Here is a 62,217-nt window from a genome sequence, read left to right as displayed (position 1 = left end):
TCCTCTTCTTCTCTTCTCCTCTCCTCCTCTCTTCTCCTCTTCTCTTCTCTTCCTCTCCTCTTCTCCTCTCCTCCTCTCCTCTCCTCCTCTCCTCTTCTCCTCTCCTCTTCTCCTCTCCTCTCCTCTCCTCCTCTCCTCTTCTCTCCTCTCCTCTCCTCTCCTCTCCTCTCCTCTTCTCTCCTCTCCTCCTCTCCTCTCTTCTCCTCTTCTCTTCTCCTCTCCTCTCCTCTCCTCTCAACTCCTCTCCTCTTCTCTCCTCTCCACTCCTTGTGGTTAACAAACATTTGTGAAACAGCAAACTTTGTGTTCAGCAAAATAATCTTCACAAATGAGGACCATTTTTCTTCACCTCATTTGTGAAGATCATCTTGCTGAACACGAAGTTCGCTGTTTCATAAACTTTTGTTAACCACAGACTTATTTCATGCATTTAACCAAAATCGCCAAACAAACAAAAATCCCATTGACTTTTAGACTTGGGAACTGGAACTAGCATGACTAGCAGCGCACTTGATTTCTACACTAGGGTGGAGACTCTGGAGATGATGTGCCATGGGCGCAGTTATGGAAATGTCTGTAGTACAGGATTACAGCCGCTCCTTATAGACAATGTTGTCTGTTATTCCCCCCTCATCACCTTCAATAAGTACTTTCATGCTGCTGGCTCGCTTTCCCCTGGAGAAGGCTGTGTAGAGCTGGCCATGAGCAAACACTGGCTAAGATAGGTAGATGCCAACTCGCATTCTCTTGCCCTTGCCCTTTGTTGATGGTAACCGAGAAAGTGAATCTGATTGGAAACTGCCCTCTGACAAAGGTGAAGAGAAGCTCATCATTTCATGTCATAGTGTGGAATTATTGGCAGCTAGATCCTATCACCTTGTTTGCCCCTACAGAAATCTCACATTCAACCACCTTGTCCATCATTTGCACCACCACCATCCGGGTGCTGTTCTTGAGAGTACGGTCAGGACCGGCTTGTAGGTTCCTAATAGTAGTAAGATAGTCCAAGCCTAGTCCAAGCCTCTACTTTATCAACACAACATGTTCAATATTTCAAGAGATTTTCAAGAGCCCTTCATGGTTTGACCTGCTTGGCTGATATATGCATTATTATTATTATCTGCACATCAGTTTTTGTTTTTCCCCCCATTTCACCTGAGGCAACATCGGAAGTCCAAAACCCTCCCATAAATTTAGAATACACAGACCTACATCAGAGGTTATTTGGCTCCAAGTTTAGGTTTAGTTTTCCATCCAAATTGATTTGAATCTAAACTCAGAGTAAACATGACACATTCTGTCCACTTTACTGTAAAATGGATTGAGTTTTGATGGAAACCACAGAATGTTTCAAAGCAGCGCACAATATGTATTTCAGCTCAACTCATCTCTTGTCATCTCTGGTAAGGATCTACTATATCTGGCATCCGCCTATTTGGATCTGGTTGGAAACCACGATGTGTAGCCTCTGGCTGTTTTGCTGGCAGTACACGTGCATAAATCTCAAGCTTTTATTCTGCTTTAAATGAACCAACTCACTAAAGTTCAAAAGTGCCTTCTAATATTCAGCACCTCAGTAATAGACCGAATCAAATTTCATCGTCTTATCCAACCATGTGTTTGTCCTACAAAGACCTACGCTAGAACTTTGTGTGTGTGTGTGTGTGTGTGTGTGTGTGTGTGTGTGTGTGTGTGTGTGTGTCTGTGTGTGTGTGAGAATTTACATGTTTGCATGTGTGTTTATGATCAGACTGCCTCTGTGCCTTGGTTAAATTGCAATACAGTAATGTCCACATACTTCACCACAGTACAGAGTTTGTAGTACTAGAGTACACTACGTGTTTGTGGTGGTTTATGTTAGGTTTTTGTTCAAACATTAGATCCATCATATGAAAAAAGAGACACCAAGTCGTACATTGTCACACTCACCAAGTGTGCTGTGTATCCCTCCACATAAGAGAGAAATGGTTTCTGAGAAAAACAACAATGCTATTAAAATACATATATGAAGTAGGCTATATTGGGAAATACCAAGTTGAAGGTCTGCGCAGAAGAACCTGAATATAACCAGGAAACCTGCCCTAACCGACTGACAGATGATATTCCAGGTCCATTCACAGAGGAACCTCTGTCAGTGTTCTGTCCCTGGGCAGGCTTCCCAACAGTTCTCCTGGTGGCCTCTGGGCTGGGCTCTGTAGGACAGGAGTACCAGGCCTGCTCTGGTTTCATGCTGTCAGATAAGATCAGTTTGTGTGCGGAGTCCTGTCACTGATCAGACCAGGTTAGTGCTGACCCAGTGGAGCAGCTGCGGCAAAGTTTGGGCTTCAGGAGCCAACACTAGTCACGCAATGCCAGAACAGGAAGTCAAAGGTCATAGTTTACCATTCCTCCACCTTCTCATTTACTCCCTCGCTCACAGTGATAGCCAAGCATCTAACAAGAGGCTACAAAACAAATATGCCTGCCTGAATGTCCCTGTTTCTGTCAAGGACCCTTAAAAAGAAGGATAAGACATCACTCACGTCACAGCATTCAAATTCTGCATTGGGGCCAGACTTTGGCGGCAGTTCTATTGAAGTGAATGGGGCGGGCAATGTAAGTCCCACTATAAACCATCATATCTGTGTCGTTTCACCTTCGATTGAAAAAGGCTTCCACCAGATTACTCGCATATGAACCTCATGAGCCTTATGAACTGGTGATTGACCTCACAAAGGTACAGAAAAGTCTTTCAAATCATAATTAACATTTTCCTGCAGATATAGATCCTACATATTATCACACGGGTATGACTATTATGTACATTTTCTGGTCAATTTGAGTATAAAAAGGCTAATCACGAGATGTAGAGAGAGAAAAAGATATCCACGTTATACTCTAAAATAAGGGTTGTGAGGGACTCCTATGTTGAGAAAGAAAGACCTGAAGACAAAGAGTGTGTGTGAATCTATTGGAAAGTGAGAGGCCATGCCGACCACATGGCCCAGTGCCAGTGCACATGCATGGATGTGTACCCTGATGGATGTCTGAGGTCATTACCAGCAGGATTATCCTGCCCATCTCCAGCTGGGCGCTATGTCACCCTGTGAGGTATTCCAATCTACACGCAAAGCAGACCTTACTACAGGCTTGCAGCCTTCATTCTACCCATACCGTTAAACACAAGTCAGACACTCTCTGTGACATATACGAAATGTTAAGTCATATGGCTTCTTTGAAAATACCCACAGCACCAAAGGCATCGCTGGTTTGGTCTTGTAAGTGTGCTGCAGTACGAAAATGGTGCGTCTGATTTTAAAACAGAGAGGAGTGGCGATATCATCATAGTTTGTGTTCCAAAACACTGCACACTCTCCAAAATCTCCAAAATCACACCAAGATCTTTGCATGACGGTGAATAAAATCCACTGGCTGGGCTGTAATAATGATAATGATTGTAGTTAAGCTGGAGACGCTTGTGCTGTGATCTGTCTGTGATACATGTGGGGCCCTCATGAATTATTAATGTGAACCCACTAATTGGAGAGAGGACTGCTGGTGGAGAGCAACTCTCGTGAGAGCCAAGATCCAGATTTCACCTCTTTGCGTTTGTTGTGAATTAAAGGAACAACAACACTCATCGTTATGCATGAAGAGAGCACAGGGACTTTTGGGGATAATGTCCATGTATGGTTGAGATCAAATCAGGACGAGAGGGGAGGGTCATCATGGATGAGAGGGTATAAAGATACATATTGTGAAAGTGAGAGTAGGGAGAAGGGAGAAGCCGGTGGTGGGAGGGGGGTGGTGCAGCAGCTGAATTCCTGCACCGGCCTGGGCTGAGTGGTCTGGGGCTAAAGTGTTTGTGGGGCTCCTGTGGTTTTTCAGCCAATAAATCCTCTGCACGTATTTAATCCAGTCAGATGTGCTGCAGGAGAGAGGAGCGCTGAAGGATGTACGGCCATTACTCAGCGGCCCACATCAGAGAGAGAGGCGCCGCAGAACCCATACGGCACCGTGCGGCCCCACCTCGCTCCGTGTGTGCGTATACCCAGCATGGGGGAGAGAGAGCCAGACACAGGGATCATGAAGGAGGTGTGAAGAGGTCTGCAGCTCACAAGCCCCAATGCTGTCACGCGCTGTTGCTCCCCCCATGATGCAGAGTGAGAGATCTGAAATCTGACTCTTTGATCTCTCTAAATATGGCATTCTGATTAAATAGATATATGACGTGTAATGGACTATATAAAAACTAATGAAACTATAGAGGAGAGAGATTAGAGAGAGAGAGAGAGAGAGAGAGAGAGATATTGGTAGTCACACTGAAGAAGAGGTTTTGGTAAGGGAGCTGAATATGCAACACACACAAACACACCGATACATGGGAGTGGGCAAAAGTTATTGTGTTTTATATTCAGTCATATTCAGTATTGTAATCGACTCTTTGGCATGGAATTTGATTAATTGAGAGTGAGACACCAGGACACATACCTTTATATCCGGCTCCCCACACAACGGGGCCAATTGTGCATGGATGCCCGACCAAGCCAGAGGTAACACGGAGCCTCGGCTCGAACCTGTGACACTCATGTTGGGTAGGCAGGGAATCTACCACTTCACTACCCCAACCTGGTTATTACAATCAGATCCCCCCCACCCCCCAGATTTTCTCCCATTTTCTCCACAATTGTACAGCTAATTCCCCTGCTGGTCTCGTCATTACTCCACCATATGCCGATCTGGGGATTCAAAATTCTTTCATGCCAGCAGATACTAGACTGGTGAAACTGGTTCATACGATATGAAGAACCAGTTTGAAATTGAGGTATGAATCATACCTCAATTTCAGGTGTGCCCTTCAAAATCCTGAAAACTAAACTCTGTACACACTACACAGGGAATAGAAACCAATGTGACTGGATTTGTCTCATATTCTTAGCGGTAAGGAATTTACACTTGGATAGCTTTAGGTCTAGCTGCTAATACTGTGATGAGCCTCCCACTCTCCTCTTGCTGGAGCCTCGGGGGTCGATAAGCTGATTGGGTGTACCTGGGCACAGTGTGCTTATTGGGCTTAAAGGGATAGTTCACTTTTTTTTTAAGTCTAGCCCTATTTGCTACTTACCTATGATGATGTTGATTGGTAGAGTTCTTTCTCAGCACAATCCGTGCTGTTCCTCATAGTAGCTCTGGAAAGTTGTGCAAAAACGAATGCAAGGTCAATGGGGTCAAAGCTCCAAATGTACAAGTTGACTGAAGCTCAAAGCTCAAATATGAAGCTCAAATATGGCTAGACTTTAAAAAATGTGAACTATCCCTTTAAGAAAACCTTCAGACCATTCAGTCTCTCTCCCTCCTCACCGATGCACATTTTGTTCCGTTTGTTTGTTTGTTTGTTTGTTTAGTGTAGTTTGTGTTATCTAGTCATTTTCCATTAGTTTTAGTTAATAAATTTGTATTATTTAGCTATTATAAATTATTGTTACGTTTACTTTAGTGCATGACTCCCCTCATATGTTAGAACCCGGCTCAAGGAAGTAACAAATGAGGGGAGTCATACATAAAAGCAAAGGTTAAAACAATTATTTATTAACTAAAACTAATGGAAAATAACTAGACAACACAAGCTGCATTAAACAAACAAACAAACAAACTGAACAAAAGGTGCATCAGTGAGGAGGGAGAGAGCGGGAGGGTCATCACAAAAGCTAAAATCTTATCAGATGGGGGACCCTGGGACAAAATCATATCAAATGGGTGTCTGTGGTCTAATTTGTGTCAGTTTAAGGGTCCTTGACATGAAAAAGTTTGAGAACCACTGCTAGAAGACCATTTGTGTGGCTACTTGGCCATCATATCTGTTTCAGCACATTTTCTTTTAACAGTGAGATACTTTATCAATATAAGGGAGACCTACGCCATCTTCTGTCCATTCTTTGCTGTTGCAAGGTTGAATTTTTATTTCAGTTCATCCATGTACTGTACTCATAGTACTGTATGTCAACAACACATTCATTTAGTCACCACATCCTCTGCGTGAAACAACCTTTCACATTCACACTTGTGGTCTATGTTGCTTGATATTAGCTCATATGAGCTCTGCTGTGTGTGTCTGTCTCTCTCTATAGCAGTGATACTCAACCCGGCCGAGGCTCTAAAGAGCCACATGCGGCTCCTTTATGGGTAGTTGAGGCTCTTTTAAGTCCTACTTAAAATAAATAAATAAATACAAATCTAAAAAAGATAAAAAGACGAAAGGGATGTTTGGGGGGGATTGTGGCTCTTGCAAAGATTTTTTATTTAGGGCAAGGTTGTGTACCACTGCTCTATAGACTCTCAGACTCAGAGTTCAGCTCAGGGAGAGATCAGGGATTGAAACCAGAGAGCCTTATCGTTTATTAATGGTTTTCATTCTGCTTGTACTGGATTCTTTTCTGGGTGCTATGATGAAAACAGTGGTCTTTCTGGGATCCACGATCTCCACTTAGGCTACGGCCTTGTTACCAAGGCTTTACTGTATAGCCACACAATTATAAGCCTCGATGGCATTCCTCACAATAGACAACTGTGTTCACAAAAAAACACTATTCATTAGTTTAACAACTATTGAGAAATTTGGCTTTCTGATGTGTATTTTTTCTAATTCTATCGCCATACCAGGTAGGTAGGCTACCCATTACAGAAGGAGATGGTTTGCATTGTAACAAGTTCAGTAGACGACTCGTCATCACCATGTGACATTCTTTCACAATTCAGACTTGATCCTTTTATTTATATCTGATTGCGCAATTTGTTCAACTTAGCCGATTCAGTGGATTTCAATGTTTTCTGAGACAACATATGGCAGAAAAAGAAAACAAACTGTGAACTGCCTCACCTGTCTCAACACAATATTTTCTTCTTCAATTCTAAAATTGTTCCCATTATCGCTTGCATACAAGTAATTTACAGTCTGCAAATGACCAGAATCATAAATAAAACCTGTGCTGTGATTTTAGCTGTATTAGTAACAGTACTGTAGATCACATCACAGGTGCATGCATACCTTTTGAGAGAGAGAAAGAAACCAACAAAAATCATGGATGTTACAACTGTACACTTAACCCCTAGACCACACACACACGCACACACGCACACACACACACGCACACACACGCACACACACACGCACACACACACGCAGGCTGGGTGGCTGGAGACTTGTGAGGGGGAGATAAATTAGGGGTCAAAGATAGGTCACACATTTTCACACAAAATGCTTAATATTTGTATGTTGTAATGAAAGTTTTTATTAAATAAATACATAAATAAATGAATGAATGAATGAATGAATGAATGAATGAATGAATGAATGAATGAATATATAAATAAATAAACAAATAAATAAATAAAGAAACAAACAAATAAATAAATAAATAAATAAATAAATAAATAAATAAATAAATAAATAAATAAATAAATAAATAAACAAATAAATGAATAAAATAGTAGTTACCTAAAGTACCGAGAAGTCTCCGTCTACCGTGTCTAGCCACCTTCCATCCAATTTCATACATTTTACTGTCAGGCAATCTGGAGTTAGCAAAGGGGTCCTTGTAGCCGTTAGCTCCATCCGTTAGCCCAGCAACAGTCAGTCGCTGGCCGGGGTACGCGAGCATCAGTAGCCTACGACAAAACACCACTGACATTACAAGAAACATACTGCACCTACACAAGTACATCCGTCAAAGGAAACCTCTTTGAGGACAAAGAGTATAACGGTATGTCAAATGTGTTATCAACGACGAACGGCTATTTTAAAAACGGTTTAAATGTAACGTAACGGTACAGTCATTTTCAGGCGAGACGCCTGGACTGGACAAAAAGAGAAGTCCAACCGTCCAAGTTCGTCTACCAACAACTGCTCTCCACGATTGGAGTCGTCGTGGCTATTCGCTTCTTTTGTTTGCGCTCAAAAATGTGTATTTCTTAATTTATCATTTGGAAACTGACATCCAGCGAGACAACTTTGCCGCCAGTTAGCTAACGTTAACGTTACATAGCGCACTAGCTAGTCAGCTAACAATGCGACATGGAGATTAGCGTTAGGACAGGGGGTAACGTTACCTGCTTTTTAAGTACAATTATTGATGTAGTTAACCTTAACATAAGTTGTGACCACCTACCTTGCTAACAAAGCCAACTAACGTATTCTCCCAACGTACTTACTGTTACTTGAAGCTGTTAACGCTAATTAAAGATACCTAGCGTAACGTTAGCTATCTTTAATTAAGGTTTGGCCCCAGCGTCGCCAAGGGAGACAAGATTGGGAAGCTCCGGCTTTGAACTTCGAAAATAAGGCCGTTATCAAGGCAAATTCTTTCCAGCGATGCCAGTGGCGACATCTACGTTACGATTAACAAATGGTTCCGATTGCCATAATTTATTCTATCAGTAATGTTAACGGGGCCCAGTGTTGTGGTATGTGGGATGGATGGGATTGTAGCTTCAGCCAAGCCTATCCTAACCCTGGCTAATTGGATGACGTTAGGTTAGCAAAGGTAATGCTAGCCGCTGTCCCAAACACATACCCTGAATCAGGTCAGCCCTGGGTATCCTCAATCTAGGTCCGTCCTCGGCTAACTCAAGGATCCACCTTGTTTATCTGATTCCTCAGGTCAGACTGATTGTCACCTGACTCACTTTGGGGAAAAATAAAACAAAATTGCAGCACCGTTGTCCATATATCATGTTGTATCCAAATAATTTTTATCCATAAACCAGCACTTACTGGAACTGATCTAGGAGTAAACCAGGGACTCTAAACAAAAATGTACCCCCAGGCCCCACCACCTGCCGTGTCAACAAAAATTTCAGTAGCAAAAATGCTGAGATGCGCTTATATGCTCCCAATACTTTTGTGCCCTTTTTTGCTTGCTATAGTTTATAGCATAGAGCCCTGCATTCTGGCCTGATTTTCACATCACTAGCTAGGGTGTTTTGTGTGTGTATGTTTTTTTTTTAATAATAAATGATATGTCCATAGCTATTTAAAATAGCTTGGGACATATAATATCATAGGCATGCTAATCAAAATACTAAGACTAGTTATTTAATATAAGGAGCCATGCTCGGGCCCGAACTTCTGACAAGCTGTCAGGCTCATCACGGCTGTAGGGCTCTGCAGGGCACAGACATAGTCCGAGAGTCATTTTAAAACATCTGGTTCAGTTGAGCTGCTCATTGGCACACACAAAAAGACTGAAGTTAATATTGGGCCGCTTATTGATATGAATTTGCATGTGTATGACCCCTTCACATACAAACACATATAATAACTCTTTATTATAACGGCATTATATATTTATTTTTATTTTTAAATAGATGCCTTCAGCAATGGTTGGCAACAATGCTGTTCAGTCTGCCAGTCCAGAGTTGGGAGCTGGAAATCAATCCGAGGCCATGAAGCAGATTCTAGGTGTGATGGACAAGAAGGTTCGCAACATGGAAAAGAAAAAGGTATCTCTTGTTCATTAAAGATTCAAAATGTGTTTTCACACCACGCTCCACTTCACATGCTCGCCCAACACCAAACACAAGTGTTGCCATCTACCTAGCTTGCACCACATGCTTATATCTAGTTCACAACTTGACTCAATCATTTCTAAACTCACCATTTGTCTCAACAGGCTAACAAGACAACTGACACCAGTTCAGAAAGCAACTTGTACAACAATACTGGGGTTACTTTATGATTGAAACCGCCTGCTTAACAATTCAGAAATAAGAAGTTATCAGCTAAATATAAGCTCTAATGTGAGATAATTATACCAAGAGCTTGAATGTTTTGTCTACCCACTCCAGCCACAATAGTCATGCTACAGTAACTCCTGCGTTAGTCACTGAATAGATTGACATATTTTGGACCCCAAATGCCTGAGCCATTGGCTTTGATTTATTTATTACGACCTCCCTGAGTAAATAAAGCCGTTGTGGATGGGGCTATAAACTATATACCGTAAATTCCGGACTATAAGCCGCACCGGTAGTATATATGTACTATAAAGCCATGGTATTGGTACCCAACTTCCACTTGGTGCATTTTGCTGCTCAGCATCTGCTGCTGGTTCAGAGTATCTGAGTTTCTTCCTTTCATATGCTTCATCGACATCTTTCCATGGCATGGAAATAAGCAGTCCGTTGAATATCAATCTGGCCACCCAGACTCTTATCAGTCTGATGACTAATAAGACTGGGACAGATGGCCGATATTTTGGGGTTTGTTTGTGGTGTAGAGCGGACATCCACGCCAAGACTTCCCGTTTTCACAAAACACCTACAAAAATTATTGGCCGATTAACTCCAACTCTATTCTTGCGTCAATCTGACTGGAAACAATGACCGTGGCGCACAGACGCTGAAGTCTTGGCAAGGACATCTGCTCAACACTGGACGGACACCCCGAAATATCGTCCGTCTGTCCCAGAGTATTATTAGTAATCAGACTGATAGACTCTGGGTGCTCAGATTGGTGGAATATTGGACCACAATACTAGATTAGGCCTTATGGTGGTACCATAGACTGTATGGTGGTACTGATTATCTCTGGTGGGACTGGAAGATGGTGACCTTTGTCTACTCACATTTCCCAATACCTGGCTTCCCCTAACTGATTAATTAATCTTTCCTGACAAATTAATTTTGTTAAGCAAGGATGTGTAATGTTTTGTTTTGCCCCGCTCCCACAGTCCAAACTGGATGACTATCAGGCCAAGAAGAATAATGGAGAAAGACTGAATCAGGATCAGCTGGTATGTACAGTTCAGATTGTTTACCTTTGCAATGCCAGATTTTCTGGCTAACAAAAGCATAGTTGAGTCAAATGAATGAACGAGGAAATTAGCAGAAGTAGATTGATTCCCCCCCTTTCTTCAAACTAAACACAAACCTCAATTTCCCTTCCATGACACACCTGAAGGAGGCCTTGACAAAGTTCCAGGAGATCACGAACAACCTAGAGTTTGCTCGAGAATTGCAGAAGAGCTTCCTGGCATTGGGCCAAGAGGTGAGTCTTGAGTGCACATACTTGGTGATAATTCACTTTGCTCCATCCATATGACTTTCATAAACAGCCATAAACGGACTGTGTCTGCCATAGGCAACTGTATAGCACCAGTCCTCCAAATGTTTATATTCACATTTCATTATGATTATATTAAAGAACTAACACACAGGAACTGTTCCATGCATGTTAGGTTGACCAATAGGAGAGCTAATATGCAGGGAAATGTATTGCATCGTATCACACATCATGCAAGTTAGTCCACAGACAAGCCCCGCAGTGTGAAGAGAGTGGAGGAGCCGACAGTCTGCTGGTCTCCATTGCGAAGTGACGGCTGCAAAGCCAGCTCTCATAATGTGATTTAAATTCGATTAACTTGAGATAAAAGTAAATAAATTAATGGATCCAAAAAAACAAACTTCCTTGTACTGTACCAGGCACCCCCCCCCCCCAATTTATTTTATTTTGGAAACATGCTTTGGCATTAGATTATGTCAAATGTGACATCGAGGACAAAATAATCAGTACATTATTTTCTCCTACATGTCACATTTGACATAATCTATGCCAAAGCATGTTTCCAAAATAAAAGAATGCATGGTTGGAGGATGGATGAGTCTTGAGGATGTTTAATTGCCAACCGAGAATGCATCGGATTGTGATTTGGGTGACAAAAATATTGGAATTGCCTCTGGTGAGTGTCTCTCGCCCTACTCTTTGCTGTGTGTCCTCCTGCACCGTTGGCAGTGGCACTAGTTGTCTGCAGCTTTTCCAGCCAACTCATGTTGTTCAATCTGCGTTGGTGAGAGAAATCGCTCTGATTGTCTGGTCAGCCACTGTGGCCGGCTGCCCCATGTAATGCCATGCTAAATATATTTCCAAACCCTTTCTACACGAGTATCATTTCTATAATAACTAGAAATATTGCGCGCAGCTCGTGAGCCGTGATTCCCTTGCTCGCCTCAACTGCGCATCCACCCAGCTCGCTGTCCTGTGCTGGTATGGAGCGTTAATTCCTCTGCAGGCGGAGATCGTGCGTGCTAGTTGCAGTATGTTTAAACTGTTCAAGTGCAACTTCTTGGCCCCGACACAGGTGACGCAACAGTCGGCCTTCGTTACCGCTAGTTCTTTGACGTCGGGTTGGTGTGTCTGGAGCTTTATATTCATGAGATGCTTGTTATCTCAAAGACAGGGCACCAAATATCAACGTGACATTCTCGGGTTTGATATTTGGCCAAAATGTAAAAAAAAAAACATGACTTCCGACTCTGTGTTCAGGTCCAAAAGACAGTGAAGAAGTCTGCGAGACGGGAGCAGCTGCAGCGGGAGGAGATGGAGCAGCGGCGGCTGAAGACGGTTCTGGAGCTGCAGTTCTTGCTGGACCGATTGGGAGATGACAATGTCAGGCAGGACCTGAAACGGCCCGATGCCACTGGTTCCCCCTCGCTCTCCGATGCTGACCTCACAACCCTCGATGACTTCTACAAGCTGCTGGGACCTGACAGGAACTATGATGTCAGGTATGGGGGGAGCTTCCTGTGTTTTCCACTGGGCCAGACATTTAGGAAAAAAGAAGTGTGGTTATGTTCTGTGCAGTGGCTGTTATTTACCTGATTTAGTTAATCAAATACGAATATATTTCGTATAAGTTATAACACACATGGTTAATAAGCTGTGAAAAGGTGCATATTTTAAGGCAGCTCAATGGGAAAGGATATTATGGAACACAATCTGCACGGTCATAAATGCAAATTAAGCATAGGGCCAAATACTAATTGTGGCATTTGCCAAAATTGCCACAGTGGTAGTGCTTTCACCTCGCACACTCGCCTCACAGCAAGAAGGTCCTGGGTTCGATTCCCGCCTGGGATGCTGTTGACACTGGGGGTATGTGTCCCCATGCCTTCGGTCCCCGGTGGCCAGGTAGGTTATCTCGTGAGAAAGGGCCTTTCTTTCTGTGTGGAGTTTGCATGTTCTCCCCATGCGCCCTGGGGGTTTCCTCCATATATACCCCCCCCCCCCACTAAAAACATGCAGAAGATTATTGTCTGACCTGCAGCGGTTGGAAGAAGTTGGTCCCCGGGCGTTCGACTGCCCACCGCTCCTGGCTCCTGTCTGTGACTAATAAAGATGGGGTCTGTCCGTCCAAATTGTCAATTTCTCACCAGAAAAATGGTTCTAGTCAGAAGCTTTATGTAAGTAAATATCATAGCACTTGTTACTGTGTCATATTGCGTTCACCTTGCATCCCAAGTGTAGGTGAAGGATTGGAGACCACTGGGCTAGACTCTAGCCCAGTGGTCTCCAATCCTTCACCTACTAGTTATATCCATGTTCCTCTAGCCGCTAGAGGAACATGGATATAACTAGTGTTGGCCCCAGCCAGCCCAGCACTGGCTCTAAAACTCATCCATTTCAACCATTTTGCAATTAGTTCTATAAAGAGGGAGCAGAATACACAAGAATATATCTCATGCTGTCTTATGCTGGTGTGTCTACAGCTTCCTGCTGGGTCCTCCTGTCATACGTTTTTACAAAAGTATGAATTTATTGACCCTGCTGTCTTGACTTACAGGTTGACTGACCAGTATGAGGAGGCCTCACTACACCTGTGGGAACTGCTGGAGGGCCGGGACAAGGCTGTGGCAGGAACCACATGTAAGCGTTTTCATTGACTCGTTGTTTCATTCTTTAATGTTGTGCAAATCGTGAAATGTCTTGTGCTCTACAGGGATGGGCCAATCTTCTTAATCTCACCATATGATTTGATACACAATATCGGGTTCATGATTTGTTACAACCACAATACAATGTAATAAAGAAAAAAGAAAATTTTAATGACAACAACCTACGACTAGGATTATGTATATTAAGCGTCCATCAAGTAGGAAGCATCATGGACTAGTATTATCATCATGTGACAAATAGCATTCAACAAACGGGTTAATGCTTGGTGGTTTAAAAAGTCCCCAGAAAGGCCTGTGTGTATGTAGCCCTCTAACTTTTAGCACATTTTAAAATTATAAAGTGAGTGAGTCTTTGGCAGTACTTTTATTTACACAAAGCAATGTGGTATTGACAGCAATGAATGAATGAACATAACATTTGCAGAACAGCCGGCAATGTACACCAGATGCGTTACTTACGGCTGCGTTGCGGATCCGGTAAAACTGCCAGTGTAGGTACAGGATCTACTCAACCTACAGATTCGGCTCGCCCTACCGGAAGTGCTCGGCTCGGGGTCCACAACATGGTCTAACCCTAACCCCCTAACCCTACAACATGGTCTAACCCTAACCTTGATTCATATTTTTAACAGCTATCATGTCCGATAACATCAGTAGCTTAGCCACCATGTGCCCGAAGTACAGCCAATCACAATGCATGCCGATTCGATCTTGTAGCCGATCCAAAATTGCACCGACACCGGATCGACTCTCCCTCATGTTAATTGATGGGGCGATACATGCGGTACGGAAAAATTACGTACCTGTTCTATTATTATCGGATCCCGCATACGTCGGACAGATTATACGAGTGCGGGTCTGTTTGCAGCCGTACCGCATCTGTTCCGGATGCAAACTAACTTGCCCTGAATTTACGCCGCTTCAGTGCTACCATTGTATGACAGCAGCCCGTCATTGTCCATCATTGTTTCTCTCGCCTCTTGAATATATTGCAAACCAAATTTCACTGTCAAATAAGCAATCCATGGGCAGTGACATAATCCTCTCTTTTATTGTGAATGGATTTCCCAATGTTTCCCAGCAGCAATGGTGACACATAAACAACACACTTCAAAGCTTTTACTGATGATGGCCATCTGCAAAGTTTGTGGAATAGAAAATGCAATTTTCTGTAAATACAGTGGGTGGAAGTGTTTGCTGTCGTCATGGGTCAAACATTATAATACACTTGAGATGAACCTTTCCCTTGGGATCAGATTTTAGCTTGTCATACAGATGAACTTGCTTGTCCAAATTGGAAGAATATTTCCATGTAAAAACAAACAATTTGTATATCCGTTGTGGCAATCTTTTTTAAATTGAATAACAGATAATACATGTCAGGAAACATACAACTGTTGTAAAAATATTCAGAGGTAGAGATAACAAAAAAAGGAATGATATCATCTTTACCATTCCCCACTCCTTTCTTTATTTGACAATTGAAAAAAACACCAACGGTGATGAATAAAAATCCCTGGACTTGTGGCTATTATTGTTCCTTGCTCCCACTGAGCGGACAGTTGTTTGGGTTGAGAGCCACCTGTCACTGTTGTTCAAATGAAATGCTTTGATGTGTGACCCCCTCTGTTGGCTGGGTGGGGACCATGCAGGCTAACACGTGTCTCCTATATAATACACTTGATGTGAATTGTGTATATGTTGAAGTCTACTGCGCCTTAGAGCATGTCCTCAAAGTTGTGCTGTTGTTTTCCCACACGTCACAATATCTTCATTCCAGACAAGGCACTGAAGGATACTCTGGACAAGGTGCTGCTGAGCGGGTACTTTGACAGAGTGCAAACGCACCAGAACGGCATGTGTGAGGAGGAGGAGGCAGAGGAAGAGGAGCAGACTGTGGTGGCTGAATCGAAGACTGTGGAGCAGCAACCATCAGAGCCTGGTAACTAGCATCGCACCACTATCACACATCTGTGTGCGAGAAATACTTAATTGACCCTGTAAGAAAATTCTTTGGCTTGCCCCGCCTTTTTTCCCCAGAAGGAACAGCTTCTGAAAAATACACAGAGCCCATTGAAGTGGAAGCCACAGAGGTGAGAATTCTGTGACCACTGCAAATGTGCTGCATGAAAAAATTATGATTTCAAACGTCAACACCTTTTGTTGTGTGGCATGACATTTTCCATTTGTGCTCTTCTGTTGTAGTTTGTAAACAGACAGTTCATTCCAGAAACCACCTACAGCAGTACAGACAAAGACCAAGTGGAGGAGTGGACAGTGGAGGCCCAGGTATGCTACTACAGTACTCTTTCCCCAAGAGGTTGTGTTTCTGTGTACCACACAGTGAAAGTCTGAAATAAGCCTTGATCAGTCAAGGAACCTGGAAAGAACCTGTGATGTTCCATACTCTGGTAGATGGTGAATTCCCTGCAGCACCAGCCCCCTGCCCAGCTGGCTCCAGAACCACCCGTCACTGTGAACCACGACAGTCCGTGTGAGACCCCCGACCCAGTGGTCAGAAAGCAGGTGGTGCAAGACCTCATGGCCCAGATGCAGGGGACCTACAACTTCATGCAGGTGAGGAGGACCTGTCCATGTTGGCTCTGCTGAACACCTCACGAATCCTCTCTGTTGTTATAGCATGGATGTAGCACCAGCTTACATTCTGCATGTTTTCACTGTGCCACCCCGACTTCGGTCCCATGACTATAACCCTACATTACCGCTTGCTTTGTTCCCCGAGGACTCAATGTTGGAGTTTGATGGACACGCCCTGGACCCGGCCATTGTGTCTGCCCAGCCCATGAAGCCTGGGCAGACTCTTGACCTACAGCAGATGGCCTGCGCTTCAGGTGAGCACCAATTCATTGGCATTTGACTCTTTTTGAACAGCTCCTCTTAGAGCTGCTAGTAATCTGTAGTCCGGACGTCTGTGTAGAAAATCTTCGGATAAATGAATACTTAATTCCCTAGGAAGGAAGGATTATTTGGTACGATAATTTTTCTGAAATGCCCCCCTTTTATTTTTGATCTGAACAGCCCACTCAGACTCCAGACTTCCCCAAACAAGTACGGTTTCTGGACCACAGGAATCCTCACAAGTAAGTACAATGGAAACACGGCAGGAAAAGGTTGGTTAAACCTGGCTGGAGATGGAAGACAACATCTGCAGTTGCTTCCTGAGTTTGAGCCCAGCTTGTTTGGGTTTTTTGTTATCTTCTCATGTTGGTGCCAAACAAACCTAGCTCAGGTGTTCCCCTCAAATCCCCCCCCCCCCCCCCCCCCGGTCCTGCACTCAGGGCCCCATGGGGTCTTCCTTACCCCTCTCACCAGTCCGCTAACACAACACAGTCCTGCTTGTAGACCTCCTACAGCGGTGATCCCAACCCGGTAAACCCATATTCAGATACCTGCTGCTTCACCTCTCTGGTCTTTGGTTGTGTGGTGCATGATGTGCTTGTGGATTCATGCTAAATGAGTCCTAGGTGTGGGATGGCAGACAACTCATCACAGTTGCCCTCAACTGTTTCTGAAGGCCATTGACTGGCTGTGTTGTCTGTGAGTACGTTTACATGCATACTAGTAACTACCAGCTATGACAGCGTGTGGCTGGTATTGTTTTCACCTTCTTATGTGTGTCTTCATGGCAAAACGTGGTCATAGGGACACCTATTGTAGTGGCAGGAAGTACCACAGAAACGGGTTTGAGTTTGTTTATCTGTGAACAGATTTTGTCAACACGATAATGTCACTCACAACCGTGCAAGATGCAGTCACAAAACTCTACACGTGTGTAGTTCAGATCACAATGAAGGCTGAGTTTGAAAATGGGTGTGGTCCGAGCAAGGGGTCCCCGAAGTAGGGGCGTATGAAGCAGGGAAGGAGCCATTTTTGGTGGCCCTCGCACTTTATGCACCTGGCTGGCCCGCATTCATTTGAAGTCGCGAGCGTCGCGGCTTGGGACTTTTGTCACGTCATCCCTCTCTCTTTCCCAGTCTTTCCTGTCTACTTCAAATATGAAACAATATGTCATCTATCAAATGAATTATTTCACCGTGACCTCTTGAAGCTCACGAGTAATAATAAATGAGGCCTTGAATTTGGAATCCAGATGAGTGTGTGAACATGTAAATGCCTCATCCAGATTTATTTCAGATTTTGCTTTAAATGCGCAGGTCAAAGGTCACCAGAAGCATTAACCTTGGATGTAGAGCTGCCGCGGTATAGATTTTTTTCCTTACCGCACAAATTGGTGAAGCCATTCAAACCGTCGCTGTAACCGAAATGATCAAAATAAATCGGATGTTATAAAATAAAATAATTGTTTCCTAAATAAACGTTTTGAATTTTGTTATTACGAGGACGATTTTGCAGAAGGTATATATTGGTTGGCATTCCAAGGGCACATCATTCTCAGTAAGGATGCATTAATTCTTGAAACACAGACACGGGCAGCATGCACGCTCTTCTCTGCATTATGACACTTGTTAATTTGTCAATATCTCCGCAACATTGCCCTGATGAAAAAACCATCTGCTGCGTAAATAACTGTCACGACAGTGGAGAGGCGTGTGTATGCGGCTTCTCCAGATATGCAAGCGTACTAGCTCTCCCACACCTGCGCAGCCAGGCTCCCCTGCACTCGCTGCTGCGGGGGGGTTAAGGCGCCTCATTGGTTTTATTTGTGGTAAGCAGTTTGGCTCAGCTACTCACAGGGTCCAAAATTAACTTTTTTGTCCAGACCGGCCAAATGGCTAGTAAATATTAAAATGTTACCAGCCACTCAATTGATTACCATTGTTTTTGTTTGGCTGTGGTAAGTGAAGCAAATCTACCAACCACTTTACCAGAATTTGTCTGGTGCTAATTTTGTAGCCTAGGTAAACCCAGCCCCCACGTGACCTGCTCTCTCAGTTCCTAGTGACTGAGAACAGGTCTGAGAGCAGGTCACGTGGGGGATGGGTTTACCCAGGCTACTAATTTTGGCCCCTGCCTCCTCATATCATACCTGTGCTTTTTAACTCCACTAAACCGTGCTTGTGCTGCCTGACTGGCTGCATTCACACTGTTGTTCCAGAGTGACTTTATATGCATGGGTAAAACAACTCTAACAAACAATACCGCCCCCATCTGGCAATGTCAGGTTAAAACAACTCTGCCACCGACACTTCCAGCTCCACTGGAGAGACATTTGCACTTCTTTGTTGCCGCAAATGGGCTATAGAGACACTGCGGAGTGCGTCATCATTCAGAAACCACGCCCAACCAAAACGGGGGAAAACAAAAACTCCCCCCCAATCCTGGCATTCTCCTATGTCACGTGTTGCACACAAAGATCGTATATACGGAACATGAACACTCAAGTCAAGTCAAGTCAAGTCAACTTTATTTATATAGCACATTTACATACAGCGGCAGCCGAACCAAAGTGCTTCACAGGCGGGGAGTAAAGTGCACAGATGTAAATAAGTAAAGTGCAAAAATACTAATTGAGAGCAACATAATACAAAGTGCATATATGATGACAATTAAAATCAAAAAGATAAAACAATAAGACAATAAAAGCAATAAAACGATAGATGCCAGGGACCTAACGATGGCTAAGTAGGGGGGAAAGCCAGGGAGAACAGGTGGGTTTTTAAGAGCGATTTAAAAACCTCCAGGGTCTGGGCAGCACGAACGTGTAGGGGGAGACTGTTCCAGAGTTTTGGGGCAGCTGCCGCAAAGGCTCTGTCCCCCCTAGTTTTTAGTTTGGTTCTGGGCACCACCAGCAGCGATAGGTCGGCCGATCTAAGAGCTCTGGAGGGGGTGTGGCGGTGCAGCAGCACTCCAACTTAGTTCACTGACAGCTAGATCCACATAAATTAGTCCATATAAACTGCGTTATAAGATAAAGCACTTTAGTTCCAATTATGTAAAACATAGACTAAATACTGCCTCGAGCTGATTACTCCCAGTAACTGGAGTATTGGTGTCCATGTAAACGTACTCGGTGTCTCCCGTTCAGCTCTCCTCAATCCTTTTCTTCCCTACTGCCTCCCTCCTTCATCCTTCCCCAGGCCTCGATGTCTCTGTCTTCTGAGCCGTCCCCGTCCCCGTCCTCCCTGCCCTCTGCCTTCCCACCTGTCTCCAAACCCACCCACAGCCGAGGCATCAATGTCAACGCAGCACCATTCCAGTCCATGCAAGCGGTAGGCTTTGTATACAGGTCTATAATCCACCCAGTGTATACACGTCTATAATCCACCCTATAGAGACACTGCGGAGCGCGTCATCATTCAGAAACCATGCCCAAAACGGGGGAAAACAAAAACTCCCCCCCAATCCTGGCGTTCTCCAGGCGTGCATGATCGAGTGTTGCACACAAATATCGTATATACGGAACATGAACACTCCAACTTACTTCCTTGACAGCTAGATCCACATTTTTCTTCTCGCCAATTCTCAATGGCTTACCTTTTTTGCTCGGGAGTACAAAAAAACTTTAATTGCCGATGTTTTACATTTGTTGTCTGCGCAGCCCTCCACACAACAGCTTTTACCTGTTTAATTCAAGGAAAATTATGCTGGTGTATGGGAGTGAATGGAGCGCTTTCCCCCGTGATGGGCGTGGCCTATTTCATGCAGTGTCTGGATAGTATATAGTATAGTGTATACAGGTCTATAATCCACCCTATAGTATTGGCCAAGAACAGCAGAAAACAGTTTGATTATTGGTGCACTTTCTCAATTGGCAACAATCAGGCGTATGTCCCCTCATTTCTCAAACCTATGTCTTGCTCTTCATCTCCTCCACCCCACTTAGTGCCCTCCTGTCTTTTTCTCATGTCCATATGAAGCTTCATAATCAAATGCAGTATGATTTGATGAGGCTTTATGAACATGCTTCATTTTGTTTAATGCCTTATTGTCAAGCTGACATTCTAATGGGAAATGTAAACTGTTGTATTGTGTTTAGGTGCATGCATAAATGCATGTGTAATAAGTCAACTCTGAAAACACTGGTTTTATGTCCCTCCCCCCACAGGTGTTTAACCTGAACGCCCCTGTGCCCCCAGCCGATGATGGTCAAGGAGAATCTCTGAAGACGTCCAGTCAGTTCCCTAGTGGCTATGGACAGGGCTTTAGCAGCCAATCAGAGAATACCGTAGACCAGCCTGACATTGCACAGGAGGCCTTACAGTCAGGTGAGCATTTACCTGGATGCCTGTGTTCGGAATAGGGGTGTCACGGTACACAAAAGTCACGGTTTTGGGGTCACGGTTCGGTACGAATACGGTACGGTACAAGGGCGGAAAAAGCAACAACAAAAAAATATTTTTATTTTTTATTGAACCTTGGGCATTCATTTTGAACAGGCAGTACTAGTGTACCTAGTGTCACAAACTGGTACAGCATGGCCCTGTTTAAAGCAGTAAACAGTACACGCAGTGAACATACTCTCTTGCATTCGGTTGTATTTTGCTGGCTCGGTCACAATGTCACAATCAGCTACAAGGCTGAAAAGCATTTAGTTATCAAAAATACAAAAATAGAATACAAAAATTTAACTTGTGCAATTGGAGTATTTCAATTTGTTCAAATTCAAGTTTAAGCCTTACCCTGTCAAACAGACAGAAAACAAAACAACCTAGTTTGTTGCTAGTAGCTAGCTAGCTACTAGTAGGGACTGAGGTAGCAGGCCAGATACAGCCAGGTATTTGCCAACTGGCAACTTTGGTAACTTCATTCTAAACAAAGAACCCCTGTTGTATTTGTTTTATGTAGCATTTGCTATTGATGTGTTTGATTTAAGCACTAATTTGGAATCCTATCTAAAAGCGGCCACTAGGCGGCAGTATTTCTTTAGTCAACGTCAAAATACCTACATGTTCAGTAGAAGAAGAATAAAATGGCAGAAGAAGAACAATGTTAAGATTGACAGCTAGCCTGTTAGCTTGTTAACGTTATTGGATGCGAGTTTTTTTTACTGTTTACCATGATGATTACGTTCGGTCATCTAATGGATTATTGGAACATGACAAGGAGTCATCCCCTCTTCCTCGCCGCATCTTGCTTGTCATCCCACGCGATGTAAGTTGCTTGTTTACAAGTTAACAGCTTTGTCAGTGTTATGTAACTTTTAGCAGCTTCTTCTGGCGTTTAATTCACTTAAATTCAATGGTGTTCAAACAGCATTTAGGCGCTTCTGGATTTGACGTATTCGTCGTGTCGTGTCGTGCCCGTACTGTGAATACCGGTACATGTACCGCGACACCCCTAGTTCGGAATGAATCCTTTGGTTCTCAAACCTTTTCATGTCAAGCACCCCTAAATGGACACAAATTAGAGTTAGACGGACCCCCATCTGATAAGATTTTGTTCCGGGGTCCCGCATCTGATAAGATCTTTGCTTTTAGATGTTCTATTACAGCAAGTGTATGAAACCATGACCAAAATAGTCATACATTCTGTCATTGTGTGTTACTTAAGTATGGAATTATAGTTTCAATGAATTATTTCCCTTTTTGCTGGGGACCCACTGGAAGCCCCTCAAGGACCTCCAGGGGATCCCTGGACCCCACTTTGAGAACCACTGGTTTATATGCACTGAAAAAGATTGGCACAATAGAAATAGCAGGAACTCTACATAAAATTAATAATTACAAAAAAAAAGCAATGAGTGGAAAATTCATCTGACCAAATGGAAAAAGCTGCAGCAGCAGTGCAGATAAAGCTGACCTGCATAACTGACCACTGTCTCATCTCCTCCTGTCCAGTTGTTGCCGGGTTCCAGCCCCAGGACCAAGTCATGCCCTCAGCGGGGGGCCATGAGCAGTCCCCTGCAGGCGCTGGGTTCGGACGGCCGGGCCAGTCCTTCTACAACAGCAGGGCCGTGCCCAGGGGGGGGCAGCGGAATGCCCGTGGCGTGATCAATGGCTACCGGGGGGCCTCCAACAGTTTCAGAGGTACGAGCGTCATTAGCTTCAGGCAGCAGTGTGGCTTCATGGTTCCCTTCTATTGGAAGACAGTGACAAATAATGCATGTGTAGTATTGGTGGAATATTAATGACATCATGTTTTTTCATCTTCAGGGGGATATGATAGCTATCGCCCTCCTTTCTCGAATGCTCCCAATAGTGGTTACGGTCAAACCCAATTCAACACGTCTCGGGACTATTCAAACAGCACCTACCAGCGGGTGAGGACCTTCAATACACATTTTGCCCCAACAAACTGTACTGTTTAGTACTATCTTGATCTGTAATCATTCCATTTTCTTTCGTTTCATTTTGAAATGTAGTGATTTTGGCATGCATCCTGATCACCAACAGAAGATTTCTACAGATTAAAGGGAGAATCTATGTATATACGGTGGTGATGCTGTATGTCATTTGTGTTTCTTAAAGGAGGGCTATCAGCAAGGCTACAAGCGTGGAGCTGCCCAGGGACCTCGAGGTTGCTCCCGAGGTAATGCTCAAGCAATGCGATCCTAAAGGATGCTAAGGACCGTCAAGTTGGCCACGTTGAACATTCAGGATTTATGAATGTGTTCGCCCCAGTTCACTTTGATAACAATTTTTCTGTTTCTCATTGGTGATCTTATTTTTTTAACTCCTGGCCTAACTCAGTCAGCGTGCTTTGATCTAGATACTCCTCTGTTTTAACACACACAACGCTGAACGTCACAACATTTAGGATTATCAGCAAAGACTGGGTGTTAAAAACAACAAATAGATATTCCTGTAAACTTGAAAGATTTCATTAATTTATTTTTTGTACAAAATAAATGCAAAAAATACCCTGCCACTGTCAGTCCAATCCATGAGAATCTTATTTTTCTTTTACTGCCCCATGCTGTCAGCCACTTTTTCCTCTTAATCCCTTTGATTTTCATAGAGGCTATTCATGTTTTTTCTGTTTCTTTTTTCACTCTCCCCTCTTGCGCCATCACCTCTTTGTACGCCGATGTTATTGGTTGAGAGACTGTTTCAATAAAGATGTGTTGTATTACCTGCTGTTTGCTGCTACTTTCTTTTGGTTTGGACCTGGGTTGCATCCTGGTTTTGGCATGCATTTGGGGCTTGTAAACCAGTGCTGCTATTGAAAGCCTATCTGTTCTATCTTTCATGTCTCAGTGGGTTGATTTAGTTGGGGAAATTTTGGTCATCATTTGCTGAGATCCTGTCTGTCTGCCTCTGTCTCTCTCTCCTCGCTCACTGAGCCCTTCATACCAATCAGAAATTGAAGTAGTCTGTCTTCTGTCATTGGAGTATATACAAAACAATGAGCTAATTTCATTATGTATTTAATTATGCATTTGGCTATGCTCCAAGTCTGTGGAAGTAATCACATGATTTAAATCCCATCCATCTGGCAGAAGACATTCTGCATGCTTTGCAGATAGCCCGCAAGGAAAAATAAGAACAAATTTGAATTTGCAACTTGGGAAATGTTGCCCATTTTGGAATCAGCGCTCTTGGTTTTTATTTTTTAGATAGACATTACCTTTGCTCAATCTTTTTCACCAGCTGCTTCTTCAACACTGCAACCATTATTTTACCCCCCATGAGATGTGGCAGAAAGGAAGCAAGTCATTTGAAATACAATTGTCTCTCGTCTCACCAATGTGAAATGCTAAGCAGTGATTTTGTGTCTGTCTGCTTGGCGGTTGCAGGCCGAGCAGGACTGTTAAAGCTCAGCCAAGGGATGAGCCAAATGGCTATGCAGCAATCCAGGTAATCCTGGACCCCACCTTGCACCTGTTAGACCTACTGTACCCATACTGCTGGACCACCAATCCCCTTTACTGGACTGTCTTTCTGTCTCACCTGTACAACTGTACTGACCTGTACGACGTAAATCTCTCAATCATAATGCCGTTGCATAGCCTTAAACCTGATAAATCTTGAATCGGTGTACTGTTGGACTACCCATGTCTCAGTAACTGTACATTTATTTGCTGTGGCTGAAAGAAATTGGTATTACTGAAGTATAATGGCTTGTACTATATATACAGGCATATACGACTATACAATTTAGTCCTTCAGGTCTAAGCATGCTTCATAGTCTGGGACTGAACAAGCACTTAAGAGTAAACTTGCAATGAAGTCATTCTGTTAAGTTACATTTTGCTATGGTCATACTGAAGCTTTCTATTTCATGTAATAACAGATCTAAAGTGCCGTTTTCTTTGCCTTGTGTGAATTATTCAATACATTTAATGTATGGATTGTCCATACATATACATGCCCCTTAGATACAGCAGTTTGATGGTTCACTGACTGATCAAAAGTGTTACACAATCTGGATGAAGGGTCATAACGTTTTATTATCTTGAACTGAGGTGTACAGCATTATCCAATTTTATTCAATCCAGCAGCAAGCAATCAGAATATGCCATCATTTCTGTTGTGCAAAATATAATGCAATATTGTCTGAAAATAACATTTGGCACACTGAGAAAACTGCCGACATGGCAAGAAAAGGATTACTCCATGAGTGAATTCGGTAGAAAATAGAACCGCAAGGTGGTGGTGGACTTGTTAGTATCGTTCACAGCATGAAAGTTAAACCTTCCTCAGTGAAAGGCGGCATGAACAGTCAATGACTGTTTTACCATGGTGATAGTCTGCCAGCTAGAAGAAACCACAATGAAAAATTAGATGCAACCTGGGTTATCACAGCAATCACACCAAACTGAAATTCTTTGTGTGGGGGGGATAGAGCATTTTTACAAATGAGTTGAGGCAGAGTTTACATCTGAGGATGAAGATCATTTGGGACTCGAGGGGGGGGAAATACACTATTGCCAAATGCAATGATGTGAACTGAAGAGATCAAGTTCTGAGGTTTTCATGATCTGAAACATTTGCTTATATCAATGGACAATTAAAAAAAAAAATACTGGTGGATCATTTTATGCGAGATACTAGAAATACTGGCCTCCGCCTTTCTTGACTCAAGAGCTTTGGTGATGTTTTTTTTTAATCGAATCTTTCAATTAATCTGCCTTTAACAGCCAAACAGTTTGGTTCAACATACTAATACATTCAAAGACACAATTGTTATAAAAGACAACAGTGTAATGGTCTACACCTTAATTGCTAAAATAAGCGTCTGAACCTCAAAGCCATTTAAACAAACATCTTTAAATCATGATCAATTGTGATCAATCCATACATAAACATTTCACATACACGTTTGTGTATGAACAAAAAGACTGAAATTGAAATGTTGTTAAATGCTTGTCAAGCATAACAAATCAAATGGATTAATTCTGAAGTGCAACATCTGCCCATTCAGTGCAGGCTACTTACAGTAACCAACCAGTTATTTAAAGAAGCATTTTGACAAAGGCCTGCCATACTGTAAATTCTCTGACTCCCACAAAAGTAACTGTAAAAGACTTAAGGCTGTATGTAATGACATGGAAAAAAGTGTGTGATGTTCACTGTTCAGCATTTTTAAATGGCAGTTTCGCACTATTCTGCTTTTTCAAGTTTTCGGCATTTCTTTTTAAACATAAAAGTCAATGGGTAGCAGCTGCAAGGTGGACCGAAGGAGGCCACTTTGGACATTGAAAGGGTGGGTTTCATGGTATGTAAGCAGTTTGCAGTTTTCCACAACACCCAGAACGAAAATGGAGAAGGAAGTGGTAGAAAGTTGGTAGCAGGTATAACTTGAGTACTTGACACCAAGCATACGTAAGTCAAGTGCGGGGCACATTGGTTGTGTTTGGGAGTTTCTAGGAAAGCTGCCTTCACATGATAAGCGATCTTCTCTTCTCTTACCGCGAGGCAGAGCGGAGAAAGGTCAGTGGTAAGTCGGTCAACGTTTAAACAATTTGAACTTTGACCTCCGCACAGTGGCAAATTCGAGCGGTGCATGACACCAAGGGTAGTGCTGCCGCATAGTTGGAAGGCACCGCTCACCCCATAGAAAATGATGGAACAGCGGGCGCAGAGCTGTTTTACCGCGGATCATGTGTGGGGGGCTTTAGTGTCTGAAAGTTGGGGAGTACTGTATGTATGGCGATAGTGGCAGCTGGTCATTATCGAATCAGTGTATTTTAACAAATGGAATAGTAAGCGTGCACCCTTCTTAAATGTAGTACTATGATTACAAAGTCTATGGAAAATGCTCCTTTCCTTATATTGAAATGTTTTTTGGAAGGCCGTCGAAATGTTCTACATTATGGATTAAAAATGTAATAATTAAAAAAATTATTGTACCAACTATCAAAAAAAGTCAATTGTTCTCAACTTCTGAAATGTGGGGTACTGTCCAGAGAAAAACGTCTAAATGCATGTCAAACAAAAACTGCTCTTTTAAGGTGACTGGGGGTTATATGATAGAAATGCTAGTTAAGCCAGAACATTACTTTGTTACACCTACTCATCCCCGTCAGAACATTATATACCCAACAGGCCTGTGTGGCAAAGACATCAGATGAGGGAGTCAGCTGCACGTGGTTTTCAGCTCTGCTCTTTCAAAAGGATACAGGTCAACTTTCAAAACTTTCCGATGACAATTTCTCATGTAGTCAAAAAACTAAAATCATTGAAAACTGTAAATACATTTTAAAATGTACAGGTATGTCCTGGGCTGATTACAGTCAATTTATTTTTGTAATCCCAATTACGTAATCCAAGGATCACCGTTATTACCGAACACTGGTATCATTCCCAAAGGAAGTCCTTTAATGTGGTCTGCTCTCCCCAGTGCCTCAAGTGTCCTCCCGGCTCCAAGCGATGTTGGTAAAAGAGGAGTAACAAATACTGGGAGGGGCTGCTCTTCTGCACACTGGAGTGGAGATGTCTGGTTGTGGAGTCTTGGGATCAAGCATGTCAATATTATTGTCCCAATCCTGTCTGCTAGCTGGAGGTGAGGCCTAAATCTTGATAGCAATCTTACTGCAAGTCATGTTGGCCTGCCTGTGGAACGTTTGGGTGTCCTGGTGGAAGGTCCTGGTGTGACTGGGGGAGACCGTGCTGGGCAAGGTCTTGATTGTGTCCTTCCTGGTGTACCTGGGTGTTACCATGAGGGGCTTGGGGTGCAGGCTGGTGTTGTTCCACGTGGTGGCCAGGGGGTAACTGGTTGTTGTCTCTGTGCACCTCCGGAATAGCATTTCCTTCAACTGGAACAAAGAATTGGTTTTACTTCTTCAGCGGTCAACAATTGCCCAAAGAAAAGTGAGGTGGCACAACTGACACTCACCGTGAACCTCTGGAGGGGGCTCTACTTTCTGCGTTTTCAGCCGTTCCATATGGTCTACCGCCTGCAAAAGAGAAAGAGAATGGCGTGAGATTTGTAGAGCACATCTACATTTGTTTTGTGACTTGGAGAAAATGTAAATCTACAAATAACACCATTCAGAAATGAAAGTGATCACTTTATTCTGTGCACATTTTTATGAATCGTTGCACAAACCATCCTTTGTAGAGAAATTCAGCTTCTTCTTATTATGCTTCATTGTCAGAATGCTGAGCAGTTGATGAATGCATCAGATGAATGCTGGATATTATCAATGATTCAGACTTGATTCCCAATTAGATTTATTATTTTAGACTTCCCTGCACATGATTGGCCCTTTTGACCAGTCAATTCTGTTCACGAATTTGGATTCAAAGGGCCACTTTGCTGATTTTCAACCAGCTTTGTATCATTACAAAATCAGTAGGATATGCAAAAATGAACAATGTTTAACTTCCCCCCATCTTGCCTGGACCGAGAACTCCCTGTTCTTTCGCAGAACTTCCTGGACCAAATGATGTCATAATGATGTCATTTTAGTGCAGGAAGTTCTGCGAATGAAGGTAGAGAGAGTAAAATGAGAGTGATAGTGACACCATGAATGAAGGTAGAGAGAGTAAAATGAGAGTGATAGTGACACCATGAATGAAGGTAGAGAGAGTAAAATGAGAGTGATAGTGACACACCATGGCAAAACTGCTCCAAATGACATAATTTGGACCAGTGTGAATGATCAGCAAAGTGGCTCTTTAAGCCAGTAGCAGAGTTTGGCAGCATCCCGGACACCACACACATTCCAAACAAATGTGCGATTCATCAGGTGGATATAGTGACAACAAATCAAACCTATCTTCTCACAAGGTAGCCAAGCCAAATGTCACAATTCTGCTACGGCTACTATTTACAACTCAAGTATTACCGCAAGATAATAAATTCACTGGCTTGCATGTAAATAGGCGGCATCAGGTTAAGGTTTGGCTGTCAACAGTGTGCCATCTTCACTAGTCTCTTAAAACAGACGTGTTGGCTCCCACAATTTACAAATGCTCCCACCTTCCCGTCCCGTCTGTATTTCCTGCAGGGCAAACTAGGTCAAAACAGAAAGGGAAACTGGTGAAAATAATGAGCTCTTATTATTAGGCGGGACCTCCGCTCATTAGTCCAATCAGAGTCCAATAGTTCCCAACACCAACAGATACAAGGCGGGTACATCCGCTGAAGGCGGGCACATCCGCTAATTTCTCCAGTCACCTGCCTCAGTCTTGTTTACATGTGTGATGATTGATCGAATATCATCAAACTTCCTCTGGTCTGAAGCATTTTTTTCTTTGGCCACATTTTAGGATTTTTTAACGGGCCGAAGTACAGTGTGTCTCTGGAGCATTTGAAGATTGTGGAAGAGATAGACTGGCTTGAGAGAATATATCTTCACTTTTAGGGTGTGTCGGCTGCTGCAGCTTGCCAGCCAGCTTGGCCAATCATAAAAGCCTGAAATTAGAAGATTCTAGATTAGAATGAGAAAGTGCAACGTCTGACCTGCTGCAGCTCAATTTTCTGTGCATTAAGCTGCTCCTGTTGTCTCTCCAGCTCCTCCCTCTGTTTCTGGAGGTCAAAAGCCTTCTGGTTTAGGTCGTGCTCTTGCTGGGCGAGGTGCTCCTCAAACTCCCTCATCTCCTCGTCCGTGTAGGCCTGGTTCTGCTCCAAGGTCTGAGGAGCACAGGGTGGCGGTGAAACCCTTCATTACAAACATGCTTGTCTTTGCAAACTGTTTTAGGATTGAACTACATTTGACTGTTAAAATTCTATGAACAAAATAATGTAATCATGACAAAGTCATGTCTCTGGTCTCACCTCCCAACTATCTGGCTCCAAGAATTCCTTTTTCTTTGTAGCGACCAGGAACTCGTCTAAGGAGACTAGCCTGTCTTTGTTGGAATCCACCTAGGAGGAAGAGCGGAGCAAAGAGCTTTATGCAAGATCACTGATACAAAAAATATCCTTAAATTCAGCAACAGAATCAAGGCAGCTGATGATGCAGATTAAGGAGTGCAATTGACCTCATTCATAACATGCTCTCTCATACGCAGCCTCTCCTCCTCCATCTCCACCATATCATCCTCTTCGTTGGTGGGGTCGTAAATTTTCTCCAGCTGAAGATCACAGAAACCAACTGTCAGTATATGAAGGCCAGTCGCTGTTATGTCAATTTAGTTTAGTTTAATTCATTAGGATCCCCATTAGCTGCAGCAACTGCTGTAGCTATTCTTGTAAGACCTTAGAAGCTACCGTGACTCCTACCTCCTTGGTGAATAATGCTTCCAGCTCCTGTTCGTCAAAGAAGCCATCTCCATTGCTATCTGCATCATGATAGGAAATAAAACTCTTTAGTGGACAGATACATGTATGGCAGCAGCACCTACCCCATGTATGAGGACACAGATTATGGATTAGCTCCAGTCTATAACATGAGGGATTACCATGCAGATTGAAGAAGGTCTTGGGGTCAAAATCCTCGGGGTCCAAGCCGTCGCCTTCTTCCCAAACCTCCTTGAGCTGATTCTGGCTGCCCTGCACACAGAAGTACATTTGTCCATTTTTAGTAGATGGGTAGGTACATACAGTAAGTAATACATTATACAAGACTGCAAGGAGACCTCAACCTCATTATGCAAGAAGGTAGCGTAAGCGTATTCATATCAGATTTGGACCACAAAATGCAGCAGACCCAGCGGGACGGGTGGTCATTTGGTGGCAATGCGAGTCCAAATGGACTTTTATGCCTGCCCACTGTGCCCAGTGCCCAGAACAACTGAGTCCAGTCCACTCATTAATGTTTAACTGTTTAGTATCACTGTTAAGAGACGTAGATCCGTTCAGATAGCACTGTACTAGCAGTGCCGGAGATTTCAGAGCGTCAGCCAACATCTCATTGTCAGCTGTTTCGCTGTGAAGCCTGTCTGTCATGTATAGCGCGCTTGTGAGTCGTTTGTTATTGTGTGTGTGTGTGAGGGGGGGGGGGGGGGGGGTGCTCACATTAACTTGAAAAATCACACTCCTCTGGTCAAATTTAATGCCCACCTGAAACACACTGTGTGTTATGTCATCAGACTTACTGGGTGGTTGACTTTAGGGTGGATGTCTGCACCTACATCAGACTTACTGGGTGGTTGACTTTAGGGTGGTCAGCATGCTTCTTCTTCAGCTCCTCATAGTGCTCCTCCTCTCTCTTTCTCTCGTCGTCATCCAGTGTCTTCAGGTGTTCCTGTCTGTCATGCTCCTTCGTCATCTCATATTTCTTGAACTCCTCGTGTCTCTCTTTGTCGTAGTTCTCCAGATCATTGGTGGCCTTGTTCAGGGTGGGGGGAAAGATGCAGATGTTTTGAATTTACCTTCACTCAAAGTAATGTGGCAGAATGTCATACTTCACTATTAACACTTTGAGTGCCACGGCCCTTGGGCAAAAGGTTGCTTGCTGTGCCACATAGGCCGCAATGCATTTTAAAACAGTCATATAATTTCTTTAATAATTACTATGTAAACACTGAACACGCACAAATAACGATGAGACTCTCTTCTATCACCTGCAAAAAAAAGTTTATTGATCCCATTTTCCGTTCTTTAGTTATGAGCCGGAGAAGATAGCTTGATTGAAGCAAAAACAGCCCTTTTTTTCTACGAGCTGAGATAATGAGCCTTTTGTGAAATTAAACATTTCAAGCACATCACTGACTCTGAAGCTAATTTTCTGATGTCTGGGTCTGTCTGGGTGAAGTGTATGCTGCTCTGCGTGCTCCCCCCCCCCCCCCCCCCCCCCTCAACTGCACACGCCTCCTGGGTGTGTCTGTTGGCTCTCAGTCTCTGCTGAGTTTGCTGCGCACACACAGTGAATGGTGCGCGACATCCAGCTTTTTGGTTCCGCGTGTGTTTGTCACGGGCTCGCATGCTTCCAGTTCGGAATAATAAGGCTGATTATGCGAATGTGCTGTTGCAGCGTACACGGAGGTGCTCAGTTGTGACAGCGGATGCAGCTGCTGCAGGGCACAGCTGGCGATGTGCTCGTTGTGCTTCATGCACGTCGATGCATACGGACGGATGCGATGCGATTTCCTCCTTTTCCCCAGTGACTATTTCTGTGTGTTTGGCTCCTTTTTCTCTGATCAGGAGAGTGCTGTCGCCACCTAATGGGTTTGTAAAATAGGTTATCGACCTCCAATAGCTACAATATTGTTAGAGGCGACGTAAGAAGCTTAGATCGACACCCCCCCGTCAAAAAAACAATTTGGAGTTACTGACGCCATTTGGCGTCGCTGGCACTCTACGGTAAATTTCTAATGACGCCATATGGCGTCGCTGGCACTCAATGTGTTAATACACGAGTAGTACAAGCATCCCCTATTGCACTTCTTTGTAGTAAAAATCCTGTTTCTGTGTCTACTAGATGTAGTAGACAGTACTTCACACGCCACCAGGAACTGCCTTCATTTTCTTTCTGCGTGGTGCTGTTGTAAATAGTCAGCTGCTTACGTTACGAACCATTAAACTACATCTCTTCTTCACGATGATTGGCGGCTCACAAAATAAAGCGGCCGTGCATGTTCAACGTTTCACGGCGAGTGTCAGTTGTGCCACTTCACTTTTCAAGTGCTCCTCTTACTTCCTGCTTCATTCTGACGAAGATCCTTGTGATCGAAATGTCAATAAACTGACCGGGAGCTTGACACTTTAGTGTGCGGACTTTATTTCTTCCTTCTAGTTTATCATTTATTTGTCCGGCACCTGCCTCCTGAGTTGATGTGCGCGCTCTACTTTCTTCTTCGTTGTTTAGCTTTTCTAAACTTGAAAAGTGCTCCACTCTGTACTCCACGAGTGCAGCACTTTTCCCGAAGCATCTGCTGTCCATCCGCCTCACAGCCACTCCCAGTTCTCTTCAATGTAAAGAAGTTGCTAACAGCTCTTTGAAAAAGGTTGGATAGCGTGGGCATGCCCTTCGTCAAATGCTCTTTTGTAGTGTTTAGTCGTGGTTGACGGATACTTACCGATTTGATGAGCCGATCCAGGTCATCCACTTCAAATGTGTGAGGATTCATGTGGTTCAGGTACTCAAACTGTTTCAACAGAGCCTGGTGATCCACTGCTATGTCTGTTCAGAGGGTAATAAGTTACATTAATAAAAGAAAGATAACCATTTTTATGATTAAAAAAATATTACAAATGGATTCAAGCACTATGACTCCTCAGTCCTCACACTACATGGTGTATGGCAATAGAGGAGACTAGTCAGATATATACAGACATCTATCTGTAATACAGCCAATCAGTGGTATGAATGTGAGACTTTACTAGCAGCCTCCACTATGATGGAGCTGTTGCTGATTCGTTTAATATTCCCACAGTTTACAAGCCAGCTAATTCTAAGGATTCCTCGGTTTGTTATATACAGTAGATGCATCTAGATATATTATGCATTATATAGATTGTTATAGATGCACACTATACTCCCCCCCCCCCTCCTCATTGTTGCTCCACCCCTCTGCCGATCTGGGTAGGGTTGTGTTAGGCGATGTCATAACTACATCTCATGAATACGAACTGTCAGATTTATTTATTAATTTCTAGTTTTCTTGATCAATTTATCCATTCTCTTATTTCCCCTTTTCTGTGTATTGACCAATTTATTTATTGATATGGCAGACCTGGTCCTCTATACAATGAAAGGTACTAATGTACTATTTAGGTCCTCTGACTATAAAAAAATAAAAAAAATACTTGTGATTTGAAGCACACCATACCATTCCCTCCTTCAAGGTCTTGCTTGGCTTTAATCAGAGTCCGGAGTCGGTTTACTTCCTGCCTCTTAAGCTCATCCAGTTTTGTTCTGACATGATGGCTGACAAAGTCCAGCTCTTTGGCCAGCTTGCCTTGCTGTAGAAACACACATGACAAACGGTTATTTAACACTAGCAGCAGTGTAACAATACATGTACTAAAATTAAGTCCCTTCAGTACAACACCATTGGTTTGCAACAACATACTGTGAATTGAACTTTATTTTGAAATTTACTGTACTATGAACACAAAGCTTAGTAGCATGGACTGTGTTGTAAGGCAACAAAATAGCATGCGCACAGCACTACTACTCGATTTCAAGGGTGTGTGGGAGAAAGTATTCAATTATTCAATGCAATCTTATCTTCAAGTCCAAATGTAAGGCAAGATTACGAGGCAACGTTTTGTAGATTTGATAAGGTTGTAACAAGTCTGAGTAGGTTTGAATTATTTCCCCCCCTTGTTTACTTGGAATCTAAATGTAGGTGTTTGCCTTGCTGGCGCAGCTGAAAAGAACCGAAAAATTACTTTTCTATAACTTTTCTTTAAAAATTTCATTCTCTGGTGGTTTGTTAATGTTGTTTTCCAGATCAGAAATGTCCAAGAAAGTCCAATAGGGTAAACCATCTGGTTTCCACAGCAGTGGGGGTTGCTGTGGAGAAAAACAACTGAACACTACAATCTAATTAAGTGAATGTGTGAAACAAGTTGTAAAATACATTCTGGTATATGCCTACAAAGTGACCCATTTGTAAATTTCCCTGATATTCAATGACTTCCTCAGAGAACTAACCAAATTCCATGACAAGTGAAAACGATTTCTATCAATCATTTTTACTAGCAGTTGTTTCCCTTCCCACCCTTCTGATAGGATTAAACAAAAGAAAATGTGATACCTTTATGTCTTCCATGTCTGTGTTATGGAGCTTCTCTCTGAAATGCTGATCTTTCTCTAGAAAATCGATGACTTCCCTGAGGTAGCGGTCATAGTGGAGTCCAGTGTCCTACAAATCAAACAATGCATCACTTAAACACTCTATCCAGTATACTCTAGTCCAACTTCCACACATAAAGTAGTCCTACAAAAATCATCATCATGCATCTATCACCATGTTGAGTGGACCTACAAGCTTTCAGTAATTTTCCCCCATTTATATTTCTGTAGAAGAATTACAGGTCTCTCCATTCATATACACATTATTTTCCTGAAGCCATGCAGGGCTGCTTCAGTCAATGAAGAATCCCGGCCTGCATAGTAGACGTTTGTCGGCAAATGCATGAATTACAGTAACAAATATGAGCTATGATTCTTATATTGACATAATGGCTATGCACCACAGACTATAATCAGAATCAGATTTATTGGCCAAGTATGTAGACATACAGCGAATTTGACTCCGGTAAATGTTGCTCACAAGGGAAATAGATAGGGTATCCAAACAAGCTAAAACAACAAACTGGCGTCCGGGTAGTGTAGCGGTAGATTCCCTGCCTACCAACGCGAGGGGTGCAGGTTCACATCCTCGTGTTACCTCCAGCTTGGTCGGGCTTCCATACAGGCTCGATTGGCTGGTGTCTGTGGGAGGGAAGCCGGATTGAGGGCATTTTTGTCCTGGTCGCTGCACTAGCGCCTCCTCTGGTCGGTCAGGGCGCCTGTTCAGGGGGAAAGGAACTGGTGGGAATAGTGTGATCCTCTCATGTGCTACGTCGGCGAGTGGCGGTAAAGGCATAGCCTAGGTAAACCCAGCCCCCACGTGACCTGCTCTCTCAGTTCCCAGTCACTAGTGACTGAGAGCAGGTCTGAGAGCAGGTCACGTGGGGGATGGGTTTACCCAGGCTAGTAAAGGCAGTGTGTATCTTCGTTATGTATGGGCGATATGGCAAATGAGCGAAACTCCCGAAAAGTTGGCGTATCCCTTTAAAAGTGGGGCATTTTAACATGGGGGTGAACGGGAATGAGGGGACTTCTGAGCCCTGCCTCAAGTGGCCATTCGAGGAATTACAGCTTTCGGGGTTACTTCCGCGTCCTCGTGGGAAAGGGGTAGAGCTTGCCCACAGGTCAAAATAAATACTCGTCCCATCGGCTCACATGAGCATGGGTGCCTGGCCAATCCTGGCGCTTGACTGCTGCGGAGGCGGGCGCAGGGCGTGGTCTGCCCACATCTGCGGTGGGTTCCATAATAACACTCCCTGTGTACCTGTATCACCAAAATCTCAGTTCACTGCCCATGAAGCAGCTCATGACATAAATACAGCCTTCCCTCTGTTGGGCGGGATTTCACAAGTCAAAACTGACCTGCCTAATATGGTCAGCAAGAAAAATATGAATTTGGTTTCAGGGTGGATTTTCCATTTTTACTGTGCACATAGCTAGCTAGGTGAAAGGTAATGATGGGAGAAACCTACTCCTGTATTCTTACCACACTAGCTGGAGGCTCTACAACTTTTGCCTCTGGCTCTTTGACCTTTGTCTTGTCCAGACTGATAGGCACTGCCTTTACACACAACAGCTGGATCACAAGCACCAGCCAGCTGGTGAGGAGGCCCCGACTCCAGCACATCTGGAAACAAGATTCATTCATGTTAACAGTTACCACTGTTGCTGTGAATCTACAGAAACGTATTACTGTATTAGGCTGCCTGTCCTGCCACTTCCATTTCCGCTTTAATACCCGGAAACCTCTGCTCTAGTCTAGCTATCAAAGGCTGTACGTTATTGGCTAGCTACCAAGAGGTGGCTAACGTTGACTCACGTTAGCTTTAGCACTGCCACTGACTGACAGATCATGATGATGAAGGAAGGAAACTGTGACTGACCGTCCAGGCAGCGTTAACGTTAACGTAGCGTTCATGGCACTAAACCTAAAAGCTTCACTAACGTTACTGGCACCATGTTATGTCACAGTGGTACTCACTTTATTATTAATCCCGAACCTCATTTGGTCTGCCTTCCCGTTACTCCGTCAGCTGGTGTAATCAAAGACGCTTGCTCTGTTAGCTAGTGTGAACACAGCACGGTAGGTTGTCTCCATGTTACGTCTGTGCCATGAGCAACAATAAGCACTTCCGGTGACATTTTTCAGAGTAAAATAACCTTTTTGCACAAGCCTAGAACACACAGAAGCCATTGGAAAACAGGCCCGCGGGAAGTAGGGGTGCTGCAGGTGCTGTTGTACCCCCCCTAGATTTTTTCCAATTTTTTTTTTTTTTTTTTTTTTTTTTTACAAATGTAATTAAAAATATTTTGCAGTGCACTATGTTCCTTTCTTGTTTAAGAATGTTTCGGGAAATGAAAATGTAGCCTATTTAAATAGAATTATCAACAATAACAATCAAGGAAGTTACATGCTTGTAGGCTAGAGAAGAAGAAGAAGCGCGCATGCACGCACATGTTGTGTTGAACCAACCAACAACCAATACGAATTGTTTAATCTGGCAATAAAGAAATGTGAACTTGACATGCTATTTTAATAGCCTACTCAAAAATGCACCTCCCACTATACAGCAAAGAGAGGAGTCAATGTTTCTTGATATATGCCATTCAGATCAGAATAATTAGTCTAGTCATTAAGTTTGCTGATAATATTTCTATCATGTTAAGTCTGTGTCATGTTAACTGGTGTATTCAGAGCAAATAGGGAGATATAGAGCATTATCATCATGCTATATATCTCCCTCTTTGCTCTGAATGAGTGAGAAAAGGAGAAAATACTGAATAATTACATCACAACAGTATCCTAATGTTGATTTAAAATGAGATATTCCTCTAAATATGGCAAAAAAATGTAAAAAAAAAACGCCCACATTTTTTTCGGCGGGGCCCTTGCGGGCCCCACCGAGAGTCCCTTCCTCCCAGCACCCCCTGCTTAAAATGACTTCCAGCGGCCCTGTTGGAAAATGATAAATTTGCACATTAAAACAATAAACTAAGCATTTAAACGAAGCTATACAATACAAATTACGTTTCTGTATAACACGTGTGCCAAGTATTTGTACAAAAATGTCAATTGACCAAATCGGGCGCTGTACGAGAAAGCCACCACTGCTCCTGGCCTGCCCCTCGGAGGAAAGGACATGCCTGGATGGGTTAAATGCAGAGGACACTTTTCACCGGCCACCGTCAGCATGAGTGTGTTGTGGCCGCATGCATGTGTTGTGGTGTTCGTGTGACAATAAAAGACGGGCTTGTCCGTTACGAGAGAGTCACCGTGATGTCACCATGTAAACAACATTACTTCCGCGTAGTAGGCGTACCACTTCGGGAAGGCGGCAGGTTTAAATTAGCGTGTTGTCAAATAAATGCCTCTCGTTGTTTTCAGCCGACTACTTTCAATTTAAATGTTCAAACGGTTGGTAAACATGCTTGTCCGACGTATCTAGCCTTTCTTCTGTTTGTTTTATGTAGTGTTAGCTAGCTAATAACGTTTGTTTACAACTGTCAAACTCGCTGTTTTTTGCAGACTCGTTAAGCGCTAACGTTACAGACAGAGCTACTGACGCCACGTTAATTTAATTTAGCTTAAAGTCTACTCTGGTCTGGTCTGGTCCAACAGGTAAATTAGCTAGTCTGGTCTCCACTAACGTTAGTGAAAGTGTTGTTATGAATGATATTAAACAACAACACAACACGAACGAACCATTTTTGTCTTCTTTGTCTGTTTTTGTCTTCAACATGTCAGTTTGTGCCGTTCACCGCCATTATGATGTGTGGACCCCAGGGGTAACCGGAAGTAAATGTAAACATCCCCGCTGATTTGGTCTATATATGAGTGACCTCTGTGTGGGTTTGATGGCCTGCCATGTTTTTTTTACTCCTCCCGAGGTTAGCTGACAGTGTGTGATGTGATAGAGGAGGTCTTCCTGAGCATGTGCATATATGGTTTGTGCTTCCACTTTCGACACAGGGGTGTACAGTGTCCAATATTTGTACAAAAATGTCAATATGAGTGACCTCTGGGTGGGTCTGATGGCCTGCCATGTTTTTTGTTACTCCTCCCGTGCTTAGCTGAGAGTGTGATGTGATAGAGGGGGTCTACCCGAGCGTGTGCATATATTGTTTGTGCTGCCACTTTTGACACAGGGGTGTACACAGTGTCCAATATTTGTACAAAAATTTACACCCTCTGGGTGGGTTGACGCCTGCCATGTTTTTTTTACTCCTCCCGAGGTTAGCTGAGGTTAGCTAGTACAAAGTTTAGATACTGAGAAGAATGTTCTCAATGTTATTAAAAGAGTTATTGTTATACAGAAACATAATTTGTAGCTTCGTTTAAATGCTTAGTTTATTGTTTTAATGTGCCAACTAACACTTTTTCAGTGTATTTTTAAAACATACATTACGTTGCTTTTACTTTGAAGGCAACCGGAAGTCTTATTGTTGCTACCTTACTGAACAGGACGTTATTGCTGCCAGCTCTACGTGGTTGGTTTCCGTTACATTCATAAGACCCGCCTTCTTGACGTGCGTTTTAACATGGCAGTGGTCGCCCCCAACTGTCTGTCAAACGGGTTTTAGCATGGTGCGTTGCATTGAATCGTACGTGGCGAGATGACGACAGAGCAGGTGGATGATGATGTTGAATGTTTTCATCAGATGATGACATGAACGCGAGCCCAATCATCGGCAATGTAATGCAGCAATGTAATGCAGTGTAATGTAATCAGCGTCTTGGTACAAGGCTACTTCTCATGCTGCTGTTAACAGCATCGAGGACATCATTATTAGATGATTAGTGATGAAACCGTGGTAATACTAATAGCCTACTGTAAATAATGTATTGATACACATGGAAAGTTGTTGCCTATTCAGAAGAAAAAAAACATGGCAGCAAATCCGATCTTTAAAATGTCACAGACCTAAGCCTCTTGAGGAAAAATCCTATTATGAGCCCCTTTCTTTCTACAGTAAATGTGTGGTTTTGACCGATCTGTTCTTCTCCTCTCATAGAGTTCCAGCAAATTCAGCATAGCTCCATGGAGAAACACTACCTGCAGTATGACAACTCTGAGAACAAGCACCACTAACACCCCCATCTTCAACAAGTATGTTAATTGCTCACTGTTTTAGCTGTATACCCAGATAAAAAAAATTGTGGCAGGTGAGCCGAAGCAGTGAATGTTCCCGAACATTCAACAGAGCGCCTTCATGGACCTGCTCATGTAAGACTAGCCTATGCTCTCACCTAAAGTCATTTTGTGCTGGCTGTGTTCCATCTCTCCTAGCAGAATTAATTCACATTAATTGATTTGGGGACACAAAGTGATGGGAACTAAAGAAAACAATGATCTTATATTTCCTGTTGTTGCACAGCAGGGGTTGTAGCCATTTTAGTGGTCTGTACACAGACCATTGGTCTGTACCACTAGGGGGTGCTAAAGCGAATCAGGTGCATAAGAAATATTATTCCACAGTAGACCACTAGGTGGCACACTAGTACATCTCAAATGTAATGAATTTGCAAACTTGGAACACTTTAGAGATAACAGGGTTTTTCCTGGCTCAGAATGGGCCTTTGACTGGACATGGACATGGGCCTTTGGGGTGACTACTCATCTGATCATGCGTACTGTAATCCATTATCAGAAAATATGGAGCAGTGTTTTACTGTTTTCATGGAACCCCAAGTTTCAGACAGTCATTTCAATAGAAATGTAAGATTTTTATTTTGAAATTCTCTAAATTGTTACAGTGAAAAAGGTTTGATTTTCAGATGGTTTGTAGTCCATTTGTAGTCATTCTCATAAATTGGGGGGAAATGTGTTTTAACAGCACCCCGAATATGAGAAATGAAGTGATTTGAAGGTACAAATGTGGGATTTTCACTTTGAAATTAAAATGATACAGTAAAAATGCTTGCTTTTGAGTTAGCATGCCATTAGGATTTACCTGAACTTAGATAGAATAGTCATTGTAAGGTTACTTTTAGGTCTAGGGCCTAAAATCTTAGTCTTGGCTTGGTCTTTTCCCTGAAACATTTGTAAAGCGTCTTGAGATAACTTTGGTTATGATTTAGTGCTACTACTGTATATATAAATACAATTGACTTGACTTGAACCCAGGAGACATGACCTTAAACACCCTCCACACCTAACTGTAACTGTCCCCACTCCCCTCTAACTCAACGCGTCACATGATGGTGACGTGAGGTCTCTGTGCCTCATGTTGAAATTATGTCCTTGTTCCTAGTTCACCTGGAGCTATGGGGAAGGTCATGTGTTGTTTTCATGTGATCCACCAGCAGTGTACTGTTGCAACACGTTCTCACTCCGAGCGCATAGCATATTGACGCTTTGTCCCGTCCCTTGTGCGTCGCTTGTTACTAACATGGTACCCTTGAGCGACCCATGAAACGACTTGGGCTTTCCGACTAAACTCAATGTAAACCCATGGAAGTCATCTTTGACGCTTATGGCAACTGCTCCCCCATTAGCCTAACTGCTCCCCCATTAGTCAACTGCTCCCCCCATTAGGGTCTGGGGGAGGTTAGGTTTAGGCGTGGGGGGTGGGAGAGGTTAGGTTTAGGGTTAGGGTCTGGGGGAGGTTAGGTTTAGGCATGGGGGGAGAGGTTAGGTTTAGGGTTAGGGGGGAGGTTAGGTTTAGGCGTGGGGGGTGGGAGAGGTTAGGTTTAGGGTTAGGGTCTGGGAGAGGTTAGCTCCTCCCCCCAGACCCTAATGGGGGAGCAGTTGACTAATGGGGGAGCAGTTAGGCTAATGGGGAAGCAGTTGCCATAAGCGTCAAAGATGACTTCCATGGGTTTACATTGAGTTTAGTCGGAAAGCCCAAGTCGTTTCATGGGTCGCTCAAGGGTACCATGTTAGTAACAAGCGACGCACAAGGGACGGGACAAAACCTCAATATGCTACGCTCGGAGTGAGGCCTTCATATCAGTGCACAGACTGAGCTCAGTGTGTATCCATCAGCAGTATACTGTATTCACCTTATGTAGCCTCACCGACTTGACCCCATTGTGTCACGACTTCCTGCTCAAAACGCCGGCTGTTTTACCTGCTCAAACTAGTCTTGACTCACCTGGTCAAACCTAGTTTGACTCACATTATGAGTCAGACTAGGTTTATACTGTAAGTCACAGGAAGTGTAAACACAATCAGAACTTCCGATTGTGTTTACACTTCCTGTTAGTCTCTCAAGCCAGACTGTCTCTTCTACATAAGGTGAATACAGGCCTTCATATCAGTGCACAGACTGAGCTCAGTGTGCAAATCAGAGGCTCACTGAGTTTATTACAAATTTGCCCCAAGTGGAAAGATGATGTACTCTATTTATTGTAAATTATCTATATGTTCTAAGCTCATGGTGCAACTTGCAAGTGCATTTCAAAATCCACTTTTGCTAGCTAAACAGGGCACAATCTGGGCACAAAGTAAGGTGCAAGGCACAACCCAGCCAGCAAAAAGGGGTTGTACTTAAGGACGGCTTTCCCGTGGGGAATATGAATATATATTCAATCTCACGCCCCTAAGGTTTTCAAATCCGTTGAAATTTTTGAAATTGGTTCTTCACAGCCAAAGCTATCAACCATCTCTCACATATTTTCTGGCCCAGCCGACGCGTTTTACGTCAGTTGGGCCAAGTCTGCCTTGCGGAAGTCTAACCCTAACCCGCCTCTAGAGGTCCTCCACGCCCCTTCAGAGGCCTTGAAGAAAAACAAAAGGCAGCCATCTTTTTCCACCGCCTAGCCTACGGTAGCTAATGTTAGCTTTCCATAGCTCCTTGCAAAGAGACCATATCTCGGGAACGGAAGCACGTACAGACACGGGACTGGCGGCATTGGAAAGCTCGTCAAATTTTACATCTAGTAGAAGGTGCGTTGAAGTAACGAAATCAACGCTGAGCAATGTACCCGTTTTTACAAATTTTTACATGAAATAGTTACAACATCAGATGCGCGTAACTCCTAGGAAAATGCCTTAAAATGCATGAATTTTTTTTTATGAAGACATCTCCCGACATATATACTACCGTTTAAATTTGGTGCAATTTGGAGGGATTTTTTTTCTTTTTTTTTTCTTGTTCTACTAAATATTTTTATATCGAAGCCTTCTTCTTCTTCTTCTTTGACTTTTATGGCGGTTGGCAAGCATATATGTGCATTACCGCCACCTACTGGAGTTTGATATCAGCCAAATGCCTGAGGGGTGGGCGTGGACTCGAAGGCCACGCGAGCCCAGTGCATTGTGGGAAGTGTAGGATTTCGGGTCCCCGCACCCGCCCCTCCCCTCCACCCCCCCCCCCCCCCCCCCACACACACACACACACAGAGTGGATTTTAGTTGATAGCTATGGCTGTGAACAACCAATTTCAAAAATTTCAACGGATTCGAAAACCTTAGGGGCGTGAGATTTAATATATATTCATATTCCCCACGGGAAAGGCATCCTTTAGTCTCTCAATTAATCGTATGAGTTTTGGGCATAACATTTTTTGTTATAAATTATTTTATTATTTCAAAGAAGAAACATAATAGACATTACAATGACAGATACTGTACAAAGGATCAAATAGTCCCCACTAGAACAAGAAAATAGAAAGACAATGAAAGCTCTCCCCTCCCTCCCACCCATGTGGCAATCGGTACCCTCGCCTCCCTCCCCCAAGCCTGTGTGTGTAGCCGACATTACAGCTGCATCTAATAAACATGTCGCTTAGAAGTGGCAGATCGTTAGCACAAATTGAGGAAATGGCTGTTAATTTGCTAGTTTGCTTAACGATTGTTTGCCATTAAAGGCAGTTTAGCCTTTGAACCTGCCATCCCTTCAGGACCTGCACACTGCCGGGATGCTGAGGCGGTCTGGAAAAATCATGGCCGACCCCCCTCCCGCCCCGGACATACTGTAAACTCTTTTAAATGCTCCCCTCTTGGCAAGGGGTTGAGGTCTAGGACCAAAACATCGTGTCATAAGAATAGCTTCTAACAAACTGTGATTTGCCTCATCAACAAGTCTCGGAAGCCCCCACTGCTAAAGACTCTACCACCCCCCTCATGTCCCCTGACCACAGCCAACCTCAACAACAGGCCAGAATCCCCCCCCACTGTCCCACTACCAGTAAGTATGTTACATTAAAGTAGCTGTAGCTCAGGGGTGTCTAGCTTGACGCTGCTCATAAATGCATCTTTTTATTCAAATTCGTTGCTGGTGATATTATTTTTTACCGAGCTTTCGACCAGAGTGGCGCTGTTGAGCGCTGTGATGGCTGGGAGCTCTAACCCGGAAAAATAATATTACCAGAACAGATTCGGATGAAAACAGGCATTTATGAGCAGCATCGAGCTTTCGAACCCCGACATTGAGAAGCTATGAACCCTTCTGCTCTAGTAGGTGGCTTTGAAATGTTTCTGTGACACTTGTAAATACGTGCCTATCGCTGATTTAGACAGTTTGGGAGCGAGAGTCGCAGGCAAGTCTATGTACAGATACGGCACTGTTGTAGGGTATAATAGTCTACACGGAAAGAGTCATATCGGGGCTAAGGGGTGTCCAAACTTTTTTGAATGGGGCCAGATTATATCATGTGAAAATACCTGGGGGCCGGCTGTTTCTCGCCTCATATGGGGTATTTAAAAAAAAATCACATACTGTACAATACAATTGTACTCTATGCTAAGGATTTTTTTCAGGGCCATCATATTAGTTCTTAAAGGGATAGTTCACATTTTTTAAAGTCTAGCCCTATTTGCTACACTTACCAATGATGATGTTGATTGGTAGAGTTCTTTCTCAGCACAATCCATCCTGTTCCTCGTAGTAGCTCTGGAAAGTTGGGCAAAAACGAAGGCAAGGTCAATGAGGTGACGCTCCTTCATGTAGAAACTAACTGAGGCTCACTAAAATGTCATCCACAGTGCACACAAAGTACATTTCAGTCAGCCTCAGTTAGCTTACAAGTACATACAGGATCATTTTCCAGAGCTACAGTACTATGAGGAACAGGATGGATTATGCTGAGAAAGAACTCTAGCAATCAACACCATCATTGGTAAGTAGCAAATAGGGCTAGACTTAAAAAAAAAAAGAACTATGCCTTTAAATGAATAGCTCAATAGACTTTATCCACCTGTTCACTGCCGGACACTCGCTGGTATGAATTATGCTTTCTTCTAATGTCTCTTCACATTGAACTCTTTCATAACAGTGACGGTCTCTTGGCAAATGAGACAAATGTAAAGTTCCGCTCTCAGTGACATGCCTGCCCTCAGGGCCGGCGCCAGGATGAAATGACTTAGGCGGCTTTTATAACTGGGGAGGGGGCTGTTATTAGGCATTAATAGAGCTGAGCTTTGCATAACGTGAAATGCGGGACCTGTCGAGCACTCTGAACATATATGTCTATATGAAAAGTCATAGAATAAACAATTGCTGCAAAAATCGACAAAAAACTAAACAAAATAATAGCCAGTCAGTGCCAGGTTCATTAAATTAAAGAAATAAAGTGATCAGATGCGTTGTCTCCATCTTTCTGCTCATGGCATGCTGTGTGCTTGGGTGCAGCTGATTTCTCTCTGTGTGTGTGTGTGTGTGTGTGTGTGTGTGTGTGTGTGTGTGTGTGTGTGTGTGTGTGTGTGTGTGTGTGTGTGTGTGTGTGTGTGTGTGTGTGTGTGTGTGTGTGTGTGTGTGTGTGTGTGTGTGTGTTTTAATCACGTCATGATCACTACAACATGCAGTGAGGTTCAAATTTAATAAATAGCTACATCTCTGACACCTTGTGACAACCAAAGCACAGCAAATAGCGCTTCCCTGCCAATTCTGAAACAACAGAGCTATGTTTATAGGGGGTAGCCTACATCAACTTAAACTGATCAAATTTGATGAAGACTGCAGAAACAGCAGCCGAAACATGTCAGGTACAAACATTGCCTAACTGGCCTTTATAGATTAACTATTCTAATTTATTTATTTATTTTTAAGTGAGGGGGCAGAAAATTGAACTGAGGGTGCAAAGCCCCCTTTTGCCCCCTCGTGGCGCCGGGCCCGCCTGCCCTGCTGTAGCTGGACTGCATTATGTTTATTAATATTTATTAGTATTTTCATTCTATTCTTTTTTTACTCTCCTTAACTTAGACACCGTGCACCTTTTGTATTGTAAATTCCTATTGATCACACATTACCTTCTCATTTGTGTGTATATTGTAATTAGACTGCGCTTTTCGATTTGTAGTCATTTTAACTCTTGATTTGTCTTCTGCTTATTGATTATTGATGTTGCATACTTGCACTCAATCAAATTCCCTCGTATGACTGAGTGATTACCTGCTGTGGCAATAGAATGGATTCTCATTCTCATCCTTCCTCAAAATATTGATCGGTTTTTCTTTTCTTATTTAAATCAGAAGAAAGGGTCTAATTCATCCACATTTTGGAAGTACTGCATCCTCTTGCAGCAGTCATTGCTCTGTTACCACCATGGAAAGGGGAGCTGTGTAGGCCTATACCTTTGCTGTAAGAGCAGGCTCTGATCAGAGGTAAGGCATTTCACAAATCGTATTTACAGGTCATGCACCAGGGTGAATGAGTCTACTGAGCATTTGTTAAATGGTTCGTTAGCAAGGACCGAGCAGAAGTCTTGACAGTCAGAAGTAATCCTCAGTGTTGTGTCAATGTGTCCATAACCACAACAGTGCAGTAATTTGACCATTTAATGTAAAATGATGACGGACCTTTGCTCCGGGCCATCAAAAGCCATTTGAAACATCATAGCCTATGCTCGATGAAACAGAACTTTCACAAGGGTCGAGGACTAGCCTACATCACATTTATTTCAGTAAGAGGAAAGAGAATAATCAATGTTAACTTCAAACGAAAGAGTCACCTTTCTCTATCACCGATATTCACAGTTTTATTTCTTCCGGGAGTGTGTGTGCACGCGTATTAAGTAGAGCTCTACATTAATTTGGCAGTAGGCTGACTACAATTAGCTTGTCTGTGTGAACCATGGGCCGGTTTACATTTGAATGAGAGGAGGAGTCATATACAGTAACCCCTGAAGCCCTTAAGCAGCCAGTGTCACGTTGTGAGTTGGAAAAGCAGTTCACAAACTGAGTCCTCGATATCATCGGCAGCCGGGATATCCCGCACTCACCGAAGGAGCTCTAGGAATGATACATAACAGGTGCATTATGTCATTTGAGAGCGAGCCCTTCATGGGGAAGATTTGTATGGATCTCCGTTCTGTGCCGAGTTGAGCTGTGTCGATCGGCAAGGAGCAGCTTTGCAGTGAGGAGACGCACAGGGACAATCTCCTCGGACTGAGAAGGTGTGTTAGGCTCATTTAGGGCAGTTTTCCCTGACAGTTTGAGTTATCTACTTTGTTGCTGTTACTCTCCAATGGCTGAATTAATTTCTAATAATCCAAATGGTTGTTATGGTAATGCTTCATCAACATTTCAATTATCACCCGGAACGGTCAGCATGTTAGTGGGATCAACAACTAATTGAGCAGCTGCTCTGACATATCTCCTATCAGACCCGGCTTTGGAGCAACGTTAAGTGTTAAGTGTGCTCGTTGTGATTGCAATAGTTAATGCTAAGGCCCAAACCACAAAGAAAACCTGATACAAGATTTATTTTGCTGCACCCACTTTATCACTGTGCTGCACTAAAGGCCAAGACAACCACCCAGGAATCCAGGGAGTCCTCTACAAGATAGGAATGGACATTGAAATGGACATGGGCTTGGACATTTTCAACGGGTCCCTGCATGACCGCATCATGCACCAGATCGAGCTGAGCTTCCAGACCATGTATTACGGGGAGAACGGGACAAATACCACAACTGGGGACCAAAACTCAATGGACTGTGTGCAGATCCGCATCCCTCAGGAGCTTTTCCTGACGCTGGGGCTGATAAGCCTGGTGGAGAACATCCTGGTGGTGCTGGCCATCTTCAAGAACCGAAACCTGCACTCGCCTATGTACTACTTCATCTGCTGCCTGGCCGTCTCTGACATGCTGGTCAGCGTGAGCAACGTGGTGGAAACGATATTCATGCTTCTCAACGACCACGGCCTGCTGGACGTCCAGCCGGGCATGCTGCGCCACCTGGACAACGTCATCGACATCATGATCTGCAGCTCTGTGGTGTCTTCACTCTCCTTCCTGTGCACCATCGCGGCGGACCGCTACATCACCATCTTCTACGCGCTGCGCTATCACAGCATCATGACCACGCAGCGCGCCGTGGCCATCATCGCACTGGTGTGGCTGGCCAGCATCACGTCCAGCACGCTCTTCATCGTCTACCACACCGACAATGCCGTGATCGTCTGCCTCGTCACCTTCTTCTGCACCACCCTTGTGTTCACCGCCGTGCTGTACCTGCACATGTTCCTCCTGGCGCACCTGCACTCCCGGCGCATCGTGGCCTTCCACAAGAGCCGCCGGCAAGCCACCAACATGAAGGGAGCCATCACTCTCACCATCCTGCTCGGGGTCTTTATCTTATGTTGGGGCCCTTTCTTCCTCCACCTCATCCTAATCCTCACGTGCCCCACCAACCCATTCTGCACCTGCTTCTTCAGCAACTTCAACCTTTTCCTCATTCTCATCATCTGTAACTCGCTGATCGACCCGCTCATTTATGCCTACCGGAGCCAGGAGCTGCGTAAAACCCTGAAGGAGCTGATTCTGTGCTCTTGGTTCTACGGTATGTGACACCGTGTACGTTACAAAGAAAACACTGCAAACAAGATGATCAACAATGGCATCAATCTCTTCCTATATTGTGTCAGAAACGGAAGTGTTAAGTTATGATTGATGATGATGTCCACATGGCCATGCGTGGAATTATACATAGCAGACATGCGTTTACTGTATCTATGTGTTCTATGTACACATATGTACATTTTTAGGATATTGATATTTGTTTAATAACATAACTTTATTTTGCAGTTTTAGATCAAGTTACGCAACCCTCAGCGGAGCAATGTAACCCTGCATTAGTGCATTCACAAGTTCCTGCACTGTAACGTATATCCATCTCGGCAAGTCCTATAGTATTGACCCTTACTATCTTAATCGTATTTTCATGAAACATATAACATGCTTGATTAGATTAGCTTTGGTTAGAAAAAAGAATACATACATTGGAATAAGTAGACTAAAATATATTTAACAGTTTACAATAATTTCACTTATTGAAATAAGGAAAAATAGATCTTGCTTATAGGCTACTCTCGATGATTTATTTATTTTACTATAGGCTATCTCAAAGAGAGTAGGCTGCACAAATAACCGTGAGAATTGTGAAGCAATTCACAATGAAAAGGCCTGATAGCACGCCAAAAGAAATTCCTATTTGATACCTAAAATCCACAGTGCACCTTTCCACAAGCCAGCAGGCAGGCATTTGAACTAAAAAGGTATTTATTAACAAAAGCATACAGTACAGGCATTTCAGAGACATATGGATTAAGCAAATATTCTTCTTTTCATTCAACATATCAGCCACAAACATAACAAGTGTAATCCTTCTCTCTCTCAATTCTGTAATAAATGTAAGGTCACTGAAGGTTCATATTTCCACTGTATTTCTGTTTGCCCTGCTATTCATGATTTCTGGGTCAAAGTGTGTAAAGAAGTTGATACCATATTTGGGGGGAAATTGACCCTTGACCCTATCTCCTGCATTCTGGGACTACATACGGCAGCATTACACCTTGCAGCTCCTCTTCATTGAAGCTGCTCAATGTGCTTCTTTATAGTGCAAGATGTGTTCTTCTTCAGTGGATTTCAGATTCAGCTCCAACAGTTTCGCAGTGGATTCGGAGTGTTATGGAGCTTCTCCCTTTCGAAGCTATCAGCTTTTGGCTCAAGGATAGGCCATTCAAAAAATTTCAAATCTGGAACCTGTTTCTGGACTGTATTGGAGAGGATAGGGCCCAGGCCCTTCGGAGTGGTCTCTACGGACTAGCATGGACTGACATATCTCTCTAGGTCTTAACATGGAATAAGCCTTTATCCATTTATTATTATATCTAAATACCCCTGCTATACCTATTTCTACAGTGCTCTGTGTGTGGTTTTTTTCCCCCTTTCTGTTTTGCTTTTATTATTTTTGTGGAGATTGTGTGTGTTGTGTTGTGTTGTGTTGTGTTGTGTTGTGTTGTGTTGTGTTGTGTTGTGTTGTGTTGTGTTGTGTTGTGTTGTGTTGTGGGTGAGTGGGAACAGAGGGCATATTCTGTGTTATCCCATTCAACACTAACTGTTTATCCCTCTGCTACCTGAAAACTGAATAAACATACTTATTAAAAAAAAACATATCAGCCACAACTATAATTAATGCATGCTTGAAACTCTTGTAGCTGTTAAGATTTCTGTGAATCTGTTTCAAATTCTCCAATCCCATGCTTTGGCTTTCTGCTGAGAGAAAGCTCATTTTAATTTCTATTGAGAAAATGATCTCAAAATGTGAGCGAGTACTCAGTCATTGCTTATTTTCCCTACAAAACTCCCTATAAATATGCAATCTAATGTTGACAAAGCTATAATGCAGGCTGCTGTTGCTGACTTGACTTTTTTTTTTTTTTTGCTCAGTAATCATGATTATTATTGATATAAACGATTTGTTTTTTTTGTTTTTATTTTTCGTGTGCATGTGTGCATGTGTGCGCGTGCGCGCGTGCATGCTAGGGGTAGACCGATTAATCGGCCGGTCGATTAATCAGGCCTATTTGACATTTTTAAATAATCGGCAAAAGATGATGCGGATGAAGGGAAAGAGAAAGAAAGTGGCTGCTGCACCACCTGGCTACAGTGAAGATTTCAGCTAAAAACAGTGTGTAAATGACATCTTTTCAAATCAACTTGGCATTTCAGGGCTTGTGGAGACTTTGATTACGCCAGGTGAGCAGTATGGAAGCATTTTATGTATTTTTTCTGTTGTATTTTTTTTACTTTGTTGTTCATGGCTCCCTTCACACTCAGCAGACAGCTCTCTGTGCCTGCCGCAGCTGGAGTGCAGTTCTCCTATCTCGGTGCATGATGCGTCCAGAGGGCTTTACCCAGTACACTGACTGTATTGAGAGTACCTCATAGGACCCCACTTCAAACAAACTGAACTATCTCTTTAAGTTTCCTCAGTCACCATCATCTTTTGTAAACACATTTCTCCCATCAAATGACAGCAAATCTAAATAAAACAGCTACATTATTATTATTGTTATTATTATTATTATTATTATGGTTAATGTATATAATTATTCAGTTGAATGAGGATAATTATAGTGACAAAGACATGTTTTTTCTGCCACAACTCCTTCATAGCCAGCTAAATCAATCTGAATCTACAAACAGATTACTTTATATAGCTGCCATCTGTCATCACCAGAGAACTAAAGCATGCATCCCATGTTCGTGGCTCTAATCATGCTCTCACGCCAAAGAATCACCTGAAGGTCACACAAACAGGATTATGTTTTCAAAATGGTGTGTAGGAGGTACAGTGTATTACAAAATATAGATTATACTGTATGTACTCCATTGTAAAAATCTTGATATGTACCTGAAATAAATAGACAAAAACAACAGTTGGTGGAGTTGGTGGTACATGAATAATGGAGAAAAGTTCAAAAAAATATAAAAAAATATAAAATAAATATAAAATATATGTTTATTGAAATGTACGTGCTGTGGTGTGTGCGGTGTGTGTGTGTGTGTGTGTGTGTGTGTGTGTGTGTTAATAACCCTTATTCATTCGTTATTATGAACTGCAATATGTTTCAGATTTTGGAGGGAAATTGAATAAAGAAAGGAAAAAAATATAAGGAAATTGAATGAGGTGCATCAAATTAGTTACTATCTGTGGTTTAAAATCTGAATCAAGTCTTAATCCAAGTCTTAATTGCCAGCTAGACAGTAGCAATCCATCCCTAGCACTGTTCTGCAGAGATACTTTTAAATTAGGTCAGTAGAAGTCATTCATTTTATTAAACCTCCTGTCCTGCGGCTGGAACATTTATATTATGAACAATATGCTTCACAGAGCAGTTTCTGCAGTAGCAAAGTTGCCCTCCACAAACACAAGCACCATTGATATCAAAACACAGCAGGCTCTCTTTTTTTTAGTTCTGTTTTTAAACTAATGGAAAAGTAAATTTGCTCAAAGCCATAATAGATCCTTTCATAATCTGTACAGCACAGTGTTAAGTGCAAAAGGGAATTTCTAACCGGAACTGGTACAATTTCCCATCCTGTCCTCAAGGGAGAAATTCAAGATCTCCATCTTTGTCTTTCAGTAAGTTATTGGCCTCATTTATCGGCGTGAGTGTATACTTTCGTTAAACAAAATCAATTTTGACCTTATAGTTTTATCATTATAATGGAGAGAAAATAAGTAATCAAGTAATTAAGTATTGTGACTCCCTCATTATGGTTCAGCCACACAAAGCAGCTCTGTTTACAGCAAATGGGAAATCTACAGCTGCTGTCCAAACACAGTCAGACCCCCTTCTCACCAAACGCGAGCATAGGCAATAAACTCGCATGTACTCGCACTCGCCCTGTCAAGCCCTGCCCCGCTGCTGCAGCTTGGTTGGCTGCCTTGCTGTATTTCCGTCTTCAATTGGTCTATTTCGGTTTTGGACCCTCCTCTCGTCTTGTGCCTGCGATGTCCTGACGCCAGGTATCCCAGCATGCTTTGCAAGCTGGGGAGCGACAAGATGGCAGCGAGGGAAGGAGGGGCATTTCGAAATCGACCGATTGAAGACGGAAATACAGCAAGGCAGCCAACCACGCTGTAGCAGCGGGGCATGGCTGAAGGGGCGAGTGCGAGTACATGCGAGTTTATCGCGGTCGGTGTGTTGATCCCAACGCTCTCCATATGTCCAGAAACCAGTGCTTGGTTATATGCAATCACTATATGCATTATGAAGGGAAGATGACTATTTCATGTTGTCTGTTCCTATCTGTGATGTGCTTTCTGCATACAAAGGCCCTTGCCATGCCACTGAGGCCATGAATATAGCCTAAGCAAGAGTTATGATTTATGTCACAAACCTGTACCTGTAAGGGCAAAGATCCGTGTCATGATGTGGTGATGTGATAAGCAGGCTTGACATCCAGTTCAAAGATCATAATGACAGCAACTACTACTGGCAACTGACAAGCAGCAAGAAGGTCCCAGGTTCGAACCCCAGTCCGTCCCAGGTCCTTTCTGTGTGGAGTTTGCATGTTCTCCCCATGTTCATGTGGGTTTTCTCCGGTTTCCTCCCAAAAAGACATGTATGTTAGGGTTAATACTCCTTATAGAAAGAAGCTTCTCTATATTAAGTTTGCTTCCAGTGGTCGGCACCTCACCACAACTTTTGGTGTGCGTTACTTTTTCTTTTATAGAGTTAATACTTCTGTCAGTGCTCTTGACCAAGGCACTGGCAAAGGAACTGGAGTTGGTCGCCGGGCGCTGCACTGCGGCTGCCCACTGCGGCTGCCCACTGCGGCTGCCCACTGCGGCTGCCTACTGCGGCTCACTGCTCCTAGTTCTAGGAAGGTTTCTAGTAGAGGATGGGTCAAATGCAGAGGATGAATTTCCCCATGGGGATAAATAAAGGATAACTTAACTTATATCCTGAGCGTGAGAGTTTTGTCACATGCTGCTGCCAAACACAGCCTGTGGAGACAGAAAACAGAGCATCTCTTTATGAAGAGAGCACACTGACCCCTTGCACAGACTCTTTCTCATGTGTGTTTTGTGCTCTCAAGGCATTTTCTAGTTTTCTTGTGCTTTCTCCATGATGACACCTCTGGCTCTCTAAAGATACAATGAATGTATTTCATACAGTGTGTTGCTCTGCATCTGCCAATTCCGATGCCCTGAAGATAAACTGTGTTGCTACAAAACAGCAGACTGAGCAGCCCACATGATCTCAATTTCCAGAAACTGTCATGCTGTGGTCAATTTAAATGTCACAAAGAATGTTTCGGTTGGAAATTGACTTTGGGACAACAGAGTATCAAGCTAAATGCATTTTCCACACTCAAAAGTCAGCTGTTGATGAGGATATTTACACACTAAATTCAATAACCAGGCCACATGATTTACCTAATGTACTTATCTCCCACTGGATGTTGCTCTAGCATTATTTTGTGAGCATAATGCTTCCCGCAGAGTTAGCATAGGGAAATTGAAAAGCTTTGCTATAGAGGCCAAGATGCCGAGAGCCAAGCTAACTTGACTCTTGGCCTCTTGACTGAGACTTCCAACAAGCATACTTCAGAAAATAGAAAGAGTAGGCTACCATTAGACTAGGCTACCATAGGCAGATTATGTCATGACGGGCCCCTGGGCCTGGACGCATAAAGATGCTTGCCCCTCACAGAGCACAATAACTAAGAGATACTGTACTGTATTCACCTGCCTCTGAACAGGATTTACAGCACACACAGCCACCTCAATTACAGCAACACCACCTTGACACTCAAAGCCTATACAGCACAATAACAAGAAATACATTCACCTGTATCTCAATCACATGATCTACAGAAAATAAAGCCAAAGGCACAATAACCCCTCTAATTGTCCATAAACCTTTGGAACATTTTGTCAAAAATAAAGGGTTGGGGCCCTAAGGGATCATTTCGTTCCAGGCCCGGGCAAGATACGCGAAACGCCATGGCCCTGCCAAGAGGCTCTGGGTTATGGGCCCCTGGGCCTGGACCTGGTAGGCCTGCTTGGTAATATGTCCCTGTAAAGCTACATCTCAGTCAAAGTCTAGTCAAACTTTATTGGGATAGCACAAGGATAGCACAAGGAAACTCATGTGTTGTGTAATACAGTAATAAAAACCATATTAAAACAACACCAGGAAAACATAATGCAAAAGTAATACCATACATATAGGCACTCAAGCACTCAAGTTATTATAACTTAATTTCAAATACTACTGATGCCCAATTATGATGTAGGCTTACATCTTGAAATTTCTCCAGTTCAAAATTTCAATCATCTTTTGGGTATTTGAAGTCATGCCTAAACAAGCAAGATAGGTTTGGTATGAGATCTTCCGCTAGATGTCGCACCTCGACAGTCTTCCATGGTCTGAGCAACCCATGGAGCAACCACACAACACAACAGGATTTTGAGTGTTTCAAGTTCACCAGAGAGAGCGAGAATAATACCGGATATAGCGCTAATTTACCTTCAAAATAAAAGCATAGACGTTGCATCACACACGTCTGTTTCCGTATACAATCTATTAGCCTGGTAAACAACGTGATCAGAACTGTTTATTATGCTAATACTGGATTTGGTGTTGCATCTATCCAGAAATATATTTTTGCAATCCACTTTACCTCCATATTCATAAAAAGAACGCTTTTTACAACGTTCTTACAACATGGACGTTTTTCGACAATTTTCCTTTGATTTTAGGGCTATTTTAAATATTTAGCCTGAAGATCCTTAATTTATATTAGTTTACAATTTAAAGATTTAATTCTGAAAACGCCGACCGGAAATACTATTTTTTTTTTATTGTGGAGTTATTTACCTTGCCTGCCTTGTTGTGATGTTGCTGATGATGACAGACACAAAAACACGGGCAGAACCGCAGACCATTACTGGGCAAGATCTGCTTTAACGCACGAATACCCACCCCATTGCCTTATGATAAATAAGGCCGACAACGGGGTAAGCTCCCGAATAGGTACAGTTGACGCCATTTAGCACCAAAATAGATTGCAGTTAACTGTTAGCTAGTTAGCATTAGCTGCTGACATGCATCGGTGTTGATTTTTGCCATTGATTTGTGCTCCTTTAACGTTAATGGTGCTAACATACTGTGTTACATACTAGTCCCTGTCGTCGATAATTAACATCCTACAATTTTAGCATTAAAACCATTGAATCTTAATCAAGCTTACCACTCCTGATTAATTAGCTACATACTGTAATCAGAGGAATGCTAATAACATTATTGTAAACTAAACTGACTAACGTTAATTGGCCATTACTTATTATGTCATCGTCTATTTATCTTGTAGAACAGACATGCTCACACCGGGATGATGTTTTAATTTGCATAGTTTTAGTTTTGTGATCTCAGTATATGGTCACTCTTCACCTGCCAGAGTAGCTGGAAACCCCAACCTTAAAAAAAAGTTGTAAAATTGAACCAAAATCATCAATCGATTGAGTCTTCATTTGATGGTTTATTCAAATTGATTATTACTGTCTTATGGTTTACTTCTCATTGAATAAGGTTGCAGTCCCCTTTCCATTGGTAGCACAATATTTCTGGAAAACGCCACTAACAGTTATTTATTTATTTAAGCTGAGTGACTGATATGTTTAGAGGCAGCCAAAGCAGCAAAACAAAATTTGAAAATTATTATATGCTTTTCAACAAGATTTGGCATGCGACATGTATTTTGTGCGTTTATTTTCTTGAACCTCTACTGATAATATACCCAGAGTTGAGATTGAATTTCACAGAAAAACTCCCTAATCACTAACAAACCTCAGAAATTAATTGGCATATGAATGGGAACACATTGCACAACAAGTAACAGCCTTCCAATTAAAGACAGAATCCTGACTCACTTCTCCTCCTGCATAGTCACATTTGAATAGAAATAAAGAAAACTAACTTTCAGTGTGACTCTTATGTATTTTTCTTGCCTAGATGTAGCCATTGAAATGGAGTATGATGAGAAACTTGCCGTTTTTCGCCAAAGCCGCCTCAACCCCTTTGATCGTGGAGAGGAAGAGGATGGTCCTGAAGGGGGCAAGACGCCCCCACAGCACGGTGAGCTTTTCACAAGTTCTTTACCATCCAGTGTTTTGCATGCAGTATAAATGTGTTATTTCCCCCTATTCTATTTGAATATTCCTCCATACTGGGTTCCTTAAACAGTCTTAGAATTGCATAAATTGGGTATGACTGGAAAATTGTATCTCTTGTGGATTCAATGACCCCAATTGTACTCATGTGTTGATGATGTTGGTCCCCATAGAAGCACTTCATTGTAGTGAGAAACGTGACCTCATCTGTTCATCAGGGACCACACTCGGGACCCGTAACACCTACACTATTTGTCATTGCTGTTGCCAGCCTGCACTGTCGCTACTACTGTGCCCCCACTCAATTCAGATGCACCTTAAGTCATTTTGTTCTGGAAGCGGGTCTGGTGGGCGTATAGGACCCCATAAGGATTTTTGTCTTTGCAGAAAAACAGTTCCTCAATCATTTGTGTAGTGTTGTTAAATATGGCTCAGCTCATAGGTTGCATCATACATCCCAGAAGTAGTAGTGCTGGTGTCAGCAGTGAGCAAAAACATGAGGCATCTTGTGTTAGTGTTCATTCCAACAGTGCACTGGAAAACATTTTTATCCACTGACAACAAGCAATACAACGGTAACAATAACACATTTCATACAGTACTGGTTCTCTCTTGTGACTTCACTTATGTAGACACAGGCGGCTGGGTATTACAGAAGCATTCCAAATTGTAAAATGCCCAAATTAAGCAACTCCCTGACATGCAAGGGGCAATCCTAGCTGCTTACTGAGATCATGGATTGTGCTTTGCCGAGACTCTCTTATTTGCAGAACCTGCGTCCTCACAGAGGCAACTTCTTACAGCACAATGAAGAAATAACCAAGAGAGTAGAGGAGATGCTGACATCTAATGGGAGTGTGCCTCATTTCATGGGAAAGTCACGACTGATTCAGAAAAATAAATCCCCTTCCCCATGTTTTCATAGCCTTCTCTGTTTTAAACGGATCGACGACCAATCTCGACACACTGAACATATTAACATCTAGCATATATTGAGGTAGTGCGAATAACTCTGAACTGGAAGAAAAGGACGTTAAGGAAGTTGAACGTAGCTTAACCAGAAGTGAGTATATACGATGCTGTGGAAACGCTTCCTGTATTTGAGTATATGGGAATTACAGTAAAATAAGCCTTTGGTTACAATAATCTTGACAGATTGGCCCACACTTAGCCGAGCTCAGTTTACTGCTGTGCACGGGGGTTTTCTGCTGTGTGTCCTCTCTCTGGCTGCCACTGAGACGTTCTATTCACTCAGCATGTTCTGTTCTGAGGTGTATGCAGGTAACAGCATCCGTTTGTACTTTGCACTTTCTTTCAGTCAGGGTGGGAAGTAAGCACTTATTGAAATTGTGATTTATTTCTGCTAGGCTTTGGAGTTAATTAGCTTTTTACATTTCTTCATTTCATGTCATTTATGCATAGAAGTCCTGATGTGATGATGGTCATTATTTCATTTTATTATTATTTTTCTTTTATCTTAATTGATCCATTAATTGACTCCTAGATTTGGGTTGGTCATAGTTTTTGTATTTTTTCCCCATAATATCATACATACATGAAAAACAAACCCTCCAAAAGGACTAAACTTGAGTACCGGTAGTCGCATTCAATCTATTCTCAACCTTTCGCAAAATATGCAGTACAAGTTTTGGCACTAGTCAGATTGATGTATGTTTGCGCACCTATCCCACCTATTCCTATTTAGAATGGTGTTTAAATCAGTTTCTGTTCATTTTTTCTGTCACCATTAATATTAAAGTAACATAGTTCAGAGCTTAATTCAGAGCTTAATTATCTTAATGAGGAGCTGCACATATTATGCACAAACCAAAATCGAAAATGTTGTTCACCCAAACAAGGAAGTGTATGTGTTCACTCGCTTTTCAATTCATTTGGTAGATGTCACATTTCACTGGCAAAATGTATCACTCCCTCTATTGTCATCGAATTACATTTGAGATACCACATTAGAGATCTCAGTTGTCCTGGTGGATTGAGGCATATGCGTATTCTATTATTGTTAGACACCACACATTTATCTCAGTTGTTCTGGTGGATTAAGGCATATGCTTATTCTATCATCAACACAGTGGAATTGGTGTAGTAGTAGAAGAAGCAAACTGTATGAACAGTTGAGTAACATGTGGACTATGAACATGTATATTTTACGGTTATAAAGTGAGGTGAGCAGCAACGTTTAGTGCCTCAGTAAGACTTCAGACAGTGGGCCTCTGCCTTGTCAACTGGCTTGTCTACACATTACCAGAACTGATAAAGATCTGTGAATTCTCCATTTGTAGATTTTGTGCTGTTGCCCTTGGCTTGGATCCCTGTTGAAACCATTGGTCGGAGTTCAGGAATCGGCTTCAGTCACCACAGTCATGTGTGTGGAATTAACATGCATGACGGAGTGCACTAGTTGTGAGAGCACAATACGCATGCTTACAGGGAGGATAATGCTTTATGCTATGTTCCTCTCTTGTTAGAGTCAAGACCTGAGCTGTTCTACTCTGAGACCAGAACCCAGAGCTCAGACCGAACCATGGATCTCGGGCTAGCTGAGGACCACTTCTCCAGGCCTGTGGTGAGTATTTTTCTTGCAGTTCAAGTCAACTCAAAATAATTCATCACGATATATGAAACGGTATAACTTGTAGAACTAAGAGTGCTTATATAACCTCTATATGTGTCACTTATAGTTTCACACGTTCATCACTGCCTTTGGGTTTTATTGTATGTGAAGCACTTTGTGAGCATGGTTTTTAGAAAAGTATTCTGCAAATAAAGTTATTATTATTTCCATGCTTTCTCCTGTTACAGGGTTCGTTTGTGGCGTCGGACATCGAACAGCTGAAGCTGGCCATCGAGGAGTGTAAGAGACTGATCTTGGAGCTGCCTGAACATTCGGAGAGACAGAAGGACACGGTGGTGAAACTGATCCACCTGCGTCTCAAACTGCAGGAGCTGAAGGTTTGGGCTGAGAAGGGAATGGAGAACTGTGAAGAGCATCACGTGAAGAATTTGAATTTGAGATAAAAAAGAAAAGAAAAATGTTATAACAGAGTGAGGAATTATTGATGGGAAAATGGTGGAGCAGTAGCTTGCAGCCGAAGATGGCGAGTTATGGTCGGCTGTATTGTTGATCGCTTTGCTCGTCGTCCTTTCAGGATCCTGAGGAGGACGAGCCTAATCTGAGAGTCCTACTGGAGCACCGCTTTTCTAAGGAGAAGAGCAAGAGTGTGAAACAGACCTGTGACAAGTGTAGCACTATCATCTGGGGCCTTATCCAGACCTGGTACACCTGCACAGGTGAGACACACTAACCATAGTATCTGTCTGATCCCGCACACACGTAGTTTTGCTTCCTGGGAAAATTGTCAAAGACACAAGTCATAAAGAAAAGTAGAAGGGCAATCGGAGAGGGCAGACCTCCGTGACGGCCAATTTCTTTTCCGTGAGTTGGATCCCGATCTACTACAAATTGTAATGGGTTCTTCCTTGGCCCATGCTACACACTTCCAGCTTCCACAAAGTTTCATGAACATTCCTGCTGACAAACGACACCAAAAACATGACCTCCTTGGTGGCGGTAACAACTATGAAAACAGATCCTGCATATTACTCTTGCAATACAACACTTTAAACCATGTTCATATTGATGCTTTCATACTGTGGTGTGCAGTTGTAGTTTTTTGTCACAAAGAAAACAACAAAAGGCAACACAAAAAATAGACAAAAGGCACTTGGTAACGCTGTTGTAAGTTGTAACATTGGGCTCCAAACCAGTGAGTTTCACGGGCTTGTGGTGGTATAGTGTTAAAGGCGCTGCAGTGCACCAAATAATTTGTCAATGCATTATGCTTTTTGCTTTCTTGTTTCAGGTTGCTATTACCGTTGCCATAGCAAGTGTATGAACCTGATCACCAAGCCCTGTGTGAGGTCAAAGGTCAGCCACCAGTCGGAGTACGAGCTCAGCATCTGCCCCGAGATAGGACTGGACCGGCAAGACTACCGCTGTGCTGAATGTCGCACACCTGTGTCACTGCGTGAGTGTGGACACACACACACACACACACACACACACACACACACACACACACACACACACTGTGTCGGGTGCTGATGTTTTGGAGGGCAGGTTTGATTGATTGATTGATTGATTGATAACTTTATTGAAACAATAGTAGCAGGATCGTACAAGACAACACAACATCATATTGATCAAAAGGAATAAAACACAATAAAGCCCGAGGGCTTGTTTCCATTGTACATGTTCAAGAATGTGTAAATATGTACATACAATTTTGTGTTAAAGCTCCTCAATTCTCTTCTTGTCCTTCTCCGTCCATCTCCTCTCTACATCCCTATGTTTTTTTATTTGAACTTCTGCAGTATTATGTAGTCCACCAGTATTTTGAGCAAAACCTAACCATGGTAATGGTGTTATGAATTTGGTGTAGGCATGTCTCGTCCAGAAAACCAGTGGGGTTAATAAAAGTAGTTCCTTTCCTTGCCTCTAGCTTCAGAAATTTTCTCAATCCAAATGAAATTCTTAGACAATATGAAGGACATTGATAGAGCATTGCTGGACCGTTATATTATCTGATTTCTCTGCTTCCTCAGGCAGGCTGAAATAGGGAAACAGAACATCTTGTGGCAGTATGTAATTTCAGTTGATCAAATTTGAGCTTAGCATTATATTTTGACTATTGGCTTACATGTTGCAGCTGTCATTTGAATATATGACTCAGCCGATAACACATAATTATAAGCGGAGCCTGGGAATGAATGTGCTACAAACATTTTATGTACTGATTCTGAATTGATGCGTTTGACATACTTTTTAGGGACTTTTTTTTTGCTTTGGATAGCTTTGTATCACATAGGAGAGAAGGTTACGTAATTTCTCTACTGCATCTTTAAGCTTTGGTTTTGAGGTTTAATCTTTTCTTTTTATAATTTGGTTGTACTGCGCCATTGTATCATCTTTTAGGGGGCGTTCCTAGTGAGGCCAGGCAATGTGACTACACAGGCCAGTATTACTGCAGCACGTGCCACTGGAACGACACCGCCATCGTCCCGGCACGGGTCATCCACAACTGGGAGTTTGAACTGCGCAAGGTACTTTACCTTACCCCGGCCTGCCACACTAACTTAAGGTCTTTGCGCACCAAGTCCGTTTTTTTGGGTCCGAAATTGTTGCACCTTTAAAAATAAATACGGCCTCATGTTGTGTCAATCGCGTTTAAAAACTAGCTCGGAAAATTTCGTCCATCATTAAAGTTTTTGGAAACCGGTTCGATTTTCTGCATTTTTTACATCAGTCGAAAGCCTTTTGCGAGCTGTTTGACCCGTTTGTGTTTGGGGGAGAGAGCCTGAGGAGCGGCCGAGCGGGGCTCCAGTCTGAGCAGAGAGGCAGCCGGAGGTGCGAGCTCCACCTCACTGTCCCTCTCTCCCCGGGGAGCTCCACCTCACTGTCCCTCTCTCCCCGGGGAGCTCCACCTCACTGGCCCTCTCTCCCCGGGGAGCTCCACCTCACTGGCCCTCTCTCCCCGGGGGGCTCCACCTCACTGGCCCTCTCTCCCCGGGGGGCTCCACCTCACTGGCCCTCTCTCCCCGGGGGGCTCCACCTCACTGGCCCTCTCTCCCCGGGGAGCTC

General features: G+C 43.0%; 4 protein-coding genes across 7 annotated transcripts in view; 3 read left to right on the top strand and 1 right to left on the bottom strand.

The window, feature by feature from the left end:
- Window positions 1-7,600: 7,600 nt before the first annotated feature.
- On the top strand, window positions 7,601-24,866 carry caprin1a (cell cycle associated protein 1a). 2 transcript variants are annotated; one of them, XM_083651256.1, is made up of 18 exons: window positions 7,601-7,739; window positions 9,343-9,477; window positions 10,707-10,769; window positions 10,937-11,023; window positions 12,299-12,540; window positions 13,596-13,678; window positions 15,488-15,649; window positions 15,748-15,800; window positions 15,913-15,996; window positions 16,123-16,284; window positions 16,451-16,559; window positions 16,747-16,808; window positions 19,767-19,898; window positions 20,735-20,894; window positions 22,467-22,655; window positions 22,782-22,888; window positions 23,097-23,157; window positions 24,365-24,866. In XM_083651256.1, the coding sequence occupies exons 2-18, from the start codon at window positions 9,343-9,345 to the stop codon at window positions 24,427-24,429; spliced, it is 1,956 nt and encodes a 651-aa protein (XP_083507382.1). In that variant the 5' UTR covers window positions 7,601-7,739; the 3' UTR covers window positions 24,430-24,866. The 2 variants fall into 2 exon arrangements, with proteins under 2 accessions (XP_083507382.1, XP_083507383.1); XM_083651257.1 differs by lacking the exon at window positions 19,767-19,898.
- A 142-nt stretch (window positions 24,867-25,008) lies between these two features.
- nucb2a (nucleobindin 2a) lies at window positions 25,009-36,717 on the bottom strand. Of its 2 annotated transcripts, none has more exons than XM_083651259.1 (13): window positions 36,684-36,717; window positions 36,189-36,329; window positions 34,665-34,772; window positions 33,732-33,864; window positions 32,979-33,082; window positions 31,103-31,288; window positions 30,420-30,510; window positions 30,241-30,299; window positions 30,000-30,092; window positions 29,794-29,883; window positions 29,479-29,649; window positions 27,907-27,967; window positions 25,009-27,826 (listed from the first exon to the last, which is right to left on the bottom strand). In XM_083651259.1, the coding sequence occupies exons 1-13, from the start codon at window positions 36,705-36,707 to the stop codon at window positions 27,600-27,602; spliced, it is 1,488 nt and encodes a 495-aa protein (XP_083507385.1). In that variant the 5' UTR covers window positions 36,708-36,717; the 3' UTR covers window positions 25,009-27,599. The 2 variants fall into 2 exon arrangements, with proteins under 2 accessions (XP_083507385.1, XP_083507384.1); XM_083651258.1 differs by lacking the exon at window positions 36,684-36,717 and adding an exon at window positions 36,522-36,630.
- Window positions 36,718-47,434: 10,717 nt separating this feature from the next.
- Window positions 47,435-48,436, top strand: mc1r (melanocortin 1 receptor; the record flags this gene model as incomplete). Its single annotated transcript, XM_083650640.1, has 1 exon — window positions 47,435-48,436. The coding sequence occupies one exon, from the start codon at window positions 47,435-47,437 to the stop codon at window positions 48,434-48,436; it is 1,002 nt and encodes a 333-aa protein (XP_083506766.1).
- A 6,853-nt stretch (window positions 48,437-55,289) lies between these two features.
- Window positions 55,290-62,217, top strand: part of def8 (differentially expressed in FDCP 8 homolog) — a 13,155-nt gene continuing 6,227 nt past the window's right edge. Inside the window, exons 1-7 of one of the 2 annotated variants that reach the window (XM_083651262.1) lie at window positions 55,290-55,406; window positions 56,401-56,523; window positions 59,045-59,142; window positions 59,379-59,528; window positions 59,726-59,867; window positions 60,440-60,604; window positions 61,552-61,679. In XM_083651262.1, the coding sequence (XP_083507388.1) occupies window positions 56,415-56,523; window positions 59,045-59,142; window positions 59,379-59,528; window positions 59,726-59,867; window positions 60,440-60,604; window positions 61,552-61,679 (792 nt within the window). In that variant the 5' untranslated portion in view covers window positions 55,290-55,406; window positions 56,401-56,414. Of the gene's footprint in view, window positions 55,423-56,400; window positions 56,524-59,044; window positions 59,143-59,378; window positions 59,529-59,725; window positions 59,868-60,439; window positions 60,605-61,551; window positions 61,680-62,217 lie in introns of both variants that reach the window. The other variant, XM_083651261.1, reaches the window with a different exon arrangement.

This window comes from Poromitra crassiceps, assembly GCF_964638095.1.
Source record: "Poromitra crassiceps genome assembly, chromosome: 14".
Taxonomy (NCBI): domain Eukaryota; kingdom Metazoa; phylum Chordata; class Actinopteri; order Beryciformes; family Melamphaidae; genus Poromitra; species Poromitra crassiceps.
The sequence above is the reverse complement of the archived record's forward strand: the minus strand, read 5'-3'. Positions and strand labels throughout refer to the sequence as shown.

Excerpts from the sequence above, each read along its gene's own strand:
- caprin1a (XM_083651256.1), top strand. The coding sequence starts at position 9,343 with ATGCCTTCAGCAATGGTTGGCAACAATGCTGTTCAGTCTGCCAGTCCA. Across the intron at positions 9,478-10,706 it reads GCAACATGGAAAAGAAAAAG|TCCAAACTGGATGACTATCA; the intron begins GTATCTCTTGTT and ends CCGCTCCCACAG. Across the intron at positions 15,801-15,912 it reads TTGAAGTGGAAGCCACAGAG|TTTGTAAACAGACAGTTCAT; the intron begins GTGAGAATTCTG and ends CTTCTGTTGTAG.
- nucb2a (XM_083651258.1), bottom strand. The coding sequence starts at position 36,620 with ATGAACGCTACGTTAACGTTAACGCTGCCTGGACGGTCAGTCACAGTT. Across the intron at positions 33,083-33,731 it reads AGACCTTGAAGGAGGGAATG|ACATAGCAGTGGATCACCAG; the intron begins GTATGGTGTGCT and ends CCCTCTGAACAG. Across the intron at positions 29,884-29,999 it reads GAGAGCATGTTATGAATGAG|GTGGATTCCAACAAAGACAG; the intron begins GTCAATTGCACT and ends TCTTCCTCCTAG.